Source organism: Artemia franciscana, chromosome 6 (assembly GCF_032884065.1).
Source record: "Artemia franciscana chromosome 6, ASM3288406v1, whole genome shotgun sequence".
NCBI classification, from domain to species: Eukaryota; Metazoa; Arthropoda; class Branchiopoda; order Anostraca; family Artemiidae; genus Artemia; species Artemia franciscana.
Window position 1 is genome coordinate 40,386,863 of NC_088868.1, and position 72,089 is coordinate 40,458,951.

Sequence of the window (72,089 nt, forward strand, 5' to 3'; positions counted from 1 at the left end):
CGCTTATTAACTGGTTTGAAAATTTTTCAAAATTCGGCATTTCGCATCTTGGACCCCACTTGGGGAAACGTTCGTCATCTTTATTTTCTTTTTAAATTTTTGTATTAAACACTAAGAGTTTATAGATTTTACTTTTAAAATATTCTTACATTTTAAATATTTTCACATTAGGATGATCTTTATAGGCTATCACAATTGAAGCCGAGCCAAGAGCTGATGGGAGTAGGAGGACTACGCGCTACGATATCGATATGACCAAGTGTATCTACTGTGGATTTTGTCAAGAGGCTTGTCCTGTTGATGCCATTGTCGAGGTAGGATATAGTTATATAGGATATATAGATTATAGGGTAAAGGTTATAGGATATATAGTTATATAGTTAGGTATGATGTCGTAGATAGGATATAGTTCAAATGAAAATTTTTAAATAAAATAGTGAAAGTTTTTAAGCCGAACTGGCCAGACATGACAACAAACAACAAAGAGAGATAAAATCCACAAAAAAACCTCAAACGAGACTGCGGCCAGTAAAGAGAAAAGAGATGAAAGACTAAAATAACGCGGATATTTCACCTGTATCTAAACTAGGCGTCTTCAGCGCAAGATAAAAAGAAAAAAACACTAAACTAAAAACAAATAAAACCACCATTAATAATAATAAATACAATTGTCGCTAAACGATTGTAGCGACAATCTTATTTGTTATTATTGGTAGTGGTTTTATTTGTTTTTAGTTTAGTGTGTTTTTCTTTTTATCGTGTGGTGAGAACGCCTAATTTAGATACAGGCGAAATATCCGCGTTATTTTAGTCTTTCTTCTCTTTTCTCTTTACTGACTGCAGTCTCGTTTGAGGTTTTTTTTTTTTTGAGTTTTATCTCTTTTTGTTGTTTGAAATAAAATAGTTACAATAAAAAATGTTTAAATGGTATATAGTAAGCAGTATAAAATACTCCAAATAGTTCAAAAACAAGTCACTAAACTGTTAAAATAAAATAAAATAGCAGAATATTGGAAATTTACAACAAAAGCAGGCTTCCTTATTTGACACACTAGCTTCTGTGCCTCGAATACACTGGATTCTGAACGTAAATATCTAAAAATGGTATTGATTTTTAAAGAAAACTAGGGAAAAGAACAAGGTTTTTCTTATTTTTTTTTGTATTGAAATTATTAATTTTAATTAGTGTTGTGCTGGATTCGGCCTTTGTCACTTGCGAAATATACATATTATGTTATTAAGCCTCTAATACAGCTGTTCCATCATTTTCTGTTTACTACTTCTCCTAACAACTCATCATGGCATCAAACCGGCTTAGACCAATGCACCTCCTCCAACATACTGTTCGAAACTACTCTCCCTACTATCGCCCATCAAGGACGGAGGTTTGACTGGTGACATACGGTGTTACAAGACATACGACACCGAGCACGTTGACGAGCCGAAAATGAAAACAAGAAGTAAAGACACACACGTTTAGAAGAAAAGCAACAGCGCGTCAAAAATAAAAACGAGGTTCAAAGACATATTCGGTTAGAAGACACGTGACACTGATCATATGAGCAAGTTAAAAATGAAACTGAAGAGCAAAAACATACGCAGATTGAAGAACAGCGGCAGCGTGTCGAAAATGAAAATGAAGAGCAAAGATATGTGGTTAGAAGACATGTGACGCTGATCATATGAGCAAGTCGAAATGAACCTGAAGAGCAAATACATAGGCGGATCGAAGAACAGCGGCAGCGTGTCAAAAATGAAAATGAAGAGCAAAGACATGCAGTTAGAAGACATGTAACACTGATCATATGAGCAAGTCAGAAATGAAAATGAAGAGCAAATACATACGCGGATCGAAGAACAGCGGCAGCGTGTCAAAAATGAAAATGAAGAGGAAAGACACGCGGTTAGAAGACATGTGACACTGATCATATGAGCAAGTCGAAAATGAAACTGAAGAGCAAATACATACGCGGATCGAAGAACAGCGGCAGCGTGTCAAAAATGAAAATGAAGAGGAAAGACACGCGGTTAGAAGACATGTGACACTGATCATATGAGCAAGTGAAAAATTAAACTGAAGAGCAAATACATGCTCGGATCGAAGAACAGCGACAGCGTGTCAAAAATGAAAATGAAGAGCAAAGACATGCGGTTAGAAGACATGTAACACTGATCATATGAGCAAGTCAAAAATGAAATTGAAGAGCAAATACATACGCGGATCGAAGAACAGCGACAGCGTGTCAAAAATGAAAATGAAGAGCAAAGATGCATGGTTAGAAGACATGTGACACTGATGATATGAGCAAGTCAAAAATTAAACTGAAAAGCAAATACATACTCGGATCGAAGAACAGCGACAGCGTGTCAAAAATGAAAAATGAAGAGCAAAGACGCGTGGTTAGAAGACATGTGACACTGATGATATGAGCAAGTCAAAAGTTAAACTGAAAAGCAAATACATGCTCGGATCGAAGAACAGCGGCAGCGTGTCAAAAATGAAAATGAAGAGCAAAGACGCATGGTTAGAAGACATGTGACACTGATGATATGAGCAAGTCAAAAATTAAACTGGAAAGCAAATACATGCTCGGATCGAAGAACAGCGGCAGCGTGTCAACAATGAAAATTAAGAGCAAAGACGCATGGTTAGAAGACATGTGACATGATATGAGCAAGTCAAAAATTAAACTGAAAAGCAAATACATACTCGGATCGAAGAACAGCGACAGCGTGTCAAAAATGATAAATGAAGAGCAAAGACGCGTGGTTAGAAGACATGTGACACTGATCATATGAGCGAGTCATAAATTAAACTGAAGAGCAAATACATACGTGGATCGAAGAACAGCGGCAGCGTATCAAAAATGAAAATAAGGAGCAAAGACACGTGGTTAGAAGACATGTGACACTGATCATATGAGCGAGTCAAAATGAAACTGAAGAGCAAATACATACGCGGATCGAAGAACAGCGGCAGCGTGTCAACAATGAAAATTAACAGCGAAGACACGTGGTTAGAAGACATGTGACACTGATCATATGAGCAAGTCAAATTGAAACTGAAGATCAAATACATGCGCGGATCGAAGATCAGCGGCAGCGTGTCAAAAAGGAAAATGAAGAGCAAAGGCACGCGGTTAGAAGACATGTGACACTGATCATATGAGCGAGTCAAAATGAAACTGAAGAGCAAATACATACGCGGATCGAAGAACAGCGGCAGCGTGTCAAAAATCAAAATGAAGAGCAAAGACACGCAATTAGAAGACATTTGACACTGATCATATGAGCAGGTCAAAATGAAACTGAAGATCAAATACATACGCGGATTGAAGAACAGCGGCAGCGTCTCAACAAAGAAAATGAAGAGCAAAGACACGCGGTTTGAAGACATGTGACATTGATCATATGAGCAAGTTAAAAATTAAACTGAAGAGCAAATACATACGCGGATCGAAAAACAGCGGCAGCGTGTCAAAAATGAAAATGAAGAGCTAAGACATGCGGTAGAAGACATGTGACATGACCATATGATACTGACATGTGACATGTGACATATGATAAAAGACATGTGACACTGATCATATGAGCAAGTCAAAAATGAAACTAAAGAGCAAAGAAATACGCGTATTGAAGAACAGCGGCAGCGTGTCGAAAATGAAAATGAAGAGCAAAGACATGTGGTTAGAAGACATGTGACACTGATCATATGAGCAAGTCGAAATGAATCTGAAGAGCAAACACATACGCGGATCGAAGAACAGCGGCAGCGTGTCAAAAATGAAAATGAAGAGCAAAGACGCATGGTTAGAAGACATGTGACACTGATGATATGAGCAAGTCAAAAATTAAACTGAAAAGCAAATACATACTCGGATCGAAGAACAGCGACAGCGTTTCAAAAATGAAAAATGAAGAGCAAAGACACGCGGTTAGAAGACATGTGACACTGATCATATGAGCGAGTCAAAATGAAACTGAAAAGCAAATACATACGCGGATCGAAGAACAGCGGCAGCGTGTCAAAAATGAAAATGAAGAGCAAAGACATGCGGTTAGAAGACATGTAACACTGATCATATGAGCAAGTCAAAAATGAAATTGAAGAGCAAATACATACGCGGATCGAAGAACAGCGGCAGTGTGTCAAAAATGAAAATGAAGAGCAAAGACACGCGGTTAGAAGACATGTGACACTAATCATATGAGCAAGTCAAAAATGAAACTGAAGATTCAAGATTCAAGATTTTATTTAAACTTCTGTACAACACACACAATATATAAAAAAAAGGGTCAAGCCGGAGACACAAGGTCGATTGACAAAGACCCGGTGTAACAATATAGCACACCTATTTGACAGAAAAAAGAAACAAAAACAAATGCATAAAATAAATATCAATAAATCCACGACTCACCACTAGACGGGAACCCACCCCAACTGACACTCGGCAAATATCAATCCGAAAAACAAAATAAAACAGTGTGCAAGCGAGGGTGACCGATGACTGGCAACTTATTTGAAAAAAAAATAATAATAATAAAAAAAAATAAAATGAGCCCACCTTATCAATATCAAACAAACAACTATTCACTTTAAGATTTTTTTTTTTTATTACTGATTCTTGAATTTATTTATAAGGATAGAATGAAGTTGCTTTTTAATATGTGGGAGAGATTTATTGCAGTCAATATATGGTAGATAAAAATGCCATGAACCCATGATCGAAAAATATGGCGAGAACCGTGATCTCTCAGTGGTTAATTTCAGGTGCTGCATTCTCCATTTATTACGGGTTTCATAAACATGGTCAGGTTGCTCAGGGAAAAAATTTCTCGTACGAAAGTACGGAGGCAGTTCTGAGCGGTTATATTTTACCTTGAATAAAAAAGAATGAAGAGTGAATAATTCTGAAACAGGCAAAATATTAGTTAATAAATATATAGTTTCAGTTTTAGATTTATTTGGATAGGAAGAAGGTGACGGTAAATATCTTTGCAAAATTCGAAGAGCCCGGTTTTGAAGAGTCTGTATCGGTTTATATGATATTTGAAAGTTGCCAAATAAATTAGGGGACAATACGTAAGATGGGAATGCACCAAGGCAAAATAAATGAGTCGTAGAACTTCATAGGGGAAAAAAATGCTGAAGCCTCCTCATTACACCAACTCCTTGGGCGATTTTAACGCGTGATCTATTACAATGTTCTTTATAAGATAGATTTTCATCAATAGTTATACCAAGATACCGGAGTATGGGCACGCCTCACTCTGGGTTACTGTTGAATGTTTTTGTAGAGAATATCGAAAATTGAGTGTTACATTCGTATTTTTTTAAACATATCTCTTGGGGACGGTACATGGATGACGTAATTTCACTTTGGAACTATGGGAGAAATGAACTTAGGGTTTTTTTTAGATCACTTTAATACATATGATAGGAATTTACAGTTTACCTTAGAATTTGAAGTTGCAAATGAAATCCCACTCTTATATGTGCTAATTATTCGTGGCTTAGATAAACTCAACTTTACTATTTAAAGAAAACCAACACAAAACAATAGATATTTACATTTTAAATCAAACCACCCCTAAGAAGTTAAAAGAGCTGTCGTAATCTCTCTCGTCGATCATGCCCTAAATATTTGTTATGATTCGTACATCGCAGCAGAACTAGACTTTATCAAGGACATACTTAATGGAAATTGGTATCCTCTTTTATTTATTAATAATGCGATTAACCGTAGACTGAAACAACACTTCCGTAAGATCAACGATAATTTACCATGTGAGAATCCCGATAAGCCTCCAAACATAATTTACCTCCTATATATCCCAAAAATCACTAGGAATCTTAAAAAAGTATGCACGCAAAATAATCAGTATGTTTTACTTGTCAATAATTAAAAAATAATGAATCTCCTAAATTCTGGTAAAGATAAAACTCCAGTTACTTACCAAAGAGGTGTCTATCTAATACCATGCGACTGTGGCAAATTCTTTGTAGGGAGACCTCAACCAGAATTTCGAGAAACGCCTACAACAGCATAAAGATGACATTACCAAAGCTCTGAATTCTAATATTACTGCTGTTTCTTTTGATTCTGCTTTAAGCAGCCATGTTTTTGAAAATCCTAGCCACAAAACACTTTTTGAAGAATCCGCCCTTATTAGCAATGACCTAGGCATAAAACAAGTAGTTCGAAAAGCAATTGAAATCAGACTTAAGGCTAATAATAATATTTCCTTTTATAGGGACTTGGAGAATATTCACTAAATGCTCTATACACAAATTTAATTAAAAATGACCTTGCGAAATATTATAAAACAAGAGCTAAGAGCTCATATGGCACTTGTGACGAGGCGAGAAGAGCTAAGAGCCGAGAGATCATATGGTATGAGTTCTAAGAAAATTCTATGAATCAATAGATTGATTTAAAAAGGAAAATAAGAGGCTTAATGCCGGTCAGGATTTAAAATAAGAGTTCTGAGTCACGATGTCCTTCTAAATATCAAAATTCATTAAGATCCGATCACCCATTCGTAAGTTATAAATACCAAATTTTTTCTAATTTTTCCTCTCCCTTTAGCCCTTCAGATGGTCGAATCTGGGAAAACGACTTTATCAAGTCAAATTGTGCAGCTCCCTGATACGCCTACCAATTTTCATCGTCTAGCACGTCCAGAAGCACCAAACTCGCCAATCACTGAACTCCTCCCCCAACTCCCCCAAAGAGAGCGAATCCAGTACGATTCTGTCAATCACGTATCAAGGACATTTGTTTATTCTATCCACCAAGCTTCATCCCGATTCCTCCACTCAAGTGTTTTTCCAAGATTTCCCCCTCCAACTCCCCCCTATGTCAAAAGATCTGGTCAGGATTTGAAATAAGAGCTCTGAGACATGATTTCCTTCTAAAAATCAAGTTTCATTAAGATCCGATCATCTATACGTAAGATAAAAATACCCCAATTTTCACGTTTTCCAAGAATTCTGGTTTCCCCCTCCAACTCCCCGCAATGTCACAGGATCTGGTCGGAATTCAAAATTAGAACTTTAAAGCACAAGATCCTTCTAAATATCAAATTTCATTAAGATCTGGTCACCTTTTCGTTACAAATACCTCAATTTTCAAAATTACCCCCCCCCCCCCTCAATTCCACCAAAGAGAGCAGATCCGGTTCGGTTATGTCAGTCACTTATCTTAGACAGTTTCTATTCTTCCCATCCAGTTTCATCCTGATCTCACCGCTTTAAGTATTTTCTAAGATTTCCGGTCCCCCAACTGCCCCCCCCCCAATTGCGCTTGATCCGGTTGAGATTTAAAATAAGAGATTTGAGTTACGAGGTCCTTGTAAATATGAAATATCAGGAAGATCCGATCACTCCTTCGTAAGTTAAAAATACGTCATTTTTTCTTATTTTTCAGAATAACCCCCCAATAGAGCGGATCCGTTCCAATTATGTAAATCACGTATGTAAGACTTCTGCTTATTTCCCACCAAGTTACATCCCGATCCCTCCAATCTAAGCGTTTTCCATGATTTTAGGTTCCCCCACCCCAAACTTCCCCCAATGTCATCAGATCCGGTCAGGATTTAAAATCAGAGCTTTGAGACGCGATATCCTTCTAAATATTAAATTTCATTGAGATCCGATCACCCGTTCGTAAGTTAAAAATACCTCATTTTTTCTAATTATTCAGAATTAACCCCTCCCCCAACTACCCCAAAGAGAGCGGATCCGTTCCGGTTATGTCAATCATGTATCTAGGACATGTGCTTATTTTTCCCACCAAGTTTCATCCCGATCCCTCCACTCTAAGTGTTTTCCAAGTTTTGGGTTTCCCCCTCCCAACTCCTCCCCCCCCCCTCAATGTCACCAGATCCGGTCGGGTTTAAAATAAGAGCTCTGAGACACGATATCCTTCTAAATATAAAATTTCATTGAGATCCAATCACCCGTTCGTAAGTTAAAAATACCTCATTTTTTCTAATTTTTCAGAATTACCCCCCCCCCAACTACCCAAAGAGAGCAGATCCGTTCCGATTATTTCAATCGTGTATCTGGGACTTGTGCTTATTTTTCCCATCAAGTTTCATCCCGATCCCTCCACTCTAAGTGTTTTCCAAGATTTTAGGTTTCCCCCCTCCAACTCCCCCCAATGTCATCAGATCAGGATTTAAAATAAGAGCTCTGAGACACAATATCATTCCAAACATCAAATTTCATTAAGATCTCATCACCTGCTCATAAGTTAAAAATACTTCATTTTTTCTATTTTTTCCGAATTAACTGGCCCCCCACTCCCCCTCTCCAGATGGTCAAATCGGGAAAACGACTATTTCTAATTTAATCTGGTCCGGTTCCTGATACGCTTGCCAAATTTCATCGTCCTAGCTTACCTGGAAGTGCCTAAAGTAGCAAAACCGGGGCAGACATACAGACCGACAGAATTTGCGATTGCTATATGTCACTTGGTTAATACCAAGTGCCATAAAAACCAATAGATTTTAAAACAGAAACTGTCACAAATAGACCTATGAGATCAGCAGCCAAAAAAGCAAGATTGGGATTAAAAACGTGTTTTGAAATCAGTCTCATTCATTTCAATGAATTGCCTCGTTTCATCACAATTTATTTATCCTTCCTGGTTGAACTTTGCTGAGGTAAGGATGCTGGGACTGTTTTGAATTTTTTTTTTTTTTAGTTTATTGATTTTATTCTGTTCTTTGTTTTTTCTTCTTATATATTTTTGTATTGTTGAGGATGGCCCTTGGGACATAAGACTCATGTAACGCCACCACCACCACTCATATAAACGTCATTAGGCGTTCATTGTCCTTATTACAGAATGTCTTTTTCATTTTGCAAGTAATATTTAAATGTATTTTATTTTTTAGGGTCCTAACTTTGAGTTTTCGACAGAGACTCACGAAGAGCTGCTCTACAATAAAGAGAAGCTATTGAACAATGGCGACAAGTGGGAAGCGGAGATTGCTTCAAATATACAGGCTGATTATTTATATCGATAAATCATAGAAAGAAGCCTTTACCTATGAAATTTTAAATGTATAAAAGTTAAGTAGAATAAATCTGGTTGTGTTATTTTGTTTTTATGAAGGAGATTTGTATCATCGGGCATTTCTGGTTATGTTGTTGTTCCAAGATCGTGTTCTAGTGACCAAGATGTGTTTTGTTGATAAGCATTTTGAATGAAAAAGAACTATAATTGATACCGTCGCTTGTCAAAATTGTTAGCTAAGTTCAAGGTCAACTTCAAGGTTTGCCTTCTTCAAGCTTAGTTGAACAGCTTCACTAAACTTGACAACTTCAAAAAACAAACTCAAGGACAACTTTAAGGTTTGATCGCGGAAAACTCCAAGGTTGGACAATCATGAAGAAAATTTATTTTAGAATCGGAATTTTAGATTAGAAAATAGGGTTTCTTCATTATGATTTGTTTTTATTTTTATTATCACCCTTATTTTCTAAAGCACACGGGGGGGGGATATTGCCTTTTGACTTACCTGCCTTTTACCTCTCCAAAGGCAAAAGACTCAAATCTTGGCTATACGAATCGCTAACCTAAATCTGCGAGAGTTCTAATTAAGTTTTCCATACCTAGAGAACGAAATATTTGTAACCATTTTGTTGAATAAAATTGAAACTTTCAGAATTTGATCAAAAGCTCCGTAAATAGTGGAAATTACCATGCGGATTGATGATTACCTAACCGATGTGGAAATTACCTAAACCGATGTTGACCTGGAAATTTTGTTTATTCACAATTGTCGATCAACAAATGTATTTTTGGAATTGAAAATCATCAATGTGTTTACCAGAAACATTTTAAAGATATAACAGTAAGAAGAAAATTCCCTCCCCACTCCCTTGAGCTAAAAATTGATAAATTCCTTCAATATTTTTCTGTTGTCCCTCCAAATACCTTTTGTAGCACACTGGATTGAGGCTCTGCTGGGTAATACGGGGGCCCAGGGTTCGATCCCCACAACAACAAGGCTAGGTGACGAGCTTGTTGCTTGTCCCTATAAAAAGTAATTGAAACGTCACACCAAGCAAAAATATTAACCCCCCCCCCTGTTTTCTTAAACCCACAGTGAAGCTTATGCTTTAATGTAAAAAACGCAGCATGTGAATGCACGCTGTATTTTTTTTCAACTCAAAAACTAGAGCTATAATTATATGATTTCGAATTGGGGCTAATAATAGACTATATATTTGCAGGCTATAATTAAAACTATAATTGTCTCTCACGGTTACTTAATTAAAAAATTGCAATGCCTCAGTGTTGAATCATAAACTTTCAACTGCCAAATCTCTTTTTTATGAGGTAGTATCCAAATTTCAGCAACGCCTTTGGGACTTATTCTTTTATTTAGCATAAGAATGCATAATAATGAAGTATTATGATTGCCTTTATGATTGCCTACATTGCGCAACGATTGCCTTTGGATATAGTTGGATTGATCTGGTTTTTGTTGGCCACTAAAGACAAAATTTTTGAGAAAAGCTCGAAGGCCGGTACGAGGGTAAATAAGAAAGGCATATCGAAGGTAAGATTTTGGCATAATATTTAATACCCTAAGATGAGCGATGAAGGTATAAAACAACTGATAAAGGAGATGCAAAGTCTAAGAGCCTCAGTAAATAAAATAGAGGTTTTGGCTGAGGGAATTGAAGGCCTAAAGACGATTTTTTCGGAATTTTCTTGCAAGGTAGAGGAAACCAACAGAGCAATTAAATCGGAGATAGCGGGACTGGCATTAAGCTGCTCGACTGTTAATAAAGATTTGCGGAAAACCCAGTCCAAGATAGATTTTCTTGAAAAAGAATTGAAGAACATGAATTTGATTATATACAATTTTGACCCTAAACATCGAGGACCCAGTCTAGCGTCAGATATTTTGTCATGCTTAAATGAAATTGTCCCGAATTTGGATCTAGAGAGGCGAGACATAAAGGATATTTTCCGCCTTCGCTCTAAAAATAATGGCGTGCCCCCGGTTGTCATTAAATTTATTAGCAAGCCTCTGAGAGATTTGGTGTTGAGATCCTCTGGGCTATTTAGCCGTCATAAGTTGTATATATCCCCTGACTACACGGAAAGAGAGCGTATGGCTCGAGATAAGTTAAAACACTGCTAGCGGAGGCTAGGTCAAAAAATATGCCTGCTAAATTAAGGGGGGTAAGGCTAATTTTACAGGATAAGATTTTGACGTATGATTTTGAGAATGAGAAAATAATTGAAGTAAGTGGTCCGAGTGTTAGAGATATGGTCCCGATAGCTTTGGGAAGGCTTCAAGGTCAGAGCCGTCAGTCCCTTGACCATGAGACTCCAACGCGTAGCAGGGCAGAATCTACAGGTAGCTTACAAGGATATTTTTCAGCCAATGAAAATGAATTGGACGATCCAAACACGGATATTCGAACCACAACGACATTTATTACACCGAAAAATACGGTTGCTTTGAAGATGCCCGGGAGGCCTGAACCACGGGCCAAACGCGACCATGCTAGGATAATAAGTCCAAGTGACGATCAAAATCAACCTATCAGAAAGTCACGATTAGTGGGAGTGCTCAACCAGGAAGCACCAATGGATGGCAGTGGTCTTGAGGTGAGGGCAAGTGATGGTGAAAGCGTGTCAAGAGAACAGCCGAGTCAAGGGTCTATAGTAACTGCTGGTGATGAATAGGAAACGGGGGGCCATAGTGAAAATTCTAGTGAAAGGGTAGTACGCATGGTGCATTGGAATATTCAAGGGTTTTCAGCGACAAAACTAAGTAATCTGTTGAAGGAAGCGTGTATTGATAATGAAAAGAAAGATATAGTTGGACTAGTAGAGACATGGAGTGATGGGAAAAACCCATTAAGTGTTGAAGGGTACAATGTTTTTGAAAGAGTGAGAAATAAATCGAGTAATGGTCGACATTATGGGGGGATAGCGATATTGATCCGGGATGATATATTTGATAGCATCCATAGGCTATTGAGTGCGTCAGAAAATATTGTGTGGTTACAAATGTCCATGTGGGATAAGAGGTATGTTATAGGCTGTGTATATATACCCCCTGAAAATAGTTCTTATATGAATGAGTATACATGGGACATATTAATTGAGGAGTATGTTAATTATGTTGAGCTGTTTAGTGACCATTTTTTTGTATTACTAGGTGATTTCAACGCCTACACGGGTACGAGTACGGAGGTTGAAGACATACAGGTGGATCTTGGCAACCCTTGCTTATCAGGTATGGAGAGTATGGTTGAATGGTATGGAAGAAACGGATGTCCGAAAGGTAGGACAAGCAAAGATGAAACTAGGAGGAAAAATAGGTGGGGCCATAAGTTGATAAATTTTTGTAGTGAGGGTCGGTTGATAATTTTGAATGGAAGGGTGGGTAAAGATCATGAAAGGGGAGATTTTACGTGCTTTGGTTCGGGGAAGCCTAGCGTGATTGATTATATTATGGTTGATAGGAGGTTATGGGAAAATTGTTTGGATTTTTATGTTATGGATGTTGTAGGATCAGACCACCAGCCAATAGAGGTAGTCATGAAGGCAGGACAGGCGAAGAAATGGATGTATGAGATAGAGGGTGAGAGATATAGTTGGAGGAATAAGGGGAAGAGGGAAGATAAGGGTAGGAAGGTAATGAAGCAGCAGATTAGGGTAGATTGTATGGAGGAAAACCGTTTGAAAAATTTGTTGGAAAGTGAACAGATGCAGAAAAGGGCGGAGGAATGCATATATATACTGGGAGAAGGGAAGTTAGAAGAAGCCGTGCAAGAAATATCAGAGGAAGTATACCAGAAATGCAGTGGGATATCAAATAACAAGGAGAGGGTGAGAAATACAAACGAATTCTTTGATGAGGATTGTCGGAGGCTGAAAGTAAACCTTATTCAACTTCTCAGGAAAGTGAAAGGAGCACTAAATGACCAGGAAATGAATAAACACTTATCGGAGTACCGAACAGAGAGAAAAATCTACAAGAGGTTATTAAAAATGAGAAAAAAACAAGTAGAAGAGATTAGGGCTATAAAGATCAGCGACGAATACTTGTCAAAAGACCCAAAACAGTTTTGGAGTGAAGTAAGGCGGGAATTCAAGGCCAACGACAAACTCATACCTCCAGCTGAGTCGTGGAAAACATACCTGGAGCAGGACACTAGCAAAAGGGAGCAATATGAAGACGGTATAGGGAGTTTAGTAGAGGAGCTACGAGAGCAGAATGGTTTCCCCTTAAGACAAGAGGGTTATAGTCTATTAGAACCGATTAAGGTAGAGGAAGTTTGTGCAAGCCTAAAAGGAATGAAGGGATCTTCGGCGCCGGGGGTGGATGGAATACCAGCAAAGATTTGGAAAATGGGGAAAACAGTTCTAGTACCAGTTTTAGCAGCAGTTTTCAGTTTTGTGACTGAAAATAGGAAATGGCCTGACCAGTGGAATGTGTCAGTAGGAATACCAATTTTCAAAAAAGGTAACAGACAGGATCATAGTAATTATAGAATAATTAGTTTAGGAAATGTGATGAGTAAGATTTTCTGCAAGGTTATAGACTCAAGATTAGGGAAGTGGTTGGAGGTAAGGGAACTGCTATCCCCTTTTCAGGTAGGGTTTAGAAAAAATCATAGTGCAGTAGATCATATTTTTACTTTGAGAATTATGGTAGAGAAGTATAGGAAAGGAAAAGGGGGGAGGTTATATGCAGCGTTTTTAGACCTGAAAGGAGCATATGATAATGTCGATAGGAACCTGTTAATGTTAAACCTGTTATCTTTAGGATTGCCTCACTATTTCGTATTGTTGCTGTGCGAAATGTATAAATATGTGAAGTTAGTAGTGAAAGTCGCGGGAAAGTGCTCAACTCCGGTGCAATCTTTATTGGGACTAAAGCAGGGATGTGTGCTGTCACCAAAATTGTTTAGCCTCTATTTAAATGATGCCAATGAATTTTTCGCTAAGAATAATGCACCAATGTTATCGATAGATTTGCTTAAACTGTGCTTACTACTATTTGCTGACGACATCGTATTACTGGCTGAAACAAAGGAGAAACTGCAACAATTATTAGAGATTACGGAGGTTTATTTGGAAGAGAAGAAGTTAATCCTGAACACATCGAAGTCAGTGGTGATGGTATTTGGTCGTAAAGCCATGGAAAGTGAAGATGTGAATTTTTCCTTTAAAGGTGAAACTATACCAGTGAATAATGAATTTGTTTATCTTGGGGTAAAGTTTACTAGTAATGGGAAATTCAGTGGGCATATGGATCTAGCGAATGCAAGGGGGAGGTATATTAGCGGTGAAATAGCGAGGAGTAGTCTTAGACGGGTGAGAGATATTAGAGTACATAAGAGGATTTGGACAAGTAAGATAGTACCGGCGATGCATTATGGAGCAGAGATCTGGGGCTATCGGAAAGGTCCAAAACTTGAGGTGGTTATGATGAGATATTATAAGAGGATGTTAGGACTATGGGATTCGTTTAGTAATTTGGTAATCCAGGGGGATTTAGGGCTAGTATCGCTGCGATCTATGAGGCTAGTGACCATGGTGAGATATTGGGTTAGAATACTGGGTATGCAGAGATTTACGGTAGCAAAGGCAGCATACTTAGAGGCGTTGAGACAGAATAGTAAAACAGGGTGGCCGGCGGAGATTAAGGACATCTTAGACAAGTGTGGATTAGGAGAATGGTGGAATGAAGGAAAGGGGATTATGGGTATGGAGGAAATAGTAATAAGGGAGGTACAAGAGAGATTGAAGAATCAAGAAATACAGATATGGTGGGAAAGTCTGGATCGTTCAGGGTCGTTAAAATTTTATAAACAGATAAAGAGGAGTTGGGGGGAGGAGGTATTTTGGAAGGTTGGGTTAAGTAGAGAGGATTTGAAGGCGTATTTGGATTGGAGGGGAAATGGATTTTTGATTGGGGAAAAAAGAAAGTATCAAGGGAGAAAAGGGGAGAAGGTAGTATCTATTGCTTGTCCTATGTGCGGATCTCAGGATGAAAGTTTAATACATTTTGTGTGTGAATGTGTCGAATTGAATGATTGGAGGCGTGAGATGTATGGTAAAGAAAAATTGAATGAGATATGGATGGTAGATAGAATGAATGATACAAATTTCCTGAGTATCAAAAGGATAGCAAGGTTTGTCAGGATTGCAGCGGTGCATCGGGAGCGTTTTCTTTAAATAGTTTTAATTTAATGTAGTTAATTTGTTGTTTGTGTATGATGTAATTTTCCTATGGCCCACGGGCTTTTTTTTCTGGAATAATTTATTATTAATTATTATTATAAGACACAATATGAATTATTATTATAAGTCACAAAGACAGCGAGTCTTAATAATTTGAGGCCTAGATCTGGAGAATTTCCTAAGCAAATCCTTTCTTCTCTCCACGTTCCCGGAATAGAATTACACTAAATTTCCTCCGTTGAATCCTAGTTGAGAGTCAACTTTTTCCCATCAAGATTGGAAGTGGTCTCTCTTTCCCGTTATATGATACAAAACTCAAGAATTTCTTTTTCTCTTCTTTTTTTTCTCTCTCTTTCAATCGGGAAAGCGGAAGATTTATGGGACGACCAATTAAGCGTGGGGGTCCTTGGCAATATTTTTAGAATAGGTTGTTAAGAGTGAAATTATTATTAATAAAGGGGAAAAGTCCGTTAATCCTTAGTAAGAAGAAACGTTTTTATGATTAAATTATTTTGTCGTTAGTTTAGATATTTTCGCGCTGTATTCTGTTTCTGTGCGTGCTTGTAATTTGTACTGTTGTTTAATTTTCTTGCTTGTGTGTTATTTATTTATATTGTTGTGTGTATATGGCCCTTAGGCTTTTGAAATACACTTATCTATCTATCTATCTATAATAAATTAAATGAATTACCCCCTTGCCAGGAATCGTCAACGTTAAAAATTTTGTTGGGTTTTATTTTTTTTAATGTATTTAAAAGGAAATTAATTCTTAAGAAAAATCGTTTCAAAACGTGTCTGTCCCCAGTTGCCACCACTATTGTGGTGTCTGGCCTTCTAGAAAGCTTTCTGCGGGTGTTCTCGAGGAGGGAGTGTGACTACATGGGCTTCACTTAGGTTCTAATCAAAGCATGTTAAGATTTTTTATTCTTTTAGTGAAGCGTAATGCAAATGATTGGCTCATTTTTTTTGTTTAGTTTTTTTTAACGCTCAAAATATCATTGATGATAAGTATCTTCTCGAACTATTTTATTTTTATTTTCCTTTCAGGAAATTAAAACCAGATGATGGTGCTTACTCGTGGTAACAAACTGTAAATAATCAGCGACCCGGCTTAATAGTAACCAAAACTTTGAAAAATAGAATTTTGATACCAATAGACGTATCAAAAGGATCAGCTTATTCTGCTGATTTTAAATAACAGGCTTCATTAAGTTTAATAGTAATGATTAAAAGCTATAAGCCTGAAAAAATTCTCCTGGTTTTCGAGGAAAGACGGAAACACCCCCTAAAAGTATTAGAATGTTGATGAAATCAGATTCAGCGTATGACCCAATCAGATTCAGCGTATACGAATGATCGTATAGACCCAGTGGTCCTAGAATATCGTGAGAGGGTTCATTTGAACGGAAACTAAAAGCTCTAGTGCCCTTTTAAACTAACCAAAAAGATTGGATGGCCCCCTTCCCGCTCCTTTTTTCCCAAAGTCACCTGATCAAAATTTTGAGACAGCCATTTTTCTCATAATAGTTAAAAGGTCCAATAACTTTGCCTTTGGGGTTCTTTCTACGGAGGAATTTTCTCTGGGGAAGGAAGCTTACAGGGGGTAAACTTGTCAGGGGGAATTATATGCTGGGGGTATTTTCGAGAATTCCTATTCAAAATTATTTTTAAATGTCTTGCTTTCTTTTTTTCGTCTCAGGTTTACGCGTGGAGTTGTTGGGTAATTGCCCAAGATAACTTTTTACTTGGATTGAATTTTTTAGGATATAACTTTGACAGAGAGGAGGCCTATTCACCCTCCAGCTTTTTGGTTACTTAAAAAGGCAACTAGAATTTCTAATTTTTTACGAACGTTTTTATTAGTAATAAATATAAGTAACTCACGTAACGAACTCCTATATTCGTATATTTATGACGTATATGAGTGGTTTCGCCTTCTCGTCAATACCTCACCCTTTATATTAAAGCTTGAATTTTGTCCCAATTCTTTAAGGATGAACCCTGAATCACAAATGCCGTAGAATAATTAGTTAAATTTACTAAAACTACTTTAGCGCAAAGAGCGAGTTCATTTTAAGTTTTAATACTGCTCCTTACATTCAGCTGAAATTGTTTTATTTATTTATTTTCTCATTATCTTTTTTAAATAATACTAGAAAATCCTGCACCTCTTCGTGGAAATTTTTCTTCTCCCATGGTTAAATTCCTCCATGGAAAGATTCTCCCACGTAATACTTCGTCAATACCTCGCCCTTTACGCTAAAGCTTAAATTTTGTCATAATTCTTTGAGAATTGTACCCTGAATCACAAGTGCCGTCGAATAAATAGTTGAAGTTACTAAAACTACTTTAGCGTAAAGACCGAGTATGTTTTAATTTTTAATGCTGCTCCTTACTTTCAGCTGATTTTTTTTATTCATTTTCTAATTGTCTTTTTTTTTTAAATAATGCTAGAAAATCCTGCACTCCTTCATGGAAATTTTCTTCTCCCATGGTAAATTCTTCTGCGGAGAGATCCTCCCACGTAACGTCAGAATTCCTTAGAATGAACCCTCCCGTTACATTCTAGGATCATTGGGTCAATACGACCACCCATGGGGAAAAAACTAAACAAATTAACACGTATTTTTGATCTCTCTCCTGGTAAAAATTCAAAATTCTACATTTCCGTAGATATAAGCTTAAAACATGTGCAGTAGGGTTCTATAATATGATGAATCTGATGGTGTGATTTTTGTTAAAAGTCTATAACTTTTGAGGGGCAATTCTCCCTATTTCTAAAGTAAGGCTGGTTTTCTCAGGCTCGTCTAACTAAAGCTATTGAAAAACAGAAACCTCAAACTTATTTAAGTAAAGTTAAGGCTTTTTTGTCTAATATTTACTTTTTCAAAATTTAACTCTCACATAAATTTTAATCTAGCTGTATTTTTTTTTTAGATTTCGTTTGGATTGTGTTTTTCCCGTGTCATAGCTTTTTTTGTCCAATTTATATCTCTGAGATAAATCTTTTGTTGCCGCTATGTTATAATGTAGTATGAAATATGTATAGTATATAGAATAAATAAATAATTTTATTGCCCATTACAACTAGACATGAAATGCCACACAATGGAGCATGATGAAAAAAACAAAGATAATTAAAGGAAAAAGGAAAAAGCACACAAACAAATGACACACAAAGTTAACAGAAAACAATTTAAACAGAAAATTAATAAATATAAATAAACAATACATTCAAAGGCGGTGGCTAATAGCTTGAAAAAGACTATGCTTATGATCAAGTGATGAAGCAAACCGGTGCTTTCGTCTCATTACAATCATTAAAGGGTCACACAAATTATACTTAGTTAAAATTCTAGTATTACGTGTCCAAGGTGGCAAGTCAAAAAAATATAACTAGCAAACTCAAAGAAGAGCAATCTCATACACTTCTTATCCCTATCAGTAAAATTAATCCAAAAAGGTGAAAGCGCTAGGAAGTTAGGGGATACATAAGCATTGTATAAACGCTGGCAAATGATGCGGTTATGATGTGATCTACAAAATATCAAAACACCATAAGCCTTTAGAGCCTTTTCAGTGACATTTGCAGTCAGCCCTTCACGGGTTGTTTTTATATTGTGGCCAACAGGGAGTCCAAGATAAGTCATTGATTTGGAAGAAGAAATCACCTCATCACTAAACTTCCCCTCATAGGAAACATCATCATTACCCTTGGAGTCAAAAACAAGTAGAAAACTTTTGCTAGCATTAAATGACAGGCCAATTTTAGCATAATATACACTTAAGATGTTACAAATTTCCCTCAATTGGAGGCACAGAGCGGCTTAAGTTTAAAACATCATCAGCGTAATTCAACACTGAGTCATCAAGTCCGCGATAAATACAACTAGTGATTGTATGTGACTGCACCTCAAGGACGCTATTATTATAGAGAAGGAGATGTAATAGCACCTTGACGAATCCCTTTTTGTACAGGAATTGTACTCTCAGAAAAACAAAACCCCCGCCAACAGGTACCTTAATTTTAACATGGAGTTATCTGTATATAGGCTACTTCTAAAACACGTTACAATGGAATAATCAAAACCTCGAGCCAGAGCCAAAAATAGCAAATGCGAGTGTATACTAGAGTCGGAAGCTTGACGCACATCATGACTACCAAAAACTAGGAGCTCCCTCGATTCAATTAAAAGATTTGCAATAAGGCTATGGATATGATCTCTGCTTACACCCTTTTTAAATCTGAACTGTGAATCCGGGGAATAACTACATACATATACATCATTAATCACAAGCAACTCCACTAATTTACATAAAACAGAAGATACGGTAATTGGACGGTAAGAACCGCATACAGAGGGATCATTAACTTGTTTTAAAACAGGTGTCAAAATACCAGCACAAAAAGAATCAGGAACCAGACCGGAATTAAAAATAATCTGGTATAGAATTTCTAAATGTATCAATAGACTAATACTCCCGTGTATTAAATGCATACCACATAAACCGTCGACGCCACGGGAAGTCTTTTTCATGACCTGTAAAATTGCAGAACTTATTTTAGGTATTGACAGTATAAAACCGATACCATGAGAAGTAGAAAGATTCGCATCCAACTCTTGTTCATATATAAGTTACAGATTTGTATCGAGCAAAGAAAACTCAGTTGCGAAATGTGATACCCATTCAGGCTCACTGGGAAGATCACAAGTAACCATGTGACTTCTACTTGCGCCTTTTGATTTTACAAATTTCCACACAGCACTAAGGTTATTACTAATTGACTGGTTAAACTTCTCCACTATAACAGAACTATGTTTTTGAAGCAACTTAATGAACTTGCGCTTAGTAAACAGTCGTACTGCACACGTTAACTGCACAATTTCTAGGTCGACCATACTCACTCCAGAGCTTATGCCTGAATTTAGACCGATTACACGCTTCAGATAATGTACTATTCTCAGACCATTTAGAAATTTCAGTGCCAACTCGGACCGCACATGAAGAGACTGCCCCAAATTCAGCACAACGCAGTGCATGAGTGATTTCTGCACAATAAATGTTCAATAGAATTTGTTTTTCACTCACCGGTAGGGCTGATTTCTGAATGAGAAGTTGATAGGGAACTTTGATCTTCTTAGGACTATCATTTAAGACAGATCGGCAAGTAGACTCATCGATATCCTTCAATGTAGTCTTAACAGTCCTTTTTATAGGTGGTGGCTTAGAGAGGATACCATTTAATTCAATACTTTTCAAAACAGGGAAATGATCAGATACACAGACAACCGAGATAGACTTTTTGGCTTGATATCACTGGTGCATAAAATAAAATCGAGTTTTAAGATGGAGCCTGAAGTATGGACATATGTAAAAGGTGAATCGTTTTGGATAGAACGTAGATCTCTGCAAGTGGTTAGAAATATCTGGGATCTAGGAGAACCAGAGTTAGAAAGAGCACAGTTAAAGTCACCCATCAAAATGCAGCCTATATCTCTCGAAACACATCCAGTAACAGTATTAGAAAGTTTCAATAAAGCTGCTACAAACTTTCTTCGGAAACAGTATCCCTGTAATCAGTCGGCATATAAACTGAAATGACAACTATATTATCTATTTTCACTGCAACGAAAAGCTCAGTCATCTTGTATAGGGCTGGAGTTAGTCTAGTGTTTACAAGAACCACCACTCCACCAGAAGGTCTTCCCCTACCAGAGTGGAGTGTAGGGGAGTTTTAAAATGAAGCCTGAAGTATGGACATATGTAAAAGGTGAATCGTTTTGGATAGAATGTAGATCTCTGCAAGTGGTTAGAAATATCTGGGATCTAGGAGAACCAGAGTTAGAAAGATCACAGTTAAAGTCACCCATCAAAATGCAGCCTATATCTCTCGAAACACATCCAGTAACAGTATTAGAAAGTTTCGATAAAGCTGCTACAAACTTTCTTCGGAAACAGTATCCCTGTAATCAGTTGGCATATAAACTGAAATGACAACTATATTATCTATTTTCACTGCAACGAAAAAGTCAGTCATCTTGTATAGGGCTGGAGTTAGTGTAGGGTTTACAAGAACCACCACTCCACCAGAAGGTCTTCCCCTACCAGAGTGGAGTGTAGGGGAGTTTTAAAATGAAGCCTGAAGTATGGACATATGTAAAAGGTGAATCGTTTTGGATAGCATGTAGATCTCTGCAAGTGGTTAGAAATATCTGGGATCTAGGAGAACCAGAGTTAGAAAGATCACAGTTAAAGTCACCCATCAAAATGCAGCCTATATATCTCGAAACACATCCAGTAACAGTAATAGAAAGTTTTGAAAAAGCTGCTACAAACTTTTCTTCGGAAACAGTATCCCTGTAATCAGTCGGCATATAAACTGAAATGACAACTATATTATCTATTTTCACTGCAACGAAAAAGTCAGTCATCTTGTATAGGGCTGGAGTTAGTCTAGGGTTTACAAGAACCACCACTCCACCAGAAGGTCGTCCCTTACCAGAGTGGAGTGCAGGGGAGCCAAGAACCTTACTTCCCTGAATTTTCAGAACCCTGCTGATAGAAAGTGTTCTTGAGGGGAAAGGATATCCCTACAACACATTAAACTTTCTATTAGGGAGATTTCTCAACAGCACCACCATTAACGTTCCAAGACAGTAAGTTGAGAGTGGAAGCATTCATTTAAGTAATAGCTTCTGCACTTCAAGACATTTAAAACTGCTGCATGGGAGATTTGGAGACCCACAGAGGGCTTAAAATATTGCTATATATTATTATGCTGAGGGCTAAGTGCCTGCCAATTAGTGCAAAATTTATAAAATATTCTAAAGAAATATATTCCAATGAAGACAGATATACTTGCCCACTTTGAAGAGTTAAAGAGAATTATTTAGTGCATTGCTTAAGCAGGTGCCTCGGGCTCTCTACGACAAGGGAAGGGATATTTGGAAATAATAAGTTGATACTTGCAGGTGTCTTAAACGTCGTCTCAGTTTATTTGTAGAGTAGCAAGGTATCTCGAAATTTTGTTAAATAAGAAAGTAGTAAAAATGAATAAAAAAAATCTTAGTATAAAGTATATGAAATGTTTTATTTGTGTATCTTTCCGAGTGTTAAGCGTTCTTTTCAAGGACCTTTTTTCAAGCATTAAGTACTAGTATTAGGTTAATGCAGTGTTTCATTTAAGCGTTTTATGATGATCGCTGATCAAAGTTTATGTTATTTGTGTCTTTCGTTTATGTTATTATACTGTGTTCATGGCTGTATATTTGGCTTTAAAATACACTTATCTATCTATCTATAGTACAATGTAGTAGCATTATGTCGTGTGTAGGTTATGAAAAGAATATAGTTCTACTAAATAGCCTCTTAGGTGGTAAGGAGAAAGATAGAGATCTACTAAAGGGCCTAGAATATGGTAATAATTGATATATTAGTTTAGGCTGGTAACTACTAATAAGAAGACTCTTTGTTCTATAGTTTAGTTTTAAGAGTTTTACATTTCTTATTGTCGAGTTGTTATAATGTAGTGGCCTCTCGGAAAGTTATATTTAGTCTTTACAATTCTCTTCATGTTAGACTTTGATCACTCCCGGCTGAATAGCTAGAAAAGAGTTAATTTGAATGCGTAGTTTATTGTATGGGGTACTTGTTCCTTAAACGGAACACACTCAAGAATTCCACTGCGTAAGATTTGACAAAAACTGTTTTCACTCTCTGTAATGGGTTATGATTTGCTTATTTTGGGTAAAAAAAAAACTACGAGGTATATTTTAATTAAATATTTAAAATATAAAGGTAGCTAGAGGTTAGGTTAAATTAAGCATTTAATTTAATGCATTCTGCACGGCTTGCTTATCATCATTTTTTGTCCTAGTTTCTATAATTTTGTTCCTAAGGTATTTTATTTTTCATTATATTTTGGTATATTTCATTAGGATTAACCTAACTTCACTTCTTGGGCGTGTTCTGTGGAATGTAGAGTGCAATGTAATTCTATCAAAGTACTTTATTTTAAGCATTTTTTTTAAGCAGTGCATTTTTTCAATTCGTAAAGCATATTTGACACACATTTTGTAATTAACAACAGAAAAGGTTGAAAAAAAATTGGCAATAATTTACTAAAAAGTCCCGATAAAATCCGGTTTCGCAGAATTCAGCTAAACATGCGTTACTATTACTGTAATAGCGTAACGCTACTATAATTTCGATGACCTCAGACAGAGATAAAAAAAAATTTGGTCTGATAAGTCAAAGACACGGCGAATGCGCTTGCTGGGCTGACATAACTGTGCTAATTTAATAGGGAGGATTAATTAGGGTGGAACAGGGAGGAATACAGTAAAAAGTTTTATGTATAACCCACTCCCTCCAGAAAATACCCACCTATTCCCTGGAAAATACACCCGAGGAAAATACCATACTAGAAAGTGCACCCCCCCCCCGTGGAAAATATCCTCCCGTTGAAAATACACCCATAACCCCTGAAAAATACCCCCCAAAAATAACTCCATGGTAAAAATACCTCCCCATACGAAAATATTCCCCGCAGAAAATACTCTCCAATGGTAAATACCCCCCGTGGAGCATGCGCTCTGTGGAAAATAACGTAACCCTCGCAGAAAATATGGCTTTTCAAATTTGAGAATTTCATTTAAGTTTTGTATTTTTTTTAGTTCCGTTGTGCTGCTACTCCAGCCACGACTAGCAGTAATATGTTTCATCTCTCTGATTAACTCTCTCTCTCTCTGATGTATATATATATATATATATATATATATATATATATATATATATATATATATATATATATATATATATATATATATATATATATATATATATATATATAATTATATATATATATATATATTATATATATATATACATATATATATATATATACATATATATATATATATATATATATATATATATATATATATATATATATATATATAAATATATACTTACATATATATATATATATATATATATATATATATATATATATATATATATATATATATATATATATATATATATATATATATATATATATATATATATATATATATATATATATATATATATATATATATATATATATATATATATATATATATATATATATATATATATATATATATATATATATATATATATGTGTGTGTAGTGTCTGTCCGTCTGTCTCTGAATGCGGCAAATATTCAAGGATACCAAATACTTCAGAAAAACAGATTGAATAGTCAGAAAGGAAGACTTGCACTCTACATCCATACTTCTTCGCATTTTGAAGAAATTAAAGATTTTTACTCTCTATATGAGGAAATGCTGTTCGAATTTCTGGTTATTGAAGTCACCATAGCATCTGAGAAGGTTCTTTTATGCATGTTCTAACGCCCTCCTAGTTCTATCACCAAGAAATATTTGGATAAATTTGAAGAATTTGCTAAGATGGTCAGTTCAAAGAAAAGAAAAATCATTCTCATGGGAGACCTTAACATTGACACTTCTTCAGTAAGTCATGATTCATGTACTTCTGCGCCTTCTAGTACTCTAGCTACAGACTTCCTTACTACATCATTGGCTGCTGGCTTTGTTCCATCCTTCTGGATTCCAACTCTGGTTACAAATCAAAATGCATCTATTATTGATAATCAACTAGTAAATTTCCCCGTTGCGTCTTGTGACGTAATACTTACAGATGGGTCTGATCATTTTATTCTTATGTGCGAATTCCTCCGGTATTCCGGTGAAAAGATAAAAGAAGTCAAGAAGGATGGTTCAAAGTTCAGTTAAGCTCTTAAATGCCAAGTTACTTTGTAGTGATTGGTCGCAATTCTTGGAGTCAGATGACGTTTAATTTGTATCCAGGCCGTTTACTGAAACATTTCAGAAAGCTTTAAATGAAACGTGCCCTCTTGTGAAGAACAGGTGGTGTAAAAAGTACCAGGTGCCCGTAAAACCATGGATAATAAGAGGCTTGCTTAAGAGTATTGAGGACAAAAATTGACTTTACGCTGAATATATAAATTCTCCTACGTCAAATAATGAAACTACATTCAAATTCTATAAAAAACCATCTTACAAGACTGATAAGATGGACGAAGAAGATTCATTTTGAGAAACTATTCCTCGAAGCTGAAGGATCTTCAAAAAAGACCTGGACAATAATTAACGAGTGTCTTAACAAAAGAAAATGTCAAGGGCTGCCCGAATCAATGAATGTATCGGATGGATCAACAGTGAATGGTAAGCAAAAGGTAGTCGAGGAAATGAACCAGTACTTTGCTTGGATTGAGGAGGCCACCGTAAACAGTAATTTGAATGACTGCTTGGATGTTGAATCTGGATTTCGCGACTTTCTACCACATCCCATCGATTCTTTCATATTTCTCTCTCCCGTAACTGAAGTGGAACTTAAGAATCTGGTGAAAATCATAAAGAACAGACATTCTGAAGGAACCGATTGTTCATCTGCTTATCTACTGAAACAAACCATTGGATGCTGTGCTCAGGTGCTCGTTCATCTGGTCAATCTATGCTTCAAACACAGGTCTTTCCCTGAATTGATGAAAACTGCTCAAGTTATTCCCCTACATAAAGGAGGAAACAAGCAAGATCCATCCAATTATCGACCTATTTCCATTTTATCCACTTTTAGGAAAGTTATTGGAAAATGTATATTTAACATGTTGTACAGTTTTTGAAGAAAACAAATTTTTCAGCTCATTTCAATTTGGATTCAGGTCTTTATACTCTACGGAACATGCCGTATTAAAGCTAACCCAGTCTTTGAATGATGCCTTGGATAAAGGCCAGCTACCTGCAGCAGTATTTGTTGACATAAAAAAAGCTTTTGACACTGTTTCTCATAAAATTCTACTATCTAAGCTGCATAAATGAGGTGTTAGAGGACAAGCGAGTCTCCTAATTGAATCTTACCTCATGGACAGAAAATAAATATTGGATGCAAATGGCTGCAATTCAGATAAGGAAAACCTGTCTAATGCTGTGGGGGTTCCTCAGGGGTCCATACTTGGACCGCTGTTATTTCTTATCTATGTAAACGATCTCCCTCTAAGCCTAACCTGCCATAGGACATCACTTATTTTATTAATTAAATTAACAAAAATTAATCATTATCATTATTACGTTGAAAAAACTGTCGCCTAACGCTAGATGATGTTGATAATTAAAGGAACAAGTTATATTTTCTTTATAAGAAAACTCATGAGGGCCATGAAAAAAATCTTCAGGATCCCCTCAAGTATTGGCATTATCCTAATTCTGTGTCACCCAATACTTTCATGCTTTACACACACACAGCCATTCTGCATCAGCAAACAAGGGATTTTTTCGCCATTTTCTGTGACCAGATCCATTATAGAGAGAGAGAGTAGACATCTATTGATTTTTATGCAACAATGACTTGTTGGTAAAACAAAAGCTACCACTTTATTTCCAGAAAACAGAATCGTCAGAAAACAGAAGTGATCCGCTATTCTTTTAATGGAAACTGAGTAATTTTGTATCGCCCAGTGGGGGTATAAAACCAGGTACTAGAATTGTAGACATTTAAGTAGACATTTACGTTTGTTTTTAAATGGTTTTCAAATTTTTTATGGTTTTGTTCAAAATAGTTCCAATGTTTTAACTGTTACCCTCTCTATTAGGGCTAGGGGAGATTCAAGTAAGTAGCTTCAGAAATCAGATAGGTAAATATCTGTTATTCTTTTTAAGTAGTTTTCAGAATCTTCAAGAATTTATCGTCCATGATCTGAACTTTAATCTCTGCCTCTCGGAATCCATACTCAAGGCCAGTTTACAATTTCTAATCTTAAGCCCTATAGCTAATAAACAAGTTCCAAAGGGGGAAAAACCTCTAAACCAGATTAAAATGAGGTTCTTATCTAGAGAACACGACCAAAACATTCTTTTTTTGACCTGCTCATTCCTAGAAGAAATAATGCTCGTTGTTACCGGTTGTTACCGTTATTGATATCGGTTATTACCCGAAACGACTGCCACATCCAATAAAGATTGACTTTATGTCTTTCTACCAATAGAAGTTGGATGGTGAAACAAGTTTTTACACCCATAGAATATGGTGATAATGGAAGGTAATATCCCTCCCAAGAAAATAAAATGACATTTTCCCTCTGTTTTCTCTTATTATTGGTTCTTATTGGACATAAGCTCGATCATTAATTCAACTATTGTCAGTGTTTTTGGAACTATTTGGAACTATTGAATTTGATTATTCTTTAAAAAAAAACAGCAGGCAATGAAGTACGTAAGTGGCCTTTTTCCGTCATTATTTATTGTGGATTAGTTTAATATTAATTCAAAATACAACCCAATTTATTGACACAGGCTAGACACACACTTAAGCAAACACTAAATTATTTACTAAGAAAATAGTAATTTTTGAATGCTAAATTTGCCAAAGATTTGAAATTTTTTAATAATGATAACTCAATTTATCTTGCCAGAAATATATAATACTGAAGAAATGGCTTAATTTAACGAAAGCAAGAAGGATATTCTTGCACCAAGTGTGAGAGGCAGGATTTGTTCAGCATTTAACCCATTGAGGTGTTCGCGGAAAAAAGCTGATATTTCGTTGTTGTAACTGCAGAACTATTACTGGTAATAGTCAAGACCCTTGGAGTATTCAAACGAATTTCTCAAAAATTCTAAGAACAAAACTAATTCACTTTACACCGCTCCTCCTCCACACTCCTCCACCGGTAAAATAATGACCAAAAAGAAAGGAAGCAAAAGAAATCACTATTGTAAAATATTAAATTAAAAAACATGAAAAACTAAAACGAACAGAAGTTATTCCGTATGTAAGGGGGGCTTTCCCCTCCTCAATACCCCGCTATTTGAACAAAAAAAAATATACTTTAAAAAAAAAAATCAAGTGAAATGGCTATTGTGTTTCAGGAACCGTTTATGAAGAATTGTGAGAAAAAAGTCGAACTATAATGTAAAGAGCGTCATTTTTTAAATCCAGGAAATCTACATTTCCCTAGATTTACCCCTCCTGTCTCTTTGCAAAGGATTCTTTAATAAAAGTTTCCCCTGGCACAATCCCCGAAAAATCGTCCTTAGACAGTTTCATCCTCGCTGCGAACCATTCCTGCCAGGAAGTTTCCTGCGGACGAATCCGCCTGAAAAATAATCCTTACCAGACTTTCATTTGAGAATATAAGATATGTTTCAACCAAAAAATACGAACAGCAAAAAACTCAATAGCACAATCATAGATTGCTCAAAAAGGCCTGAAAAACTCCAGGAATTAAATTTTTAATCATATAAGCAAAGAGAATAAAAAAATACATACTCACAAAAACAGAGAGGAGAACAAAAGGAAATAGATGAAGCGATAGAAGGGAAGGGACTTCGTTCATATATAAACACAGATATCAGGCAATGCAAGACTCTGTATAATTGAAAAGAAAAATAACAAATTATAGCTTAAAAATTTAACTTTTGAAAACAAGCCACCAGATTTTTAAATTAATAATATTTTTATGTGACCAACAAGGAACAAATAATCAATAAACCACTTATAAGAAAAAACATCTAATGCCAAAAAATCACCCCCCCAAAAAAACATATGAAAAATTAAAAGAAAAAATATTTATTTCCAACCATTAATAAATTAGAATGAACTTTAAACAAATTAACCACTAGACATTTGAATATTTCAAAAGAATGGCAGCCCCCCAACAGCAGACGGAAGTGAATTCCATTGACTTGAATATACAGCCAAAGGGCTAAAATCAAACCGAACGCAAGCTGTGTCAATGACTTGTATGATCAAAACATCGCAGGTAATATGGATGAGCTTTAGAAGAAACTAGAAGAATAGAGGGAGAGGGACTTCATTCATACATAAACATAAAAATCAGGCGATGCAGGACTCCACAGAGTTGAAAAAAAATTATAGGTCAAAAGCTAAACTTTAGAAAATAAGCTACAAGACTTTTTAAATTAATATTTTTATTTGACCAACAAGGAACAAATGATGAATAAACTGCTTATAAGAAAAGACATGTAATGACAAAAAATCACCCAAAATGTAAAAGTTAGAAAACATGATGAATAAATTAAAAAAATATTTATTTCTAACCATTAGTATATTAAAATTAACTTTACAAAAATCAACCACCAGATGTTTGAATGTTCCAAAAGAACGGCAGCCCCGAACAACGGTTGGAAGCGAATTCCATTGAAATTGAAGATGCAACCAGAGAGTTAAAATCGACCTGAACGCGGGCTGTGTCAACAATTCTTATATGATGATTAAATTAAAAAAAAAACAAGTTTTTTGCACTGAAAGTAAGGAGCGATATTAAAACTTAAAACGAACAGAAATTATTCCGTATATGAAAGGGGCTGTCCCCACCTCAACGCCCCGCTCTTTATGCTAAAGTTTTATTGTTTTAAATAGTAGAGTTGTAAAAAATAGTCCAACTTTAGCGTAAAGAACGGGGCTTTGTGGAGGGGACTGTCCCTTTCATATACGGAATAATTTCTGTTCGTTTTAAGGCTTAATATCGCTCTTTGTTTTCAAAAAACTGTTTTTTACAGTTTTTTACGGATTTTTACGTTTTTTTGCGTACATAAATAATTAAAACAAAATTTGCATATTAATTTTACTTTTCTTAAACTAATAATAACCTCATAATAACCTATATTTGATTTTTGTTTCAGTCGTTTAAAAATAACTCGTGAATCAAAAAGGCTATTTAATTACAATAATAGCGTCTTTTAAAAGTTAAAAAAGAAACTATAGCGTAAGAACAAGCTACTGAGGAGAAGCAATCCATCTCGTATACGGAATATTTTCTGTTTGTTAAAATGTTGCTTCTTACTTTCAGTTGAAAACTTGTGTTTTATCTAGTTGTTGATCGTTTTTACTGCACTTGGTACTAACCAAGTGACAAATAGCGATCGCAAATTCTCTCGTTCGGTCTGTCTGTCTGTCCCGGTTTTGCTAGTTTAGGCACTTTGAGATAAGCTAGGAAGATGCAATTTGACAGGCGCATCAGGGAGCACAGCCAGTTAAATTAGAAATAGTCATTTCCCCGATTCGACCATCTGGGAGGAGTGGGGGAACGGAAACAAAAATCTTCGAAACCGGAAATCTTTGAAAGCTCTTAGAGTGGAGAGATTGGGATGAAACTTGATGGGAAGAATAAGCACAAGTTCTAGATACATGATTGACATAGTTGGAACGGATCCACTCTCTTTGGGGGATTTCTCTTTGGGGGAGTTTAGGTGCCACTATGATACCACATAAGTAGGGTTTCTCTTTCAGGGATAGAGATGGAGACAGGAGTTGATGACAAAGCGAATACCCCAAATTATTTCATAATGCTGGAGCAGTTTCAACTTTAATACTCTGTTTTTCCTCGTTAAGTGGTAATGGGAAAGGCATAAATCAATTGATTAACTTATATGGGGATATGGAGAATGCAGTGGTTCATTAATTAACCTATATGGGGATACGGAGAATGCAATGGTTCAACAAAAATAGCCTGTTGTATGGTAAGAAGAAAGCAATATTTTTGCTAAATTGTGCGTCAGATGCTAGTGACGAAGAAATAGTACTATAGAAGAAAGGAATAGTTCTGCTAAAAAGCCTAGAACATGATTAGAAAAATTCTAGATATATTACTTTAGGCCGGGAATCATAGGCGGCACAATAGTGCTGCCTAAGTAAAGAGTGATGTGGGCACAATATATTGTTCTTTTTTTTTAGACCAGGGCACTTCGTATCGAATGAGCTGTCGCAGAAACTTCAAAAAGGGTTCATCTGATTGAAAATTGAATGGGCTAGTGAAATTTTGAATAGTCGAAGGTGATAGGAGGGGAACTAACCCCCCTCCCACGCTCACGATTTCCCCAAATACATCCAATCAAAATTTTGAGATAGCCATTTTGTTCAATTTACTTGAAAGGTCCAGAAACTATGTATTTGAGAAACATAAACCCCCTCCCCCTACAGCTCTCAGGGCAAGAGTTGTACATTATGCCCTAGGAGCTTACATGGTTTATATAGAAAGGTGATCGCATAAACTTTGGAGGTCTCATTGGATTGCTAATCAGAAGTTTTAGCGCCCTCTTAGAGATTAAGAGTGATCGGAGGTTGGATATCTCCGCCACCTCGTATCATCCCGAAATGCATCTGATAGAAGTATTGAGATGGCTATTTGCTGTCGAAAAAACTTCGAAATTAATAGTTTTTTCAATATTCGATAGCTATTGGATAGTTACTAACACCCTAACACACCCACCCCTCACACGCCCATAGTGATCGAAGGGCGGATACCCCCCTCCCCACCACCTCGTATTTTCCCTAAATGCAACTTATGAAAACTTTCAGATGACCGTTTTTTGTCTTCGAAACTCCAAAAATGGGCTCATTCAACTGGAAATTGAAGAAGCCAGTCCTCATTTCAATCGTCAAAAGTGATTGGAGTGGAACTAACCCCCTCACACGCCCACCATTTCCCCAAACATATTTAATCAAAATTATGTGATATCCATTTTGTTTAATGTAGTGAAAAGGTCAGGAAATTATGTCTTTGAGGATGACAACCCCTCCCCCCACCACCCTCGGGGCAAGGAATGTAAGTAATGTCCTGGGGGCATGTAAGGTTTCTATAGAAAGGCTGGTAGTATAAACTTCAGAGAGGCTCATTGGAATAGTAGTCAGAAGTTCTAGTATCTTTTTTAAGATTCAAAGCGATCGGAGGGTGGATTCTGATGGTGTAATTTTCGTTAAGATTCTATGACTTTTACAGGGTGTTTCCCCCTATTTTCTAAAATAAGGCAAATTTTCTCAGGCTCGTAACTTTTGATGGGTAAGACTAAACTTGATGAAACTTATATATTTGAAATCAGCATTGAAATGTGATTCTTTTGATGTAGCTACTGATATCAAAATTCCATTTTTTAGAGTTTTGGTTACTATTGAGCCGGGTCGCTCCTTACTACAGTTCGTTACTACGAACTGTTTGATATAGTTCTACTAAATAGCCTCTTAGGTGGTAAGGAGAAAGACAGAGATCTGCTAAAGAGCCTAGAATATGGTAATACTGGATATATTAGTTTAGGCCGGTAACTACTAATAAGAAGACTCTTTGTTCTATAGTTTACTTTTAAGAGTTTTACATTTCTTATTGTCGTGTTGTTATAATGTAGTGGCCTCTCGGAAAGTTATATTTAGTCTTTACAATTCTCTTCATGTTAGACTTTGATCACTCCCGGCTGAATAGCTAGAAAAGAGTCAATTTGAATGCGTAGTTTATTGTATGGGGTACTTGTTCCTTAAACGGAACACAATCAAGAATTCCACTGCGTAAGATTTGACAAAAACTGTTTTCGCTCTCTGTAATGGGTTATGATTTGCTTATTTTGGGTAAAAAAAAAACTACGAGGTATATTTTAATTAAATATTTAAAATATAAAGGTAGCTAGGGGTTAGGTTAAATTAAGCATTTAATTTAATGCATTCTGCACGGCCTGCTTATCATCATTTTTTGTCGTAGTTTCTATAATTTTGTTCCTAAGGTATTCTATTTTTCATTATATTTTGGTATATTTCATTAGGATTCACTTCTTGGGCGTGTTCTGTGGAATGTAGAGTGGAATGTAATTCTATCAAAGTACTTTATTTTAAGCATTTTTTTTAAGCAGCACATTTTTTCAATTCGTAAAGCATATTTGACACACATTTTGTAATTAACAACAGAAAAGGTTGAAAAAAATTGGCAATAATTTACTAAAAAGTCCCGATAAAATCCGGTTTCGCAGAATTCAGCTAAACATGCGTTACTATTACCGTAATAGCGTAACGCTACTATAAGTTCGATGATCTCAGACAGAGATAAAAAATAAATTTGGTCTGATAAGTCAAAGACACGGTGAATGTGCTTGCTGGGCTGACATAACTGTGCTAATTTAATAGGGAGGATTAATTAGGGTGGAACAGGGAGGAATACAGTAAAAAGTTTTATGTATACCCCACTCCCTCCAGAAAATACCCACCTATTCCCTGGAAAATACACCCGAGGAAAATACCATACTAGAAAGTGCACCCCCCCCCCTTGGAAAATATCCTCCCGTTGAAAATACACCCATTACCCCTGGAAAATACCCCCAAAAATAACCCCATGGTAAAAATACCTCCCCGTACGAAAATATTCCCCGCAGAAAATACCCTCCAATGGAAAATACCCCCCGTGGAGCATGCGCTCTGTGGAAAATAATGTAACCCTCGCAGAAAATAGGGCTTTCTAAATTTGAGAATTTCATTTAAGGTTGGGTATTTTTTAGTTCCGTTGTGCTGCATATATATATATATATATATATATATATATATATATATATATATATATATATATATATATATATATATATATATATATATATATATATATATATATATATATATTATATATATAATATATATATATATATATATATATATATATATATATATATATATATATATATATATTTTTATATATAAATATATATATAAATATATATATATATATATATATATATATATATATATATATATATATATATATATATATATATATATATATATATATATATATATATATATATATAATATTATATATATAATATATATATATATATATATATATATATATATATATATATATATATATATATATATATATATATATATATATATATATATATATTTTTATATATAAATATATATATAAATATATATATATATATATATATATATATATATATATATATATATATATATATATATATATATATATATATATATATATATATATATATATATATATATATATATATATATAAGGTATCCTATTTTTCATTATATTTTGGTATATTTCATTAGGATTAACCTAACTTCACTTCTTGGGCGTGTTCTGTGGAATGTAGAGTGGAAAGTAATTCTATCAAATTACTTTATTTTAAGCATTTTTTTAAGCAGTACATTTCAACAGAAAAGGTTGAAAAAAAAAATTGGCAATAATTTACTAAAAATTCCGGTTTCGCAGAATTCGGCTAAATATGCGTCACTATTACCGTAATAGAATAGAAAAAAACTATTACCATAAATAGAAAAAAAAAATTGGTCTGATAAGTCAAAGACACGGAGAATGTGCTTGCTGGGCTGACATAACTGTGCTAATTTAATAGGGAGGATTAATTAGGGTAGAACAGGGAGGAATACAGTAAAACATTTTATGTATACCCCACTCCCTCCAGAAAATACTCACCCATTCCCTGGAAAATACACCCGAGGAAAATACCACACTGGAAAATGCACCCCCTCCCGTGGAAAATATCCTCCCGTTGAAAATAAACCCATAACCCCCTGGAAAATACCCCCTAAAATAACCCCATGGTAAAAATACCTCCCCGTACGAAAATATTCCCCGCAGAAAATACCCTCCAATGGAAAATAACCCCCGTGGAGCATGCGCTCTGTGGAAAATAACGTAACCCTCGCAGAAAATATGGCTCTCCAAATATGAGAATTTCATTTAAGCTGTGTATTTTTTTTAGTTCTGTTGTGCTGCTACTCCAGCCACGACTAGCACTAACCATGTTTCATCTCTCTGATTAACTCTCTCTCTCTGACGTATATATATATATATATATATATATATATATATATATATATATATATATATATATATATATATATATATATATATATATATATATATATATATATATATATATATATATATAGTGTCTGTCCGTCTGTCTCTGAATGCGGCAAATATTTAAGGATACCAAATACTTCAGAAAAACAGACTGAATAGTCAGAAAGGAAGACTTGCACTCTACATCCATACTTCTTTGCATTTTGAAGAAATTAAAGATTTTTACTCTCTATATGAGGAAATGCTGTTCGAATTTCTGGTTATCAAAGTCACCATAGCATCTGAGAAGGTTCTTTTATGCATGTTCTACCGCCCTCCTAGTTCTAGCACCAAGAAATATTTGGATAAATTTGAAGAATTTGCTAAGATGGTCAGTTCCAAGAAAAGAAAAATCATTCTCATGGGAGACCTTAACATTGACACTTCTTCAGTAAGTCATGATTCATGTACTTCTGCGCCTTCTAGTACTCAGACTTCCTTACTACATCATTGGCTGCTGGCTTTGTTCCATCCTTCTGGATTCCAACTCTGGTTACAAATCAAAATGCATCTATTATTGATAATCAACTTGTAAATTTCCCTGTTGGGTCGTGTGACGTAATAATTACGGATGGGTCAGATCATTTTATTCTTATGAGCGAATTCCTCCGGTATTTCGGTGAAAAGATAAAAAAAAAGTCAAGAAGGATGGGTCGAGGTTCAGTTAAGCTCTTAAATGCCAAGTTACTTTGTACTGATTGGTCACAATGCTTGGAGTCAGATGACATTTAATTTGTATCCAGGTCGTTTACTGAAACATTTCAGAATGCTTTAAATGAAACGTGCCCTCCTTTGAGGAAAAGGTGTAAAAAGTACCAGGAAACCATGAAGCCATGGATAATAAGAGGCTTGCTTAAGTATATTGAGGAAAAAATTGACTCTACGCTGAATATATAAATTTTCCCACGTCAAATAATGAAACTACATTCAGATTCTATAAAAAAAACATCTTACAAGACTGATAAGATGGACGAAGAAGATTCATTTTGAGAAACTATTTCTCGAAGCTGAAGGATCTCCAAAAAAGACCTGGACAATAATTAACGAGTGTCTTAACAAAATCAAAAGTCAAGGGCTGCCCGAATCAATGAATGTATCGGATGGATCAACAGTGAATGGTAAGCAAAAGGTAGCCGAGGAAATGAACCAGTACAGTGCTAGGATTGGAGAGGCCACCGTAAACAATAATTTGAATGACTGCTTGGATGCGGAATCTGGGTTTCGCGACTTTCTACCACATCCCATCGATTCTTCCATATTTCTGTCTCCCGTAACTGAAGTGGAACTTAAGAATCTGGTGGAAATCATGAAGAACGGACATTCTGAAGGAACCGATTGTTCATCTACTTATCTACTGAAACAAACCATTGGATGCTGTGCTCAGGTGCTCGTTCATCTGGCCAATATATGCTTCAAAGACGGATCTTTCCCTGAATTGATGAAAACTGCTCGAGTTATTCCCCTACATAAAGGAGGAAACAAGCAAGATCCATCCAATTATCGACCTATTTCCATTTTGTCCGCTTTTAGCAAAGTTATTGAAAAGTGTATATATAACATGTTGTACAGTTTTTTGAAGAAAACAAATTTTTTTCAGCCCATTTCAATTTGGATTCAGGTCTTCATACTCTACAGAACATGCCATATTAAAGCTAACCCAGTCTTTGAATGATGCCATGGATAAAGGTCTGCTACCTGCAACAATATTTGTTGGCATAACACAAGCTTTTGACACTGTTTCTCATAAAATTGTACTATCTAAGCTACATAATTGCGGTGTTAGAGGACAAGCGAGTCTCGTAATTGAATTTTACCTCAAGGACAGAAAACAAATATTGGATGCAAATGGCTACATTTCAGATGAAGAAAACCTCTCTAATGCTGTGGGGGTTCCTCAGGGGTCCATACTTGGACCGCTGTTATTTCTTATCAATGTAAACGATCTTCTTATAAGCCTAGCCTGCCATAGGACATCACTTATTTTAATAAGTAAATTAATAAAAATTAATTATTATCGTTATTACGTTGAAAAAACTGTCGCCCAACGCTAGATGATGTCGATATTTTTTTTTAACACTAAAGTCCGTTCCACCTTTTATCAGTTCTTTATACTCTTTAGACAGAATTATATCCGTGTAATTTGATTTCTTAAGCAAAGAAGATGGAACAGAAAGAAAGAAGATGGAAGTGTCTTTAAAGACTCTGGGGAAAATGAGCGTAGGAGGGGGCCTAGTTGCCCTCCAATTTTTTGGTAACTTAAAAGGGCACTAGAACTTCTAATTTTCGTTCGAAAGAGCCCTTTTGCTAAATTCTATGGTCACTGTGTCGATGCAATCAGCCCCTGGGAAAAAAGCACAAAAAACAAATAAACACGCATCTGTGATCTTTATTCTGGCCAAAAATATAAAATTCCACATTTGTGCAGATAGGAGCTTGAAACCTCTACAGTAGGGTTCACTGTTCTCTGATACGCTGAATCTGATGGTGTGATTTTTATTAAGATTCTATGACTTTTAGGGGATGTTTTCTCCTTTTTTCGAAAATAAGGCAAATTTTCTTACTTTTGATGTGTAGGAATAAACTTGATGAAGTTTACAAATTTAAAGTCAGCAGCAAAATCCAATTCCTTTGATGTATACATTGGTATCAAAAGTTCTTTAGAGTTTCTTTTACTATTGAGTTGGATCGCTCCTTACTTACAGTTCGTTACCACAAACTGTTTGGAAACATCGCACGTAATATATAAGAGCTTTCAGATAAGAAATAGGAGGTTTTAGTACAATTGGAACAGTTCCTTGTAACCATGCAAAAGTAAACGAAGTACATTAAAGGACACAAACTGAACGGAGATTTAAGATGGGTTAATCAGTATATGGATTTGCATGATTTACAACTAGTCTGGCCTTCTCATTTAAATACGGCTATTGGAATGGTAACCACGGCTACTACTCGATATTGGTGCAGAAATGGTTCTGCACCCCTCATTTGAGGAGAAAGCCACGCTGGCGGCAAATATTGTAATGGAATGCCTCGCGGTTACCACTACTGTATCGTAAACACAGAGTATATTATTATCCTTTTACGGTATACAACAGCCAAAAGTTTGAGCGAATCCTTAATCAGTTCATTCTGGGTCCTCTCCCCTGGGATAATAAAATGAAGAATGCGTATTAATACCAACTGAAGATGAAATTTGGGAAACGTCGTTCACTGAATAAGGTTTGCTGGAAATAATTTCCTATTCCCATGAAGAGTAAAATTCCCATGAAGAGTAAAATTCCCATGAAGAGTGACTCCAGATCAGAGAAGCAAAATTTTGGTAACAGGGTCATAACGGGCCAACCACGTGTCCGTTGAGTGAACCGTCCATCATTCATGGCTCCCCAAAGGGGCTCCTCCTTCCTCCTTCCCAAAAGAGATTAGATGTTCCTTAGAGTTGATAGGACTTATCTCAGATTCCTTCCCAAGCTCTTCCAATCCAACCCGACGTTCACTATCTCCTGTAACCCGTCGTATGTCGTTCAACTCTATTTAATAGTCATCTTGTTTGTTCCCAATGGGTCTTGGACCTCTTTTTACTCTGTATTATTTATTTATTTATTTATTTATAATAGCTAGGCTTAGTCCATCGAATTTTCAATTCTCAATATATTTATATATTTTCACAATCTCGACTTGTCGTCAGCATTCCCGTTATTTGTCCCCGGTCTTGATTTTATTTTGATATCAAATTCTTGAAAGTACAAGGCCCATCGTGCCAATCGTTGGTTATCTGGTTTCATTATATTTAGCCATCTTAATGGGCTGTGATTCGTTATTATTTCAATTTTTCGTCCATATACATAACAGTCAAGGTTTTTGACCACATATACTATTGCAAGACATTCTCTTTCAATTGCACTAAAATCTAGTTCTGCTTTTGACAATTTTCTGGATATAAATATCATTGTATGTTCCCCATTCTCGAATTTTTGAGATAAAACTGCCCCTAATCCGTGATCTGAGCTCTCAGTTTGCAGCACAAATGGCAATGAAAAATCTAGATTTCTCAGTATTCTTTCGCTACAGAGAGTATTTTTAAGTGTATTAAGTATAGTATTAAGTGTATTTAATACTTAATAGTATTAAGTATAAGTAATACGTATAATATTAAGTATTAGTGTATTAAGTATAGTAGTGTATTAAGTGTATTTAAGTGTAAACATTTTGTTCGTCCGTCCATTTTACGGGGTATAAGACACCGTTTTTTGTTAACTCTGTCAAAGGTTTATTTGCAAAATTTGGTATAAATCTTTGGTACTCCCCCACCAATCCCAAAAAGGACCAAACTTTTTTCTTTATATTTGGGACCACTGCTTTTCTAATTTTTCTTCTTTTTTTCTCTTAATGGGACTATTATACCGTTCCCTATTTTGTGTCCAAAGTATCCAGTCTCTGACTGCGCCAGTCTACATTTTTCCACATTTAAAGTTAATCCTGCTTTCCTTAGCCTGGTCAACACTTGCTCCATATGGGTTAAATGCTCATTAAACGAGCTTAAAAAAAAACTATAATGACATCCAAATAGGCTCTTGTATATGGTAAGGATTTAAAAATACAATCTACTAGTCTTTGGAACGTTGCTGGTGCCCTTTTAGTCCAAAAGGCATATATTTAATCTGGTATAATCCAAAGGGTGTAATTAAAGCAGTTTTGCTGAATCTTCTGGGTGCATCTTAATTTGCCAATATACCCTTCTCAAAACTAAAACTGATATAAATCTAGCGGAGCCTATTGACTCAAGAATTTGGTCCATTCTTGGTATTGGATTTGATTCGGTTTCGGAAATACAATTCATTTTTCTGTAGTAGTAGTAGTAGTAGAACAATTTTATTAGAAATAAACATTACTTAATCAATAGCAAAACATAAGCGAAGCTCGCAAGGCTGTGCTAAATTCAAAGAAAATAAAGAGACAATATAGAGAATAAGAAAATATGGAGAATGAGACCATATACCGAAATAAAAAACATAAACAATACACTACCTTGCGTGACCCCAAGACAACAACAAAAACAAACAAAAAAGTACATAAATATTACAAATGAATAACCTATGTAAAATTTATTTTAGTTAATCTGTTCAAAAGTATACCTACCGAGCAACTCCACACGTAAATCAGACTTAAACTGGCCAAGGCTACCTATTTCCTTGATATCTATACTCGGTTTATTCCAAAGTTTTGAAGCTCTGTAAATAAGTGAAAAAGAAGAGTAAGATTAATCTACGCAACATCGAATTTCAAATTTCTATTTCTTTTTTTTATTTCCTGCCATTTAGCTTCTAGTGTTCGGTAAAGGTTTTGTTGGTTTGTGTTCTTTTAACGATATTTTATGTACCATATCCTCCGTTTTTCTGATTTGGTCTGTGTAATTGGTATTCCTGAGCCTGGCTCAGATATGTTTCCTGCGAAATTCTTTCAATGACATCTATATGTGTTTCTGCTGGGTCTATTGTACCAAGAGGGCACTTTCCTCGTCATTTTGTATGGAAGAAACCATTAGGCAGCGCTTCTGCCGATCTTTGTGGCTTCCTCTTTTCATTCCCCTTATTAGATTTCCATAGTAAATTCATCCTTTTTTCTTGCTCCATCTAATTCTATCAAATCATTTATAGTCACCTTAAATGTTGCTTTCCACCTTACTTCCAATTTATTATTGCTCTCTAGTAGCAATAAAGGACCTCATCCCCTTATCCTACCATATTTTTGTTTTTCTCCGTATTCCCCCTGTCCCTGCTTAGCCAGCTCATTGTATTTGTTCAATTTTTATCGCAGCGTTAGCAAGTATGTTACCACGATTTCGTCATTTTGCTCATCATTTTCCTATGATTTCTTTAAAATATCGAACAGCCCCCACCTAGGATTTGTCTCATACAGTAATTCAACCGGCGAAAACCCTGTTGCTTAGTGTGGAGTTTCTTTATATGCAAAAAGTTCATAAGGAAGCATTTTGTCCCATTGAATTACAGCATCTCTTGCAAAACGTCTAAACATACTGATTAGGGTTTCATTAAATCTTTCGGTCGCTCCACTTGCCTGAGGATGGAACGGATTAGTTAATACTTGCTTAATGAAGAGAATTTCCTATAATTTTCGAATGTATCCCAATATAAAATTGGTTCCATTATCTGTTCAAATTTTCTTCGAGACTCCGTTACGTGAGACATATTTTGCCAGTTCTTCCGCGATTTTTGGTGATTTTGCTGTTCACATTGGGATAACTTCAGGGTATCTAGTAGCCAGATCATTAATAACTAGAATGAATATGTTTTCTGCACTAGATTTCGGGAGTAGACCTGCAATGTCCAATGAAGTTCTCTCAAACGGTTTGCTGAAAGTGGGTATTTTTTATTGGAACTTAAAAAAAAAATTGTGCGACTAATCGGCAATCTTTGCATCCGTTACAAAAGTTAAAATTATTCTGTCTTAGCCCTTTCCACCAAAAACCCTGCAAGGTTCTATTTCTTGTTCTTTGGGATCCCATGTATCCCGCCGTCGGGCTTGAGTGCATCAATTTCATTACCACTTTCCTTACTTCACGCGGTAGCAAAAGTTGTAATTTTCTAGAATTCTCCCCAGTCTTCACTATTTTGTAAGGTGGCTCTCCATTACTGCAACATTACTTAGCCTGTGGATTCTTTTTATTCATTAGGGCTAGTTTTTTTTTTGCAGTCTCTATCATTTATTTTTAATTCCGCAAATTTTTTGGAGGTTACCCCGAGTGCCTCGGCTAGTGCATCTTTGGCTATTTTCGGTTCTTTTTCTACCGTCAATATTTTTTCTCGTTTCTAGTTATATTCCTTTTTGCCATCCTTTTTTGGCCTTTTAGGTTTTCTTAGTTTCGCATTCTGTATAGACATCTCGTCACTAAATTGAAATGGTTTTGTATATTTTGATCATCATTTTCAAATGTGCTCGGCTTAGCCTCCCTTTCCTTTCGCTTGGTTTCGTGTCACCGCATATGTTTTTAGGCATGGAGGTTGCTTTTAGTGAAAGAAGGTTTCTGATATTTCCAAAGTCTCCCCCTAGTAAAACATCAGTTGCAAGAGTAGGTACAACACCTACTTTTAATTCCTTTTTAACCGTATTTACTTCTTTATTGGCAATTTCTATTGTGACCTGAGCCATGAACATTTGAGCCGTTGAACATTTGAGCCGTTGGACATTTGAGCCGTTGAACATTTGAGCCGTTGGACATTTGAGCCACTGCTCCATGGTAATATAGCGCTGTCACTTAAATTTCATAGTTTTTGTCGGCTTTCTCATTACGTCTTTCGGTACAAAGATTTGGTCTCTTCAGGAATCAACAACTATTTCCGCCGATTTACCATTTAGTTCACCAAATACTTTTTGTTATTGTGCAAACGCACAAGTTTTCTTATTTTTGGGGCTTCTTACCCATTTGGTCCTCTTTTACGTCCGATACTTTTTTTCCATTCTCTCGGGGTCGATTGTTTCTTGCATTGTCCTGTTTTTTTCTTGGGCCCATCATCCCTTCTTTTGTAGTTATTGTCGTGATTTTTATTCGCGCTACGGCAATCTGAGTCATAATGTCCACGTTTATTACAGTTGAAAAAGGTAATATCATACTATTCCTGTTTTTGGCTGTATTTTCTAACGTCTTTATTTGGGCAATTGGTGCTAAAGTGGCTGACGGAGTTGCAATGGTAGCACCTTAATTCTGTTTGCCTTTGCCATATACAGCTGACATTGTTTTTATTTTCTGTGTATGGGTATTGGTTCCTACCACTACCTCCTAGCCTTGTTATTAGCGGGAATGCAACTCTCCTGATTTCAGTTTGCCTATCTGCTATTTCCGTCTTATCTTTAATCGTTTGAGGGTTTTTCTCTTATATTTACAGTCTCAAAAACCATCAGTAATTAAATAAAAAACAAGTTTTTTTCACCTGAAAGCAAGAAGCAACATTAAAACTTAAACGAACAGAAAATATTACGTATATGAGATGGATTGCCTCAGTAACTTGCTCTTACGCTTAAGTTTCTTTTTTTAACTTTTTAAAAGAACCTGTTATTCTAATTAAATAGCCTTTGTGATTCAGGAATCATTCTTAAGCAACTGAAATTAAAATCACGCTTAGATTATAATGTTATTAATGGTTTTAAAAAAGTAAAACTAATACACAAATTTCGTTTTAATTATTCAAGTACGGGAAGCTAAATTCAAAACCTGCTTTAATTCAAAAACGTTCAGAAATTAAATTTAAAAAATAAGTTTCTAAAACTGAAAGTGAGGAGCAACATTAAAAATTTTAAAACGAACAGAAATTATTCTGTATATGAAAAGGGCTGTCCCCTCCCACTGCCCCGCTCTTTACGGTAAAGTTTTTATTGTTTTAAAAAGTAGAGTTGACAGAGTCAACCTTTAGTGTAAAGAGCGAAGCGTTGAGGGGGGAATAGCCCCTTTCATATTCATATTAATTTCTGTTTCCCTCTTACGAACTTCTGTGACTACTAGGTCAATAAGATCACCTCTGAAAACAAAAACAAATAAATACGCATCCGTGATCTTTCTTCTGGCAGAAAATACAAAATTGAACATTTTTGCAGACAGGAGCTTGAAACCTCTACACCAGAATTTTCTGATACGCTGAATCTGATGATATGATTTTCACTGATATTCTATAACTCTTAGGGAGTATTTCCCCTTTTTTCGAAAATAAGGCAAATTTTCTCAGGCTCATAACTTTTGATAAGTAGGACTAAACTTGATGAAATTCATATATTTAAAATAAGCATAGAAATCCAATAGAAATCCAATATCCGCTCTCCTTAATTACAGTTCGTTACCACGGACTGTTTGAAAATGTGGAATTTGGAATTTTTTGCCAGAAGAAAGATTATGGATTCATGTTTATTTGTTTTTGTTTTTCCCCGGGGGTAATCGTATTGACCCAGTGGTACTAGACTATCACGAGAGCGCTCATTCAAACGGAAACTAGAAGTTCTAGAGCTCTTTTGAAGTGACAAAGAAATTGGAGGGCAACTAGGCCCCCTCCCTCACTCAGTTTTTCCTAAAAGTCACCGAATCAAAATTTTGAGATGGCCATTTTGTTCATCATAGTCAAAAAAATATAATTAACATGTCTTTGAGGGTGACTTGATCCCCCACAGTCTCCGGGGGAAGGGCCGCAAGTTATGAACTTTGCTTAATGTCTACATACATTATCTGTTATTGGGAACTATACAGATGTTTTCAGGGGGATTTTTTCTAGCGGGGGAGGTCAGAAGGAGTATGTTACATGGGGGGCTCTTTCCATGGAGGTATTTGTCATCGGGGAAGGGAATTTTGCATAAAAGAGGCACCGTATTTTCCAGTGTTATTTAAAAAATGATTAGAGATTAAACAAAAAAAGTTTTTCAACTAAAACCAAGGAGCAACATTAAAACTTAAAACGAACAGGAATTATGACGTATATGAAGAGATTCGCCCCCTCGTCAATACCTCGCTTGTTGCACTAAACTTTTTTAGTGTTTTCAAAAGAGCTATTTATTTTAATTAAACGACCTTTGTGTTTCAGGGGTCATTCTTAAATAATTGGAACAAATTTGGATCTTTCGCGTGAAGAGCGAGGTATTGACTGGGGGGACGAACCCCCTCATATACGTGTCAATTTCTGTTGGTTTTAAGTTCTAATGTTGGTGTTTACTTTCGATTGAAAAAACTTGCTTTTTCCTTGATATATATATATACATGTATATATATATATATATATATATATATATATATATATATATATATATATATATATATATATATATATATATATATATATATATATATATATATATATATATATATATATATATATATATATATATATATATATATATATATATATATATATATATATATATATATATATATATATATATATATATATATATATATACAGTTTGAAATCTCCTTTTTTTTCACTTAACAGTAATTTTAAAAAAAAGTGAAGAATTTTGGTTAGTTTAGGTTACGCTTAGTTCTTTACAAATAGTTTGTTCGTTACAGTTATTGTAGTAACTAGAATTGGTAAAACATTCATTTTTTTGTTCATTAATTAAGCAACAGTATAGAATCTGAGAAAATTTCAGTTCTGAAACAAAAGTTAAACACTCCTGATTTATTTAATTTTTTGTTTATGAAAATCAGTATAAAGAATTGAAAGTTTTATTTCCAGAAATGTTTAGTTTTCACCTAAAGATGCTTCCAGCTAACGGTGGCAGTAACTTGGACTAAACTAAAACAATAAAAAAAAGAATTGCTTTACTCTTGGAATATTGCCAATTTGGAAATATTTGATTACGATTGGAATCTTTTTCACTCCCCTAACATTGTGCTGTTTCCAATAGAAATTTATTTTTACATCTGTCTTTCATGCATAATTTTCTTGTAGATGAAGCCAATCGCGTTATTTATTGCTGTTGCAGCTGTTGTTACAAGAGCAGATATATTTCTAGACTCATCTATCAATAATCATCCTGATCCATCGTGGCACGTCCTTGCTCTTGTCAACACTATTACAACTGATGTGTTTGCAACAACACTTTGTTATTCTGTTATTCCAACAGCCATATTTGCTGTTATACAGGCTTTTAAACCAACCACTTTCGTTCTTACGGTAGAAAAATCAACAATTAAAGAGCCAGGAAATTGCAGAAGAAAGAGGTGGGCATTCGAAAATGCCGTTGATGGCAGACTTTCTGGCCCCAATGAAATACTGAAAGCTGCTGCTGATTCCAGCCCAAGGTAATAGCTTTCTAATGATAAAATACAAAATTGACCTTTTACATTTGCAAGAAATCAATTTTCATAAAAAATTTCAAAAAAGGAGTTTCTAGGGAAAAGAAAAGAGCCTTATTAGAGCCCAAACTTACCAGAAATGAAGTAATTTCGCTAAAGGGAAGTTATTTGATATTTGAACTAACGAAAAGTTTCTTTTTCTGCATTTATGTATTTATGCATTTTTTAAATGTAAATTCTTGTTTAAACCATAGTGATTAAGGCTTCTAATTTACAGTAGGCTACTTATACCAGCCTAATCAGTCACTACTTATCAAATGAGGACTCATTCAAATATACATTGAAAAATCTTGTTTTCTTCCGAATTTGAATTTAACCAATATTAAAAAAAATAGATTAAAGTAAACTAAATAGCCCCGTTAAAACCTAAAATAAAAAAGGCATACTAGGCTTTTGACTTATAATCAAACAGTTCGTGGTAACGAACTGTAGTAAGGAGCGATCCGGCTCAATAGTAACCAAAACTCTAAAAAATTGAATTTTGATATCAATAGCTACATCAAAAGAATCGCATTTTAATGCTGATTTTAAATATATAAGTTTCATCAAGTTTAGTCTTACCCATCAAAAGTTACGAGCCTGGGAAAATTTGCCTTATTTAGGAAAATAGGGGGAAACACCCCCTAAAAGTCGTAGGATCTTAACGAAAATGACACCATCAGATTCAGTGTATCAGAGAACCCTACTGTAGAAGTTTCAAGCTCCTATCTACAAAAATGTGGAATTTTGCATTTTTTGCCAGAAGACAAATCACGGGTGCGTGTTTATTTGTTTGTTTTTTTTTTTTGTTTTTTTTTTGTTTTTTTTTTTTCCCCAGGGGTCATCGTATCGACCAAGTGGTACTAGAATGTCGCAAGAGGGCTCATTCTAACGGAAATGAAAAGTTCTAGTGCCCTTTTTAAGTGACCAAAAAAATTGGAGGGCATCTAGGCCCCCTCCCACGCTCATTTTTTTCCCAAAGTCGACGGATCAAAATTTTGAGATAGCCATTTTGTTCAGCATAGTCGAAAATCATAATAACTATGTATTTGGGGGTGACTTACTCCCCCACAGTTCCTGGGGGAGGGGCTGCAAGTTACAAACTTCAGCCAGTTTTTACATATAATAATCGTTATTGGGAAGTGTACAGACGTTTTCAGGGGGATGTTTTTGGTTTTGGGGGTAGGGTTGAGGGAGGGGGCTATGTGGGAGGATCTTTCCTTGGAGAAATATGCCATGGGGGAAAAAATTCAATGAAAAGGGCGCAGAACGAATCTGGTCACGTTAGAAAAAAACGTCAAATTCAGAGCTTAATATACAATGCTGGGTGTTTGGAGCCTCTCTATTATGGAGTATAATTTGAAAATAACACAACTATACGAGCGATAAAACATATATACCACAACCATAACTCAACTAACGAAAGAACTGCTAAGAGATAACACAACTATAAAGCGAAAACAGGTGAAAACTAACGGGAAAATAAACGAACTAAGAGGTGGAAGGGGCCCAGAGAAAAAATATAATCATTTTTCAATTTTGAGCCTAACTTTCGCAAAGGAGTAATAATGTCAGAAGCCCCGAAATACCGAATTATTTTCTTTTCAAACAGTTCGTGGTAAAGAACTGTAGTAAGGGGCGACCCGGCTCAATAGTAAACGGAACTCTAAAAAACGGAATTTTGATGCTAAAAGATACATCAAAAGAATCGAATTTTCACGCTGATTCTAAATATATAAGTTCCAATTAATTTAGTCTTTGTCATCAAAAGTTACGAGCCTGAGAAAATTTGCCCTATTTTGGAAAAAAGAGGGAAACATCCCCTAAAAGTCATAGAATCTTAACGAAAATCACACTATCGCATTCGGCATATCAGAGAACTCTATAGCAAAAATTTCAAGCTCCTATCTAAAAAAATGTGGAATTTCATATTTTTTGCCAGAAGACAAATCACGGGTGCGTGTTTATTTGTTTGTTTGTTGTTGTTTTTTTCTTTTCCCCAGGGGTCATCGTATCGACCAGGTGGTCTTAGAGTGTCGCAAGAGGGCTCTTTCTTACGGAAATGAAAAGTTCTAGGGCCCTTTTAAGTGATAAAAAATTGGAGGGCAAATAGGCCCCCTCCCACGCTATTTTTTTTCCAAAAGTCAACAGATTAAAATTTTAAGATAGCCATTTTGTTCCGCATAGTCGAAAACCATAATAACTATGTCTTTAGGAATGACTTACTCCCCCCCAATTCCTGGGGGAGGGGCTGCAAGTTACAAACTTTGACCAGTGTTTACATATAGTAATGGTTATTGGGAAGTGTACAGACGTTTTAGCCAAAAAAAAATTAATATACTAATTTCATTTCAATAATTTATGTGCGGAGAGCCAAAATCAAGCATGCATTAATTCAAAAACGTTCAGAAATTAAATAAAAAAAACTAGTTTTTTTAACTGAAAGTAAGGAGCGACATTAAAACTTAAAACGAACAGAAATTACTCCGTATATGAAATGGGTTGTCCCCTCCGCAGTCCCTCGCTCTTTACGCTAAAGTTTGACTCTTTGCCACAATTCTACTTTTTAAAAAAATTAAAAACTTTACCGTAAAGAGCGAGGGACTGCGGAGGGGACAACCCATTTCATATACGGAGTAATTTCTGTTCGTTTTAAGTTTTAATGTCGCTCCTTACTTTCAGTTAAAAAAACTAGTTTTTTTTATTTAATACTTTTAAAGTCTCTTTTGGCAATTCAGAATAGAATCCCCTAGACGGAATGGATCAGGGCCATATCCCTTCAAATTCCAATCCAGAATTGACGTAATAGGAGATGCATATTATGTAACAAGGAGCGTTTTTTATTTGATTGTTATGTTCATTACTTAAGAAACCTAAGTGTTTATGGAAAAGCCTACAGGACCCCCCAGTCACGATGTTAGTATTGATTATGTACACCTGGCTATTACGTGACTTGTTAATTTTTTGAAGATGACATAATCGCACGTACGTTTTTAGTACTCAGGGCCCTCCAGTCACGTGGGAAGCCCTCAGTTATAACTGAGGAAGGCGCACACGTGGGTGTCGCGCAATTCTTTAGGAGATGTATATTTTTGTTTATTGAAGATTTTTCTTTTGTTTCGAGATATTTCTTTTTCTTCGAGATATTTTTATTTTTTCAAAACATTTTCTTCGAGGCGTTTTTTCTTCAAATTTCTTTTTATTCAAGACATTTCCATTGAAATATTTTCTTTTTCTTCAAGTTGTTTTTACATCGAGATGTTTCATCAAGACATTCTCCGAAGTACTTACACTACACTGATAAAGAAGCTCTTCTCTAGGTTTAATGTCCATCCTTTTTTAGCACGAATTATAGCTAATTTCTTTGTGTAGTGCCTCAGGGCACAATACTGGCTCCACTAGTTTTTTCTAATCATTATAAACGAGCTGGCATTAAGCATATCAGATTGCTGAAAATGTGCTGATGATTCATCTATTGCAGAACTGTGCTACAAAAATATTCTGCAGCTACCATCATGGCTGATATATCAGGCGATGCTACTGCTGACAGGATAGTTGTTAATGTCTTAAGTCTGTTGTGCTGACTTTCTCGTTTCTTAGAAGTAGCCCAGGCATTTTACCCTCCCCTTCCTCCTTCCAGCCGTGTAACTGAACTTAAACTGCTTGGGGTGTATCTTACGGCTGATTTAAAGTGGGAGAAACAGACAAAAATGACGTTCCGGAGAGCGTCGCGGAAAACACGGAATTCCTTCAGATCACCTTTTGCGAGTTTATACCTCTTTTATACAGTTTTGCCTTGAATACTGTTCCCCCATTTGGCATTACGGCCTAACGCAGGAGTAGTTGGACACGATTGAGAGAGTTCAATTTTGGGCATTGTTGGTAATTTCAAAAGCACCCAAAGTCGTATGTTGTGCCAGCCTTCGACATTTTGGCCTTGACTCCCTTGCTAGCTAGCGAAAAAAACTATTGCTTGCTTTTGGTACAGGGGTGCTGAACACCACATCCCATAGATCCATACTGCCGCCTGATTTCAAACCACATCGAGAAACACCTGCAAGAGAAGTGGCAAGATGTACCTCGTGTACAGCCAATCAATGAGTCTTGAAACAGATATTTGAAAAGCTTTGTTCGCTCATTTGTAAAGTTTTTTTTATGTTACTGCTAGTAAGTGAGAATAGCTTCAGCTCGCTAGTTATATCATATTTTGACTAGTCAGTTATTTTACTGATTTTATGTGGACGATAGGCTTTATTTCAAATTATCTCATAAGTGTTGACTGTGGATTGTACATGTATTTGTGTTTTGACGACTAAAAAGAATATTTGGCTTGTCCGCTGCTTTAGTTCGTTAGTTATGTTTTATTATATTTTGACTAGTCAAATATTGTGTACTGATTTTATGTGGATGATTAGAATTATTTTAAATTATTTCATATGTGTTAAGTAGAGATTGTATAAATATTTGTGTTTTGACGACTAAACGAATATTCGGCTTGTCCAGTGCTCGTTTTTTAAATAAATTGATTTGAATTGAATATTATCTAATTAGAAATATTTGAGCATTTAAGAAACTTACATCTTAGTTTTCAGAAATAAGAATACTCATGGATAAAAAATATCTCGGTTTTAATAATAATATTTGGTAACTTAAGAAATATAAGATTTAGTTTTCATGAAAAGAAACACACAGTTAAAATAAATATTATTTTATTAAACATATTTAATCGTTTACGAAACTGGGGGATTAGTTTTCTTAAATAAAAACACAAACGGTTAAAATACATTTGATTTTCTTGATAATATTTCATTATCCAAGAAACTTGGGTTTTATGTATTCATAAAAAGAAGGGACACGGTTAAAATACATCTTATTTTATTAAAAAATATTTGAGTATTGAAGAAACTCTGGTTTGAGATTAAGAAATAGGAACACGTACGGTTAAAATACATCTGATTTTATCAATGATGTTTTATCATTTGAGTCACTTGGGGTTTAGTCTTCATAAGAAAAGAACGCAGACGGTTAAATCATATCTTATTTTATTAAAAATACTTGAGCATTTAAGGAACTTAGGCTTTAGTTTAAACAGGGAATTTATTCTCTGTTTTGTTCAAAGAGACAGCATTATTTAGTTGAGGTTCTTGCTTGATTCTATGAAAGCTGTTTTTAAACAAATGAATATTGTAAGTTGTACCCGGGGGCGGGTAAGTTTTTATGGAATGGGTGGTCTACTAAACTTCGGATGGGGTTCATTTAAACGGAAATGAAAGCTTTAGCTCTTACCTGTACTTAATTACTTGCTAGTACTCGCTGCAAATTCAAGCCGTGTCCAGTCACATCATGGTGTACACCAGACGACGACATATCTCCTTCCAGAGACTTAGCTTGAGCATTGCAGGCTCTACGATCTTCAGCCACTGACGATCCGGACATTGGCCATACTTTCGAAATCCTTCGATTGGCTCCATATAACTTCACTGTAGCAAGCCACGTCTTCTTTTGGTTCTTTGTCCAGCATTGTTGAAAAGCTCAGTAATAATGCCCTAGGGATTGTCAACCCCCTTCAAATAAACTGTAAACTTGTTTAAACAATAAACTGTAAGTTTATTATTTACATATAGAATAAGTTATTGGGCATGTTTGAACTTTATTTTCCAAAAAGACCAAGGGTATTCAGGTAAACCTTTCAGAAAATGTTGAGGGAGTGTTGACTAAATCAAACCACGTTATGTGCATACGATTTTATTACTAAATCACGATATTAATTAAGAAATTAAAGGAAATGACATACTGACCCAACAGTCAATATTTGCTATATACTAACGGCTACCACTGCCCCTACTGCTATTAATACTGCTTCTTGTGCTCTTGCTACTATTAATAATAAAAAACTATTACTGCTCCTACTATTACCGCTAATATTATGATACTATTACTTTTAAGGTTACACGCATGAAGATGAAAATTTTACAGAAAATTGAGGGGAAACTTTCACTAAATCAAAACACAGTATGTGCATGCAAACTGTCAAAAAAGCATATATCAAGAATGGATTTGGGTATTGAGTTAGAGCTATGTAAGTCTAAGATTGTTAAGGTGAAAAGTTCATCAAAAAGGGGGTCAAAAGGGCACATCAGCAACATTTTTGGAACATCTAACCGAATCAGGATGAAACTTGCGGGATATCATAAGGAGGATATTCAACTGACCAAAAGAGACTATGTACATATTACTACCGTTGTTAATACTGCTGCTACTACTCTTACTACTGCTAATACAACGCTGCTATTGCTAATTAGTGTCGCTACTACTTCTTCTACACCCACCACAACTACTATGATACAAGTAGTCTTCACGATAGGTCCATGAAGGTGGTTAAATAAAAAAACAAGTTTTTTTTTAAATGAAAGTAAGGAGCAACATTAAAACTTAAAACGAACAGAAATGACTCCGTATATGAAAGGGGCTTTTCCTTCTCAACGCCCCGCTTTTTACGTTAAAGTTCGACTCTTTCTCTTGACTCTATTTTTAAAACAGTAAGAAACTTTATCGTAAAGAGCGGGGCGTTGAGGAGGAAAAGCCCCTTTCATATACGGAGTAATTTCTGTTCGTTTTAAGTTTTAATGTTGCTCCTTACTTTCATTTAAAAAAACTTGTTTTTTTTAATTTAATTTCTGGATGTTTTTGAATTAATGCATGTTTTGATCTTGGCTCTCCGCACATAAATAATTAAATCGAAATTTGCATATTAATTAATTGCAATTAATCGGAAGATTTTGAGAAAAAGGAGCGAGGGAGGAGGCCTAGTTGCTCTCCAATTTTTTTATTACTTAAAAAGCAACTAGAACTTTTAATTTTTTACAAACGTTTTCATTGGTAAAAATATAAGTAACTTACGAATTAACTTACGTAACAAACGTCTATATTCGTATGCATTTATTGCGTATATGAGGGGGGTTCAACCCTCGTCGATACCTCGCTCTTTACACTAAAGCTTAAATTTTGTCCCAACTCCTTAAGAATGACCTCTGAATCACAAAGGCCGTAGAATTAATGGTTGAAATTACTAAAAATACTTTAGCGTAAAGAGTGAGGTATAGCAAGGAGGTAAACCCCTCATATGCATAACAATTTTTGTTCGTTTTAAGTTTTAATCCTGCTCCTTACTTTCAGTAGAAAAAACTTTTCATATCTATTTTTCATTGTTATTTGAAATAATGCTAGAAAATCTTGCGGCCCCTTCATTGAAATTCTCTTCCCCCATGAAAAGTTTCTCCATGGAAATATCCTCCAACATAACCCCCCTCAACTCTCCCCCCTAAACCAAAAAATCCCCCTGAAAACGTCTGTACACTTCCTAGTAACAATTACTATATATAAACACAGGTCAAAGTTTGTAACTTGCAGCCCCTCCCACGGGGACTGCGGGGGAGTAAGTCGTCCCTAAAGACATAGTTATTAGGTTTTTAAACTATGGTGAATAGACTGGCTATCTCAGAATTTTTTTTCCGGTGACCTTTGGGAAGAAATGAGCGTGGGAGGGGGCCTAGATGCCCTCGAGTTTTTTGGTCACTTAAAAAGGGCGCTAGAATTTTTAATTTCCGTTAGAATGAGACTTCTTGCGACATTCTAGGACCACTCAGTCGATACGATCACCCCTGGGAAAAAAAACAAAACAAAAAAAAAACAAAGTATGACTTTTAGGGGGTGTTTCTCCCTATTTTCTAAAATGAGGCAAATTTTCTCAGGCTCGTAACTTTTGATGGGTATAACTGATCTTGCTGAAACTTATATATTTAAAATCAACATTTGAATGCGATTCTTTTGATATAACTATTGGTATCAATAGTCGCTCCTTACTACAGTTCATTACCACGAACTGTTTGAAAACTTGAGAATATATATATATATATATATATATATATATATATATATATATATATATATATATATATATAATTGATGGAGTAGTAATTGATGGAGTTGGAGCATATTGACTTTAGGCTAGTTAACCATACCACTCAACCAGCCTGAAAGTATTGACTTGACGCTCGAAGCTATTCCTAAGATACAGGTGATAACACCCTTTAGACAAACTGCAGGTACACAGTGTTTTAAATGTTTTAAATTTAGTTTCACAGCTAGTTAGTATGTCTTAAAAGTTTAAACTACATACCCTAAGCCGTTCCTGCAAAATTTCCGATCCGTTTTGACCACATGCATGCACAAAGTACGTTTAAATTAACTAAACATTCCTCAAAATTTTCACCTTCAATATCCTTAAGGTTTGAAGAGTCAAATATGCTCCGATTTTCAAAAATCGATTTCTAGGTGTAAATGGAGGAGAATATTCATAGCATATCGCCCATTTTCCAAGGGCTATGTGGGTCATGTCACTTTCAGAGGAAAAGCTAAGGTATCTTTCAACTATGCTGTGGAAAATTAATACCTCAAAATTTTGATGTGATGTCTTTGAGGCGAGGCACCCAAAAGTGGAATGGAACAGGGGCTCGTTAGCCTCTAATCATTTTTGAATCTTAAAAAGCGAACTAGAACTACCAATTACTCTCTTAGGTTTTTCGTAAGAAATGGGTTAGTGAACAGAAAAAAAACAACAACACATAAATCCAACATCGCTCTTTACTTAGGCAAAGTAATTGCATCGCCTACAAAAAAGCAGTATCCATTATAAAGTGATATTTGAAAAGGAATATAAAGAAGAATTGGGATACTAATTATACTCTTTAAAAAACAACACTACTCTTATTTTATTTTTTCCTTGACTTCCTTGATTTTTACTATTATTCTTTCCTTTTAATTTCTTTATTTTAATTTTATTATTCTTGCTCTGGATAAATTATTTTCCTTGTGATTTTTAATGCGTTTTTTTTTTTTTTTTCGTATTCTTTCAATTAAGGAGCAGTCACTCTGGAGGAAGAACAAAATTTGGTCAAGAGCCACAAGGGTGAATTATCTTTAGAAATTTTTTTGGTTTATCTTAGTTTTCTTAGTTAATCTAAGATACTTAGTCAGTATGTCTAATTATATTTCTTTTAGGAATAATCTTACTCTTTCTTTATTTAATCTTTGACTTTTTTTCTTACTCTTATGGTTTGTCCATACCATCTAACTTCTTTTTTTTTTCATTTTATGCACTGGTTTCATTATTTATATTATAATTTTTATTTTGTTCTATTCTGTTCGCACTCTTTCAATTCTAGGGCTGTCACCTTGGACGAAGAAGAAAAAGTTGGACAAGAACCACAGGAGCGAATTTTCTTCAGAAGATTTAATATTTTGAAGAGCCTCTTGTCAACTGCCACTGTCATTAAAGCAAAAACAGTTTCAACAGTAAAAATAACTGTGTTTGCCACTTGCACACCTCAGTATGGTCCTATCCATCAGTGCTAGAACCATATAAATTTTTTATTTTTGGTTGATTTCTTACTCTATAAATCTGTTGGGAAGATTTGAGTTTATATAAATTTAGTTCTTTAGTAGTTGATTTGCTGCAAAAAGTTGTTGCGTTTACCAGGGCCAATTTTTTTTATGATAATAAGGGAGCAGCAAAATAGTCAAAAAAGCTGTCTAGTGTTCACTAAATTATGCAGAAATTTTAAAGCTGATTTTTTTTTTATCGAGAATGTACATTAAATGAATATATTTGGTGAGAAGTATCAAACACCGCATTTGAACAAGCTGTGAGCAGGGTCAATCTGCATTAATACTAATCATAACTATAAGAATAAGCAGTTTGCTAACAACATTTGCATAAAAACCATTGCTATTACTACTAACCATTGCTATTACTATTCCTGATTTGTAGTGCTCATTAAATTTGAATTTACCAATCAAGATTTGCAAGCCTGAGAAAAATTTTCTAATTTTAGAAAATGAGGGATATAATTCCCGCTAAGAGAATATTTATTTTTATAAAAATTACACTGTTGAATCTAGTTGCTTTCAAGTGAATCTAGGGTTTCAAGTTGCTTTCAAGCCGCAACAAAGTGATTTGGAAGGGTGTGCAAAAGCAAAAAATGGCTGGCCCCAAGCAATGTCACAGCACTTCCTGGCTGAAGGGTCATGAAACAGAGATCAGCCCCGCCGGTTTAGACCTTAGGGGTCGTAGTGCCGTCATCCTCACTTATTTTTTTTTTACAATAAAGTGATGTTTTCTGCCATTGTGTGATGCTAAAGAAAAATTTTGACACCAAAAAACCAAAATCCTATAAGAAAGTATCCAATCACTCTAGAATCCTCTGAAATTAGAACAAACATTAAACATCATAATGCCAAGTGTTTGCAAATCAGATCATTAAGGTACTTGAAGTCCGTGCAGAAAGAACGACAAAAACTATTGTCTTTGGTATTTATTAACATCGGCTAATTTTTTTTCAGTTCCCATAAAATTGTGATTGTTTTGTGTAACTACAAATCATCCATTACGTAAGAGGGTAATTAAACCTCTTGATGAGGGAAGAGGGGCTTCTTGAAGCGGCAAAAAATTTATTTAAAGCCAAAGATTTTAAAATATAGGCTGGTCTTCAGATAGAAAAGAAAGGGTGATGGCAAGCAGAAGTTGACAGGTAGATTTTGATCTTTACTACCCGTTCACTAACAGTTTTTATGACACTTGGTATTGACCAAATGACATATAGCGATCGCAAATTCTGTCGGTCTGTCTGTCCCAGTTTTACTACTTTAGGCACTTTCAGGTAAGCTAGGACGATGAAATTTGGCAGGCGCATCAGGGACCGGACCGAATTGAATTAGAAATAGTCGTTTTTTCCGATTTGACTATCTGGGGGGATTGGGGGCCGGTTAATTCGGAAAAAAATGGAGTATTTTTAGCTTATGAACGGCTGATGGGATCTTAGTGAATTATGATTTTTGGAAGGTTATCGTGTTTAGAGCTCTTATTTAAAATGTCGACTAGATCCGGTGACATTGGGGGTAGTTGGAGTGGGGAACCTAAAATCTTGGAAAACGCTTAGAGTGGAGTTATCGGGATGAAACTTGATGGAAAAAAACAGAAGTTCTAGATACGTTATTGACATAACTGGAACGGATCTGTTCTGTTTGGGGGAGTTGGAGGGTGGGTTAATTCTGAAAAATTCAAAAAAATGAGGTATTTTAAACTTACGGAGGAGATATCGGAACTTAATGAAATTTGAAGTTTGGAAGGATATCGTGTCTCACAGCTCTTATTTTAAATCTCGATTGGATCCGTTGAAATTTGGGGGAATTGAGGGGGGACCTAAAATCTTGGAAAATACCTTGAGTGGAGGTATCGGGATGAAACTTCATTCAAAAATAGGCACAAGTCCTAGATACGTGATTAATATAACTGGAATGGATCCTCTCTCTTTGGGGGAGTCTTTGGGTCCTCTCTCTCTCTTTGGGTATCAATTCAGAAAAGTTAGAAAAATGAGGTATTTTTAACTTATGAAGGAATGGTCAAATTTTAATGAAATTTGATGTTTGGAACGATATAATGTCTCACAGTTCTTATATTAAATTCCGATCAGATCCAGTGAAGGGGAAGTTGGCGGGGTGGAAAATGCTTAGAGTGGAGGATCAGGATGAGACCTGATGGGAAAAACAAGCACAAGTCCTAGATACAGGAATGACATAACCAGAACGGATCTGCTCTCTTTGGGGGAGTTGGGGGGGGGGGGGAGGGTTAACTCTAAAAATTGTAAAAAATGAGGTATTTCTAACTTGCGAAAGAGTGATCGTATCTTAATGAAATTTCATATTTAGAATGACCTCGAAACTCATATCTCTTATTTTAAATCCTGAGTGGATCCAGTGTCATTAGAGGGGGGCGGAAATCTTGGAAAACACTTAAAGCGGAGAGATCAGGATGAAACTTGGTGGAAAGAATAATCACAAGTCCAAGATAGGTGACTGACATATCCGGACCGGATCCACTCTCTTTGGTGGAGTTGGGGGGGGGAGGGAGTGATTCGGAAAAATTAGAAAAATTAGGTATTTTTAACTTACGAACGGGTAATCAGATCTTAATGAAATTTGATATCTAGAAGGATTTTGTGCTTTAGAACTCTCATTTTAAATCCCGACCAAATCTGGTGACATTGAAGGAAGTTGGAGGTGGAAGCCAGAATTCTTGGAAAACGTGAAAATCAAGGTATCATACGAATGGGTGGTGGGGGTGAGGGATGGGGGGGGAACAGAAATCTTGGAAACCGGAAATCTTGGGAAACGCTAAGAGTGGAGAGATCAGGGTGAAACTTGATGGGAAGAATTCATTCTCTTTGGGGGAGCTGGGGGTTGTGTAATTTGGAAAAATTTGAAAAACTGAGGTATTTTTAACTTAAGAACGGGTGACCGGATCTTAATGAAATTTGATATTTAAAAGGAACTCATGTCTCAGAGCTCATATTTCAAATCCCGACCAGATCTGTTGACATTGGGGGGAGTTGGAGGGGGAAACCGGAAACCTTGAAATTGCTTATAGATGTCGTAAATACGTGATTGACGTAACCGGACTAGATCCGCTCTCTTTAGGGGAGTTAGGTGCTTTGGTTCAGTGCTTTGGCGAGTTTGGTGCTTCTGAACGTGCTAAGACGATGAAAAAATTTAGGCATGTCAGGGAGCTGTACAAATTGAATTTATAAAGTCGTTTTTTCCGATTCGACCATCTTGGGGGCTGAAGGGAGAGGAAAAATTTAGAAAATTTGAAGTATTTATAACTTACGAATGGGTAATCTGATCTTAATGAATTTTGTTATTTAGAAGGGCCTCGTGACTCAGAGCTTTTATTTTAAATCCCAACCGGCATTAAGTCTCTGACTTTCCTTTTGAAGCAATCTATTGATTCTTAGAATTTTGCTAGAGCTCATACCATATGAGCTCTTGGCTTTTGGCTCTTCCAACCTCGTCACAGTGCCATATGAGCTCTTAGCTCTTGTTCTTATTAAGCCTGTTCCGCTCTTCCCTCTTATTAGAGGAATAATTTTAGTGGAAAATACTTTTTATTGTTTTGTGCATAGCTACCTTGAAGAAGACCAGTAAGGAACAAGTTACCTTTGTAAATAGAGACCCCTTGCGATGTTTCAGAAAAGAAATCATAAAATCTCCCCGCCCAAAAAAAAGAAAGAAAAAGGGGTGATTTTCATGAAAATTACAGATAAAATACACTAAGCATACGCAAAATGTTTGTGGACTTTATATCAAGTGCTGAGCAGAAACTCCACCTAACTACACAGTGATTCGAGCCGAGTATATTATTTTTTTCACTAAGGCACTTTCTTTAGAAGAAGTAGCGTAGTTCTGGCAGGAATTTATCTGACGAAAATTGAAAATTCTAATACTCTTCTAAGAGTCCATTGATTGGAGGGCATCCAAATTTGATATAGCCATTTTGTTCAAAATAGTCGAAAAATCAAGTAACTCTGGTTTTATGGCTTACACGCCCATAGCCCCCGAGCGCAGGTTTTAAGCTGCACAATTTCGTCATTGTTGAAATGTAAATTTTGAAGGGAAAGGTGGCTGTATAAACTTTGGAGGAGACTCATTCGATTAAAAGTCGAAAGTTCCTCTACCATTTTTTGGAGTAAAAAGTGATCGGATATCCCCTTCATCCTGCTCATAAGGTTTCACCTTAACAGTTGAAGTCTTTCTGGAGATTGGCCTACTCAACAGACAATTGAAAAAAAAATGAAAACTGTGACCTCGAAAACTCTTTTAGCATCTTTTAAGATGCTAATTTAAGATGCATCTTAAATTCAACTCGTAGAGTTGATCAACTCGTAGAATTGCCAAACACAAAAGGTATCACACAAAAAAGAGACACTATTATGTTACTGTCACTTCTTTACAGTTTTTCAATAGTGTTTGAAGACAATTTGGCTAAATAACCAATTCCCCTTTGCCCCAATTTGTGCAGATCTCAATCTGATCCCCCATATGAAGATCAATTTGTGAAGATCCTCGCTCTTTACGCTATAGCTGTTAATTGTTTTAAAAAGTAGAATTATGGCAAAGAGTCAAACTTTAGCGTAAAGAGCGAGGGATTGCGGAGGGGACAACCCATTTCATATACGGAGTAATTTCTGTTCGTTTTAAGTTTTTATGTCGCTCCTTACTTTCAGTTAAAAAAAATAGTTTATTTTTATTTAATTTCTGAACGTTTTTGAATTAATGCATATTTGATTTTGGCTCTCCGCATACAAATAATTAAAATGAAATTTGTATATTAATTCTATTTTGGCTAAATGACTTTCTCTAAGTTTTGATCAGACGATTTTGAGAAATAAGGGGTGAGGAAGGAGGCCTAGTTGCCCTCCAATTTTTTGGTTACTTAAAAAGGCAACTAGAGCTTTTAATTTTTAACGAACGTTTTTATTAGTAAAAAATATACGTAACTTAAGAATTTACTTACGTAACACACTTTTATATTCTTATATTTTTATTATGTATAGGCGAGGGTTTTTATCCTCGTTAATACCTTGCTCTTTATACTAAATCGTAAGTTTTGTCCCAATTCTTTAAGAATGACCCCTGAATTAGAAAGGCCGTAGAATAAATAGTTGAAATTACTAAAAAATACTTTCGCATAAAGAGCGAGGTATTTATCTCCTCCTAAATACCTCGCTCTTTATGCTAAAGTATTTTTAGAACCCCTCACATGCGTAATAATCTCTGTTCATTTTAAGCTTCAATGCTATTCCTTACTTTCAATTGAAAAAACGTTTTCATGTTTATTTTTTCATTGTTTTTTACAGTAATGTTAGAAAATCATGCGCCCTTTTCATTGATTTTTTCTTCCCCCATGACATATTCCTCCAAGGAAAGATCCTCCCACGTAGCTCCTTCCCCTCAACCCGCCCCCCAAACCAAACAAACCCCCTGAAAACGTCTGTACACTTCCCAATAACCATTACTGTGTGTAAACACTGGTCAAAGTTTGTAACTTGCAGCCCCTCCCCTAGTTTTTTTTTACAGTAATGCTAGAAAGTCCTGCGCCCTTTTCATTGAATTTCTCTTCCCCCATGAAATATTCCTCCAAGGAAAGATCCTCCCATATACCCCCCTCCCCTGAACCCCACACCCAAACCAAAAAAATCCCCCTGATAACGTCGGTACACTTCCCAATAACCATTACTGTGTGTAAACACTGGTCAAAGTTTGTAACTTGCAGCCCCTCCCCTGGGGATTATGGGGGAGTAAGTCATTCCTAAAGACATAGTTTTTATGGTTTTCGACTATGCAGAACAAAATGGCTATCTCAAAATTTTGATCCGTTGACTTTCAGAAAAAATGAGCGTGGGAGGGGACATAGGTGCCCTCCAATTTTTTTTGGCCACTTAAAAAGGGCACTAGAACTATTCATTTCCGTTAGAATGAGCCCTCTTGCGACATTCTAGGACTACTTGGTCGATACGATGACCCCTGGGGAAAAGAAAAAAAAGAAATAAACACGCACCCGTGATTTGTCTTCTGGCCAAAAATACGAAATTCTATATTTTTGTAGATAGGAGCTTGAAAATTTTGCTATAGGATTCTCTGATACACCCAATGCGATGGTGTGATTTTCGTTAAGATTCTATGACTTTTAGGAGGTGTTTCCCCTACTTTCCAAAATAAGGCAAATTCTCTCAGGCTCGTAACTTTTGATGACAAAGACTAAATTTGCTGAAACTTATATATTTAGAATCAGCATGAAAATCCAATTCTTTTGATGAATCTTTTAGCATCAAAATTCCGTGTTTTAGAGTTTCGTTTACTATTGAGCCGGGTCGCTCCTTACTACAGTTCGTCAGCACAAAGTCTTTGATTTAGACAAGTAAGAAAATTATAATTTAGCATAGAGTGAAGGGAGGCGCCCCTGCCACCACGGAAAACGAAAAACTATAAAAAGTTTCACCCTGGTCAGGAACCAGGCTGCTGCGTATACTTGACTTTCTACTACTTTCTTTCTGCTACTTTCTTTCTGCTACTTGGCTTCTCCTACTTGACTTTCAGATTTACCCAAAACAACAAAGAAATATCCATCACCAGACTGATAAGAAGTGAAAAGTTTACTTTAAAAACAAAATATGTTCAAAATTTTGAAAACTTAGTTTTTTTATTATAAAAACAAAACAAAATTATTTCAAAAGTGACAGTGAATTGGATTTTGTTGGTTTATCCGAAGATAATATATTACAAATCATAAGTTTATATTCTTTTAACCTTTTTTGTGACTTTAAAAGTCAAATTTTTCCATTTGCTATCAAACGACCTTGTCAAGAATTTTGACTATTTGTGAGCTTAAAAATCTAATAACTATATAATTACAAATGCTTAAGGCAACATATTGTTTGTAATTACGTGATCATTGATGCACTAGAAGCATTGGGTCCTGTGGTGACGCAGGGGGTTTGACCTTAGCTTGGTAATACGGGACCCAGAGATCGAATCATGCTGCAGAAATGCACTGCAGGGCCGACGCAGGGACCTTAGTAGTCAAGAAGCGTCGTTAATCTGATACAATACAATACTAGAAGCATTTGGTGTTGCTAAACCGCAAACCGGTTCATCTTGCCACCGAAAATATCAATCCACGTAGTTTGAAAACCTTTGTGGATCTTGACGCAGAGGTAGGTATCAATTACTATGATACTCTACCTTTTACCATTTGGTGTTGCTAACCCACAAACCGGTCCATCTAGCCAACATCGTTTTTGATCCATTTAGTTGGAATATACGGCAGATACTTTTGTATTTGGACAGGGAGTTAAAGTCCCTGTGGACAGGGAGTAAGACAGGGAGTACATTTTAAATGCAATATTATCAAACGACCTTGCCAAGAATCGTGGCTGTTTGCAACCAACGCTGAGGTCCCTCAGGCGAACATTCGAAGGGTCCCATCTCCCTCTCTGGGGCCAGAATGTCAATGATGTTCAGGCTTGTCAACTTTTGCCCAGACAGGTCACTTCTTATGGGATTTTGAGAAGCAACTTGATCATCCATGTCCTTACCAGCCTCGAGTCTCCTCGGTCAAACCTTTGGAGGACCAAATATCCCCTCCAGGAGGTCCCAAATGTCAATAAATCTCATGCTACTTAGCTTTGTCTGCTTTAAATCAATTAATTTGAGATGGGACTTGCGATCGTCCATGTCCCCATCAACTCAGAGCCCTCCCCTCGGGCGAACATTCGGAGAGACCCTTGTCCTTCTTCAGGGGCCCCAATGTCAATAAATTTCGTATTAGTGAATTTTTCCCCTATGAACCAATACGTATGGGAATTTTAGAGGCAGCTTATTGTCATCAATATCGCCACCAACCTAAGCCCCCTCGGGGCAACCTTCGGAGGTCTCCCTCCAATTCTTCCCCAAACTTTTCTTAAATTATTTTTTCTACCTCGCTAAAACACCGTGTATACTTGTCATATAGTTTTGGCATGCAATTTTTTCTGGAGCGTGAAATGAAAACGGTATACTTTTGTTATTTATGATTTTTTTTCTAGTTGAAGGTTAAAAAAAATATTATTTCAGTGTTAGTTCCTTTGTAATGAACTATGTTATACTAATTTTAAAATTAATGAAGGGTACAAAACAAATAATATACAAAGCATATCATACCCAATGGATTATCACAGTCCAAGACACTCCCAAGTCATGTGATGCTCCACGGCAGTTCATAGTCTCTGAAAATTTGCGTCAGTCTAGTGTATGTTTTCATTCAGTACAAACAGTGGTTTGGTAGAGTAAAAACTTGCATCTCATTTTAAAAAGTGGAAAAGAAATATTTAAAGAAAACTAGCATACACTATAGTGTTACCCTTGCATTGAATGCTCGAAAAGACGAATGTTTGAACTATGAGAGAAGCACCAATGGAGAAATTATTGGAAATATATGCGTGCGTTGCCATAAGTGTGAGATTAAATTTCTTTGGAGTACCAAAAATATCATGTCGGATGACCTGTGGATATGCGAGATTAACATTTCCCGAAAGATAATGTAGATCTAAAACTGATAGTTGATGAAGAAGTCAAACTTCTTGCTATTGGTTGTGGTAAGACATTGCCAGTTTATAAATTTTGTTATCAAAATAATTCAAATATTAGCATTCACAGGAAGACGAGAAGAACAAAATAATATGATCAAGGAAAAAGCAAAAACCAAAAAAACAAATGCGGAAATTACAAGAAAACCATGAAAAAACGCCAAAATTAAATAAAAACCAAAAATTAAAACAATTAAAATCCAATACCTAACAACAATAAAGTGATAGTTCGCCAATATCTGCGATTTGCACAAAATCCAAATTAATATGAACTGCCAACGACGGATACTAACGAAGAACTAAGAAATAAAAGAAAAAATTCCCTCCACTCAAACAAACGAAGCAGCAATTGAAAAAATTGGCGAGCTAGGTCACCTGATTTTTTATTTTAACCATTGCATTTCTTGCATATTCACTTTCTGTGTTTTGTTCAATATTTTTATTTGGCCTTTAAAAACCCCATTAAAACTGACAGGAAGTGGACCATTCCACATAGGGTCTAGAGATGTTATTCCTGTGGCATATATGCAACACTTGCAAGAATGAAGATTTATGTGATCTAGGTATGTATATCTAAGTATCTATGTGATTTATGTAATCACAATACAATACTCCTTATGATTAACCAATTTTGTTATACTAATTACAACATACTTGAAACAATTTGGTTAGTTTTATTAATCCTACTTTTTGAATAGTGTTTTATAGTCTTATACGTTAAATGAAGTTGAAGAAAAACAAAGAAACAAAATATACATGTTGAATACACCAGATTCCAACCACAGGTATTCCTCGTGTATTTCGACACGTGTCAAATTGGGTTCCGACTTGCGTTGAAAACGGTAACTTTTTTGCTGTGTAAAATATGCAGGTGAAAATACTCCGCTTTCGAAAAATTAGATTTTAGTATACTTTTCTGATAAAACTCCAAACTTCTCATCAAACAGTTCGATTCCAAGACGTTTTTCCTACATACTGAAACTCCTTTCGAACCAAAAGTCTTTAAATTAGGACTACTGGGGTAGAAAAAGTATTTTTTAAACTGTTGGATCATCGGTACATTTACCCCAGATAAGATATTGTTGATATGTCCTTTCGATAACCTCTATGCTCATATACTTCTTGAAATTCTTATCTTAATGCTCTTGGTCTTACAAGTAGTTGCAATAGAAGTAGCTAGTAGCAGTTTGAGTACTTTAGTAGCAGTAGTACTAGTAATAATAGTACAAGTAGCAATGGTAGTAGTGTTAGCAGTGGCATATTAACTTTTCGTCCAAGCGTTCGATTCTGTTGATAGAAGAGCTTTAGCAAAGGTCTTATCCTTATATAGTATACCAGACAAATACATTAAAGTGACAAATGACATGTACGAGAATAATGCTGCTGCACTTAAGATAGGAAATGAGGTTAAAAACTGGTTTTGTATTAACCCAGGAGTAAAGCAGCGTTGTGTTCCATCCCCCTTTATATGAATCATTTTGATGGACTTTGTCTTAAGGAGCACAGAAAAGGCAACGGGAGACCACGGTATCAGATGGGGAGGAAAAACTATCCTGGACTTTAATTATGCTGATGATTTAACCATCTTAGATGAAAGTGGTTTAAAAATTAATTTTAGGAAGACTAAGCCACTAAGGCTAGGAATCAGTGAAGATGAAAAGGTGACGTCGGGTAACGATAAGATTGATCAGGTGAGCAGCCCTACCATGGTAGTATTATTAGTAAAGACGGTGGGAGCAGTGAAGATGTTAAAAGTAGATTAGCCAAGCACAGGGCGTTTTTACACAATCAAAAACAGTTAGAAAGAATAGGAAGATAATTCTGCAAACCAAGATTAAAATATTAGAAGGTACAGTAATGACAGTGGTTAAATATGGCTTTGAAAAGGGGATAAAGATTTACTATATGTTTTCCAGAGAAACTGCCTGCAGATTGTTCTGGGTACACGGCTGACTGATCGTATTTCAAACAGTAGGCTGTATGAAAAGTGTGGTTCAATCCCTCTTTTTAGGGCAACAACGAAAGAAAAGGCTTAGATGGTTAGGGGATGTTCTACAGATGAAAGAGTGTCCTTTTTGGCCAACCGTCTAGGGCTAAAAGGAAGGCAGGTCGTCCTCGTCTGGGGTGGGAGGATGTCATAAAAAGAGATTTAAAGGAAATGAGAACTTTTTGGGAGGGTGTATACAGGGAGGCTCTGAAGAGACTGGGATGGAGGAGGAGCGTGCGTAGCTGTGTTGGCCTCAGGCGGATTGGTGCTGCTGTCAGTTGTTAGTAGTAACATCAGTTGTTAGTAGTAACATTTAGTGTTGCCACTTCTTCGGGTAAAACTACCATCTCAGCTGAACGATCATCTCAGCGTACACATATTGCCTTTCGGTCATTTGATAATCCCTCAATCATTCCTTAAAAGTTTCAACTTAATACACTGAGCCATTCCAGAGATACACCCTTTTGACCACCTACATGAATGTATTTTGATTTATTTCAATTTTCTTACCAATATGCTCTGAAATTTCCTCCTTCATACCTTAAGTCTTAGTTGTATTATTCAATTCATTATTTTTATTAATACACTACAAATAAAAACACCAAAACAAAGTTACAAAACGCTAAATGGCCCAAATATTATTTTCCTTTTTTCCAAAACTAGCACTGGACAGCTACCCATATTCTTTGGTCAGTCATCTTTTGGATTTTCTAAAACTTAAAACTTTATTAGCAGCTGATAGCACAAAACCTAATAAATTCAGGAGGCCTCTAGAAGCAAAACAGGCTAATGAGTTAGCAAACGCAAGAAATTTTTGGCTCAGAAGCATAGCAGCTTTGAATTTACACAACAGACAAAAAAAAATGGCAACTATGACTTCCGCATTTACATTTCTTTTAGCATTTGTAAGGTTACTCATAAAATTGCAAATACAACATCCGTCTCAAGGTAGGTGGCACTATACCTTTGTCTGTTTATATTATTTCTCTAGTTTATATTGTTTCTGTTTCTGCTCATATTGTTTATAATGTTAGAGATTTTCTAGCTAGTAAATAAATTTTCTTTTTATTCTAGTTTCCCTTGGAGTTGATGTCTCTGGATTGAGTTGGATATTTAATTGAATTGGTGAAATCATGTGCTACCCCCTGCCTAGCTTGTCATTTTTGGGGATTATTAAGGTGGGCGACTCAATTCTTTTTTGGATTTTGTTATATTTTTTGTGTTGGTATTTTTTCTCCCCTGTTCTTTCCCGGCCATGGAGCCTTATGGGGGAGATTGTCTTGAACTAATTTTTTTTGTTTATGAAATTTATTTTTAAATAAAGAACTCAGAACTCTGCAATTTTCGGAAACAATTTGGCCCAGCAATCAAAATTTATACCCTTTGCCCCTGTTTCTCAAGATCTCCATGAACAATTTGAAAAACTAAAACAACATTTTCAGCCCTCACATAGATGCAGCAACTAATGAACAAAGGCAATTTTACTTATTGGCTTATGCTAGAATTTATTGATGATGAGCATATAACACCAGTACAACTTTACTTTATGAGACTTAAATCAGAACAGAGGCGCCATTTGGGCCAAATCTTGGGGTGGGCATGGGGCATTTGACAGAATTTGAGACTTTATCTAACCTACTTTCAAAGTTTACAATGATTAATAGCAAATAGCGTAATTACCCCAAGGGTCGTCAGGTAATTACGCTCTTTGGCTAATAGGCATGCAGTTAGTTCAAATCATTTGAACAGAATGGATTATGTTGGACATAATGGATAATTATGGCCGGAAAAGGGCCCTTTGTGATGGAAGCTTGGGCCCCCCTGGAAAATCTGGGGTGGGCATTTGCCCACCCCTGAACCCCCCAAATAGCGCTTCTGAATCAGAAATACTGTTTTGACCTTATTGGCCTTTTTTTAACAACAGGATATATAATTGACTAAATGGACTAAATGGAGCCATTGACTAAATGGAACCAGCACATTAGACTTGAAGCTTTGTTTAAAGCTGTGGCCCTAACATGGAATGGACATACTGCGCCATTGATAGAGAGACTCTACTCTCAAAAGATGTGAGCCCTAGGGTTGCCAACAGCGGTAAAATTGTACCATTTTGGTACATTTCACCTCTAAAGGTATATTCCGGTATATTTTCTGGTACAGTTTACAAATGTGGTACAATAAGGTTTGACTGGGCGCCCGGACGCAGCAAGCGGAATTGTAATTTTATTTCCTTTCTCTTCTAGAGTTTAAATTTTTCCTTTACACATTTATTTAAGTGCCATGGTATAGCACGAAGCAGCAGAGCCATTACGGTAAGTGCGAAATAGGTAGGCAACTATTTGGAGGAGTGACACCAAAATGGTCACTGCAGGGGAAAAAATTTTTAGTCTTGCCCATGGCACAACACACAAAAAAATACATATGGTACAATTTTTTATCAGTGGTATTTTAGGGCGTTTTACGGTACTTTTTTGTTTGAAGCGTTGGCAACACTGGTGAGCCCCAGGCTATACGAAATGCTACAAAATTTCATTAAAACAGTAAATTAATAAAAGGACAGCTACTAAAGTTAAAGCTCTTGAATGTTCTGTATGAAAAAATGGGCTTGAAGCATACAACACTACTGCTGATACACATTGCATAATTCATAGAGAACTTAAAATGTATTGAATATTGTCTTGTATTCAAGTTAAAACTTAAATCAAAACAAAGCACAGAGAGAGATTCTTGGGACTTATAAATTTGAAATGTGCAAAGATTTTTTCCTTCAAGGCAATTCTGAGTCAAATTGAACAAGTGACAAAAGTATGTTTGTTTTATACCACTATAGACAATAATGAAATCTCCCAAGACTATTCTGCAGGCCCACTGTAGAAAATAATGATGTACAAAACTTTTTCATAACAAATTTGCAATAGAGCTTAAATTAGAAAATTTCCTAACTTTTTCTTAACAAAATTGTAGTTTATTCCTGTGTCTAAACTCCGAATCATTAACTGCTAATATTTCTATTAAATCAAAATCTGTTTTAGCAGATCAAAAAAAATCCTGAATGTTCTCAGTAATAATAAACTCACGCACCTAATAAAAAAAGTGTTTTGTCTTACATAGTTTTGAGACTTATACTATTAGTCAACTAAAAAAGGTAAAGAATTACAACGGCATTGAATAAAATATCTGAAACCAAAATTAAGTGAAATAATCGAAGCAGGAAAGAAGATAGTTTAGAAAATATAGTTTGCACGCACCATCTAATCCTGAGTATACTGTCGAAGGAAATGCAAACATCTTGTGATCTAAAGTGCGGTGTGACCTAAAAGGGTGGTGTACATAAATTAATACTTGAAATGACAGGTCTCTTACACAAAACAGATTAGAAAGGATTTACGAGAGAACGAGTTCTTTGATGCCGAGACAGGTGTGTTTTACGGGGGAATCTTTTCCCACACATGTGCCACATCAGAAAGGCTTTTCTTTAGTACAAATTTTTTTATGGTACGATAAACCAGAACTTGAAGAAAACGATTTCTTACATATATAGCATAAAAAAGGTTTTTCTTCAGTATGAGTTTTCTTATGATAAGATAAACTGGAACTTGAAATAAAGCATTTATTACATATATCGCATTTGTAAGGTTTTTCGCCAGTATGAATTCTTATATGATAAGATAAATTGGCATATAGAGTAAAACATTTCTTACATATTTCGCATTTGAAAGGTTTTTCTCCGGTATGAGTTCTTTGATGACCAAATAGGTGTTCTTTTCGGGAGAATGTTTTCTCACACATATCACATTCGTATGGTTTTTCTCCACATTGAGTTTTTTTATGATAAAATAAACTGGAACTTGAAGTAAAGCATTTATTACATATATCGCATTTGAAAGGTTTTTCTCCGGTATGAGTTCTCTGATGACCAGATAGTTGGGCTTTTAGACAGAATGTTTTCCCACATACATCACATTCAAAAGGTTTTTCTCCAGTATGAGTTTTTTTATGATTAGATAAACTGGAACTTGAAGTGAAACATTTATCACATATTTCACATTCGAAAGGTTTTTCTCCGGTATGTGTTCTTTGATGATAAGATAGGTGTTTTTTTCTAAGGAATGTTCTCTCACATGTATCACATTCGAAAGGTTTTACTCCAGTATGATTTTTTTGATGATCAGTTAAGCTGGAACTTGAAGTAAAGCTTTTATTACATATTCCGCATTTGAAAGGTTTTTCGCCGGTATGAGTTCTTTGATGACCAGATAGGTGGTCTTTTCGTAGGAATGTTTTCTCACACACATCACATTCAAAAGGCTTTTCTCCAGTATGAGTTTTTTTATGATAACATAAACTAGAACTTGAAGTAAAGCGTTTATTACATATATCGCATTTGAAAGGTTTTTCTCCGGTATGTATTCTCTGATGACGAGATAGGTGTGCTTTTTGACAGAATGTTTTCCCACATACATCACATTCGAAAGGTTTTTCTCCGGTATGAGTTCTCTGATGACGAGATAGGTGGGCTTTTTGAGAGAATGCTTTCCCACATTCATCACATTCGAAGGGTTTTGTCACATCATTTACAGCAAATACATCAATGTCATTTGGCACCTCTTGGGATTGTTGAAAATCCGAATTCATTTCTTCTTTCACACATGTATTTGCAAATTCATATATGCTGGATAATCCAAATGCTCGTTTGCTAATATCATTATTATAGAATGTTGCAGCGGGGAGAACTGAAATAACATAAAATACTCTTAAAATGAATAATGAAGTCTTACGTTTTTTATGCTATCTTTTATTTGGTGCACTTTGGTTTTAGCATTCCTAACCTTACACAGTTATCATAAATTTAATATTACTAGCTCTTACCCCAATAATTAATTTGCAAGTCAATGTGATGCATTAATTTTATTACACTGTGAATTGTGAATACCTTTTAATTTTAAATTCTTCAGGTTGAGGAAGTACACAGTTTTATTTAAACGTGGTTTGTCTAAAAAAAACCATCGCTGTACTATGTCATGCAAGTAATACATGAACTCCCGACTTCTATCAATAAACACAATTTTTTAAATAGAATAATCTACACTCTTTAAAAGAGCAATAATTGTGCATATTAAATTTTTTTCTCGAAAACAGCTCCATGTTTTTTTTTAATTGACAGCCTGAGTTTTTCAATTTATGAAACACGCTTCATTTAAATGACGTCACCAGTTATGTTGTAAGTTTTTATGCATGTTAGAGCCATTAACCAAGTTATGTTAAAAATTATTCACATCCTGATATCTATTTCAATGATAGCAGAGAACTAACTATGTGAAAGAAAAAACTATCAGTCTATTTTCAAAAAGCTTTTGGAACAGCTATATAATTATAAAAAAGAATTGATTATGTAGCTAAAACCCAGTCTTTTATCTGGTTTATCCAAGTATTGCATTAAATCCCGGCTTTTGTAAATTAATATATATTTTTTCCAATAGAATAATGTACCCTCTTAACAGAGATTAGCAGGCTTAGCTGATTAACAGAACCCCCTGACAGAACCCCTCTTTCCTGGTACTTATATTTATTTCGGACAATTTTTTTTCTTTTTAGTTATACTATAATATGTTTATATAATTTTTTACTATACCCAAACAGTTTGTCAAGGGTGGTCAAAGCAATCGAGGAATTATCTTATGAGAAAATAACAGATTTCTGATATAGCTCTTTTTAGGTAGATCTTTCCAAAACAACGAACTATTATCGATGGTACAAAGAATCTCCATAATGCAATGACAATGTGAAATTAGGATTAAAAAAACAGATATCTTAAACCAGGCTAGTGTACAGTTATGTTTTTTAGAGGGAGGGAAGCAAAAACAGCTTGATATGGTTCATTTGAATAAGAAGTGCAAAAATTTGGGACATTAAGGATTTCGGATAGAGTCAAGAAGTATTTTACATCTTTTTAATGCATCAAAATATTTTTGTGTACATTTTTACAAATTAGAAGATCTTGAAAGGGGGTCAAACCTGGGACCCCCTCCCTCTCTAAATAAAACTTTGATTTTGTAGCTAAAACCTGATCTTTTATCCGATTTATCATTAACTCCAAACTTTTGTCAATTAACACATTTTTTCTTCAATTAGAATAATCTACCCTCTTTAAACAAGGAATAATGATACGTTTTTTTCTTGAAAACAGCTCCATGTATTCTTTTTTTTGAAGATTAAAACCCTAAGATTTTCAATTTTGGAAACACACTTCATTTAAATGAC

General features: G+C 35.5%; 4 protein-coding genes across 5 annotated transcripts in view; 3 read left to right on the plus strand and 1 right to left on the minus strand.

Moving 5' to 3' along the window:
- The window catches only part of LOC136028429 (NADH-ubiquinone oxidoreductase subunit 8-like), a 24,270-nt gene extending 15,161 nt beyond the window's left edge, over window positions 1-9,109 (plus strand). Inside the window, exons 4-5 of the mRNA XM_065706270.1 lie at window positions 186-314; window positions 8,905-9,109. Coding sequence (XP_065562342.1) covers window positions 186-314; window positions 8,905-9,036 — 261 coding nt within the window. The 3' untranslated portion in view covers window positions 9,037-9,109. The remainder of the gene's footprint in view (window positions 1-185; window positions 315-8,904) is intronic.
- A 16,179-nt stretch (window positions 9,110-25,288) lies between these two features.
- Window positions 25,289-25,948, plus strand: LOC136028568 (uncharacterized). The gene has a single exon (XM_065706415.1). The coding sequence runs from the start codon at window positions 25,289-25,291 to the stop codon at window positions 25,946-25,948; it is 660 nt and encodes a 219-aa protein (XP_065562487.1).
- Window positions 25,949-27,291: 1,343 nt separating this feature from the next.
- Window positions 27,292-55,293, plus strand: LOC136028430 (uncharacterized). 2 transcript variants are annotated; one of them, XM_065706271.1, is made up of 3 exons: window positions 27,292-27,534; window positions 45,436-45,788; window positions 55,046-55,293. In XM_065706271.1, the coding sequence occupies exons 1-3, from the start codon at window positions 27,526-27,528 to the stop codon at window positions 55,233-55,235; spliced, it is 552 nt and encodes a 183-aa protein (XP_065562343.1). In that variant the 5' UTR covers window positions 27,292-27,525; the 3' UTR covers window positions 55,236-55,293. The 2 variants fall into 2 exon arrangements, with proteins under 2 accessions (XP_065562343.1, XP_065562344.1); XM_065706272.1 differs by having other exon boundaries at window positions 27,306-27,530.
- An 11,087-nt stretch (window positions 55,294-66,380) lies between these two features.
- Window positions 66,381-72,089, minus strand: part of LOC136028569 (zinc finger protein 420-like) — a 27,084-nt gene continuing 21,375 nt past the window's right edge. Inside the window, exon 6 of the mRNA XM_065706416.1 lies at window positions 66,381-70,561. Within this exon, the coding sequence (XP_065562488.1) occupies window positions 69,288-70,561 (1,274 nt within the window). The 3' untranslated portion in view covers window positions 66,381-69,287. The remainder of the gene's footprint in view (window positions 70,562-72,089) is intronic.

Excerpts from the sequence above, each read along its gene's own strand:
- LOC136028568 (XM_065706415.1), top strand. The coding sequence starts at position 25,289 with ATGAAACTACATTCAAATTCTATAAAAAACCATCTTACAAGACTGATA.
- LOC136028430 (XM_065706271.1), top strand. Across the intron at positions 45,789-55,045 it reads GCTGCTGATTCCAGCCCAAG|GGCTGTCACCTTGGACGAAG; the intron begins GTAATAGCTTTC and ends TTTCAATTCTAG.